General features: G+C 45.1%; 1 protein-coding gene across 2 annotated transcripts; it reads right to left on the bottom strand.

Moving 5' to 3' along the window:
- Positions 1-12,007: 12,007 nt before the first annotated feature.
- TMEM259 (transmembrane protein 259) lies at positions 12,008-51,068 on the bottom strand. Of its 2 annotated transcripts, none has more exons than XM_081313788.1 (11): positions 50,076-51,068; positions 44,378-44,650; positions 35,030-35,147; positions 32,388-32,498; positions 29,755-29,877; positions 24,470-24,570; positions 20,285-20,342; positions 18,093-18,176; positions 16,963-17,095; positions 15,351-15,450; positions 12,008-13,444 (listed from the first exon to the last, which is right to left on the bottom strand). In XM_081313788.1, the coding sequence occupies exons 1-11, from the start codon at positions 50,298-50,300 to the stop codon at positions 12,740-12,742; spliced, it is 2,031 nt and encodes a 676-aa protein (XP_081169914.1). In that variant the 5' UTR covers positions 50,301-51,068; the 3' UTR covers positions 12,008-12,739. The 2 variants fall into 2 exon arrangements, with proteins under 2 accessions (XP_081169914.1, XP_081169913.1); XM_081313787.1 differs by having other exon boundaries at positions 34,976-35,147; positions 50,076-51,067.
- Positions 51,069-68,259: the final 17,191 nt, after the last annotated feature.

Genomic DNA, 68,259 nt, shown 5'->3' with positions numbered 1-68,259 from the left:
CAAGTCATAAAAGGGCCAAGTTTGAAGACCCCTGATTTAGTGGTACAGCCCAAAGCTGGTGAACAAGCAGAAGGGAGACTTAATTCTTGGAAAGAGGTCTGCTTAGAGCAGGGGTCAGCAACCTGAAACAGTGAAAGAGACACTCAGAACCGGTTCCCTCACAAAAGGAAAAACTGGGAGCCGCAAAAAATGTGTGCACATGCGTGTACATGCGCACATGCGCAGAACAGGGTTTGACTGAAGAGTGGAGCCAAGGCGAGATATGCACCTACCCTGCATATTTGAATTGATTGGTTGAACTTTTTTAGTCCCGCTTTTTGGTGTTTTTTTTTTGACTACACATAGCAGAAGACTGGGAGCCGCAGGAGACAGCTGAAAGAGCCGCATGCGGCTCCGGAGCCGCAGGTTGCAGACCTGTGGCATAGAGGGAAGGAGCAATATCCCAGCAGTTGGGAGACCCTGGGAGGCATCCCATGGGACAGGGCAACCAAAGATTGCAATAGGTCGGGTAATGACATCATCCAAGTGGACAGAAGTAGGGGAGGGGAGGGGAAGGGAGAGGCAGAGAGGAGAGGCGGGGAGACGCATTGGATAAGCTTAAAAGAAAACTTAAATGCCCTTGGGGTATATTTATTATTCCCTCCATCATCCTAATTTTATTTCTCAGTAATTCTCAAATACTTTGGCCACCTAATGAGAAGGAAGGACTCACTGGAGAAGAGCCTAATGCTGGGAAAGGTTGAGGGCAAGAGAAGAAGGGGACGACAGAGAATGAGCTGGCTGGATGGAGTCACTGAAGCAGTAGGCGTGAGCCTAAATGGACTCCCGAAGATGGTAGAGGACAGGAAGGCCTGAAGGAACGTTGTCCATGGGGTCGCGATGGGTCAGACACGACTTCGCAGCTAACAACAACAATTCTCCACCAAAATCTGGCTGTGCAATTTTGAGAGGGTGAGCATAAATAGCTTCAGGACTTCAGAGGGACCTGCCAACCTCTAATTTGCCCCGACCTCAGCAGGGGTTGATTTGATAGAAAAGCTTCTGCCAATTGGACTTGGGACAAGGCAGGGAGGTTCCATGCTTCCCTCCTCTCCCCTCAGCTAATCCTGGATGATAACAAGGAAAGACCAGGCTTCCTTGAAACGGATGGAAGCTTAACCAAGAGAAACCCAACCTAGAACTAAGGAGACATTTCCTGACAGTGAGGACAATTAACCAGTGGAATGGCTTTGCCTTCAGAAGGGTGCTCCATCCCTGGAGGTTTTTAAAAAGCGACTGGACAGCCATTTGTCCGGAGTGGTATAGGATCTCCTGGGGGGGGGGTTTCCTCTCCTGATATTCCAGGAGAACAAAACTCAGAACCCCAATCAAAGCTTGAGAATATGGGAGCTGCCATCTCACCAAAAGGGCACAAGAAGGGATGAATAGCAGAGCAGCCACCAACTAGAGTCACTCCGTTTAAGGCAGCCTCAAGAGTTCACTTTTTTTGTAACTGGCCCCGGAGATCGTTTCTTCCTGACTTGCACAGCAAACTGGCAGAGTCTGAAAATGTTTACAGGTGGTCCTTCACTTATTAGTGTAATTGAGCCCTGAATTAGTCATAAGTAGTTGCGGTCGTAAATTGAGGCAACCCACGAACAGACCTGATTTTGTCTACCTTTTTTGCAGCCATCATTAAGCAAAGAGTTTTTGTTGTTGTTGTCGTTGGAAACTGGAAATAAATGCCAGAAATCAGCAAAACACACTGCAAATCATGCCCACATTGACTGTGGGATGCTGCAAACAGCTGTAGAGATGAGTCAGTTGTCCAAAGTGCCCAAAATGCAATTATGTGATTGTAAGTTTGTCTTTCCGTGTGTATGTGTAGCCGTTGTAACTTTGAAAACGGGTCAGAAGTAGCATTTTGGAAGGTCCATCGTAACTCTGAACACACATTAAACAACCGGTCATAAATTACCAAAGATGACCGATATTGCTATGGGATTGCACTGGTGGGCTCCAACTGTCCTTAGAAATTCCCCCTTTAAATTAGGCAAATCAGTGTAAAATATTCTTATTTTTGGTAGGCAGAAAGCCAACGGGAGGGGGTCCGAAATCCCATTTGTCCTCTGAACATTGGCCGGGGGTGGGGGTAGAGCAAGAAAATTATAGAGCCCAGCGAATAGCACCTTATCATGAAAAGTACAGTAGAAAATCAAACTGGAAGAGGAGAAGATAGGGGTTTGGATATGTTTTGTCTTCTCCTTTATAAAATATGCAGTGCAGCTTTAGGATCTTACCTGCAGTTCAACTTCAGGAAAGGGTTTCATTCAGGTGAGCTCTGGGGGAAATGAATGAGATACTGCTGAGCTTGGTTATAGCACATTTCACACCTAGCACAGATTTGCTTTATCCAGTTTGGCTTAGGTGCAATCTCTTTATGTAGGTTAACAGTCTGCCAACTCCTGAACCCTCTATTTAAGTTGCTGGAATGGGAAGAGGTTTTTGCGGATTGGAAGGAACCACGTTCTGATCTAGCAGCTTAGTTTTAACAAGCTGAGCTTTTGATTGTCAAATGAGAATGGGAAGAACTTTGCATGGTAGCTCAAGTTTTTTCTGATCAGAGAGCAACCGTAGTTTTGCAGACTGCTTCAGCTAAGACTGTTCCTGAAAAAAAAAAATCCCTTTTTCTTGACACTATTATTTAATAGAAAACATGGATCAAGCCCTGGTTCTCCATTGTGGTTTTCTGCAAACTATCATACTTCTATTTGAGGAAAAAGAGACTGTAGCTCCTCATGTTTCCCCATTGCTGTCAATTGTATTTTTGCTTTTTTTATTTTGCAGCAAGGGAGACTGTTGGTGAGTTAATGAACAAATTTACATTACGTATTATTTAACCTAATGTACTCCTGGTTGTCTTCAACTTATGTCCAACATCTCCACTGTTAAGCGAGACAGTTGTTGAGTTTTGCCCCATTTTATGACCTTCCCTGCCACAGTTGTTAAGTGAAGGACTGCAGTTAAGTTGGTAACCCACTCATCAACCACTGACTTTGCTTGTTGAAAGCTGGCTGGGAAGGTTATAAGTGGTAATCGCATGACCCTGGGACACTGTAACCGTCATAAATACATGCCAGTTGCCAAGCATCCAAATGTTGATCACGTAACCACAGGGATGCTGCAAACATGTGAAAAATGGTCTTAAGTCACTTTTTTTAGTGCCTCTGTAGCTTTGAATGGTCACTAAACAAATGGTTGTTTAATGGTTGTAAAGTCAAGGACTACTTGTAGCAAAATTTCTTAAGTTTATGGGCAGGAGGATTTCAGATTTCATATTTAATACTGGATTTTCCTCCATCTCTACCAGTGACTTGGCAAACTTATTTAACAATAAGCCAGCAACTCTCAAGAGCAATTAGAAAGTATTGTCCTATTACCAAAAAATCCTGAATCCTGTATAGTCATTTAAACTCTCCTGGCTTCTGAACTCTCCTTGTTACTGGAGCACATTCTGCTTCAAATCTCTCTCATCTATATTTAGGCAATTTAAAGATAGTGCACGGCCCTTCTACCAGCCCGCAGCTTTTCTAATTGAGAAGGGATAATACGCAGGGTTCAGAATGAATTTTTAAGAAAGATGGAGAAATTCGGAAGCACAGCTTAAGTCAAGCAAAAACCAGATTGGGACCGATTTAGGGATTAAGGAGGGAGTAGCTCGTGGCTATTACGAAACCCAAAGATTTCTTGTATTGTTTAATGTTAAGGAGGGCATGTGACAGGTAGAGAACTTGGTCTTGCGAGAACTCAGCTGAAGCAAAGCAGGAGAAACCTCTGAGATGAAAACACAGCTTTTCCCAGTCAAAAAGGTAGCAGTGAGCTATAATAACAAACAAGCAAAAAGCAAAACAAATACTATCCTTTTTCAGCTTAGTTAATTGCTACCGGATCTGCAAAACTTCAGATTACCAGTGGTGCAGGGCTTTTTAACCAGTGGTCCGGGTACCACCTGTGGTACATTGGCACCTGGCAGGTGGTACACCGCCATCCTAGAAAAGTGGTAGGGGGGAGGGGAATGAGCTGAACCGGTGGCAGCACCGCACAAGCCTGAGCGAGAGACGGCTTGAGCTGCACGGCTGTCAGGGCTCAGCAGAAGCGCCAGGATCAGCGCTTCTTCGGGGCTGTCAGGGCTCAGCGGAAGTGCCAGGATCAGTGCCCGGCTCCAGTTGGAGCTCGGCGCTGATCCTGGTGCTTCTGCTGAGCCCAGAAGAAGCGCCAATCAGCTGGAATGTTGCAGCATCCACAGGGTCTTTTGATTTACATTCAGATGCTTGGCAACTGATTCATATTTACGACGGTCACAGTGTCCCAGGGTCATGTGAAGTGACCAAAACCTGCTGCAACCACCCAGCAGATGGGGGGGGGAATAAAAACCAAACACCCCCCACCCCACCCCTGCTGCCAATCCTCAACAGAAATGCTCACAACAATGAAAACCACCAGGCGGGCAGGCAGGTGTCTTGCTCGGCTGTGGCTCAGGGGGCACTTTTTACAGTGCCATTGTAACTTCGAACAGTCACTAAGCGAACTGTTGTAAGTCGAGGACTACCTGTACTTCATCACTTTTTTCCTTTTTTTTTTTTGGTCATCAAGTTTTTGACACCTTGCTAGGCAACTGGTGGTACTCGGATGTTACCATATCCTAAAAGTGATACAACTGGTGAAAAGGTTGAAAAGCCCTGGCTAAAGGAACCAGTTTTATTTTATTTATGTTCAGGTCAGCAGGACCATTTCTCAGGAGCTCTGGCCTGCCTTTGAATTCTTCTGCTGCTCCAGCAACCTGTCACTCCTCGGCTGCTAAGCAACTTTGCGTGGCATTTCAGCTCCTCACTGATGCTGTGCCAGACAGCCCTGCAGCCCCAGCTGTTTCACGCTCAGGCTTGTGCGGTGCTGCCACCGGTTCAGCTCATTCCCCTCCCCCGCTACCACTTTTCTAGGATGGCCGCGTAGCACCTGCCAGGTGCCAATGTACCACAGGTGGTACCCGTACCACTGGTTGAAAAGCCCTGCACTAGTGGACAGAAGCGAGAATTTAAAAGTGGTAATTCACCACTGCCATCTGGTGGTCACTGAGATCTTTCCAGCTTAGAATAGAATAGAATAGAGCTGAAAGGGACCTTGGAGGTGTTCCAGAATATAGTCCGGCCCCCTGCTCAAGCAGGAGAACATATACCATTTCGGACAAGTGACTGTCTAGTCTCTTCTTAAAAACCTCCAGTGATGGAGCACCCACGATTTCTGAAGGCCAGCTGTTCCACTGGTTAATTGTCCTCACTGTCAGGAAGTTTCACCTTAATTCCAGGTTGCTTCTCTCTTTGACCGGCTTCCGACCATTGTTTCTTGTCCTGCCCTCTGCTGCTTTGGTGAATAACGTGACCCCCCTCTTCTTTGTGGCAGCCCCTCAAATACTGGAAGACTGCTATCATGTCGCCCGTTTCTTCTTTTCTCTAGACTAGCCAAACCCAAGTCCTGCAGCCATTCTTCGTATGTTTTGCTCTCCAGGCCTTTGATCATCTTAGTTGCTCTTCTGAACTTTTTCCAAACTCTCAACATCTTTTTTGTAGTATGGTGACCAAAATTGGCTGCAGTATTCCAGGTGTGGCCTTACTAGGGTTTTATAAAGCGGTACTAATACTTTGCGTGATCTTGATTCTATGCCCCTGCTTATACAACCCAGGTTTAGGAAAGGTCACCACTTCAATCTCAATTTAATAGAGTCTCAAATTGGAGGGACTCTTCTTCAGGCGAGACAGGGTGAGAATAAAGCACAGCTAAGTGCTACGTGTTGAGGGGCAGATCAAACGCAAGACAGAGGGAGAAGGATGTCTCATCTCCAGCGTCTCCTTGCTTAAATATACCGTATTTTCCGGCGTATAATACAACTTTTTAACGCATGAAAATCTTCTCAAAAGTTGGGAGTCGTCTTATACGCCCAGTCGCCTTATACGCCGGAAAATAGTAAATCCTCAGGAGCAGAGACGTTAGTGGAGAATGGCGCTCGAGAATGGCGAAAGACGGCCTCCTCATAAATAAACTGACCAGCCCAACCGAGGCTGAGGCTCCAGCTTACCGGCGTCCTAGGGCAGCAGATCCCCTTTTTTTTTGGAAGGGAGCGAGAGTCAAGCGCGTGACGAGCCGCCAGCGCTCAGTGAGCACGAGAGCTCAAGGGAGCACGGGAAGCCAGGCGGAGGCTGACCTGACATGTTCGCGCGGAGCTGAGCTTCACCCGACCCTCGGAGTTTGACTTCAGGGCGTGGTGCTGTGGCCAGACCTACAGCAACACCCGCCCGGGAAGGCGCAGCTCGGGAATTGCAACAGGCAGACCGCAGCAGAAAGCTGGCGCTGGGGCTTCAGCAACCCGGGGTCACCCCTCCGCCCTGAAGTAGAAGGCGGCCTTTTGAAAAATAAATATAATATGTGAGGGGTTTTTCCCCTTTATTTCTTTTTCCCCTTTCTGTATACTCCAGCGATAACTTATGCAAGTGAAAGGAGGAAAAACCCCGAGTTTGCATTTTCTTGGAAAACTTTAGAAAAGCACAGCAAAATGCAGGAGAGGGTAAACGGGCTTCTCAATCTCAGTGCCACGCAGGGCTCCTTCTGGTTTCTAGTTACTTGGAAACTTGGGGCTTTCTTTGAGGGAATCTCAAACTTGCGGCGCAGGGCTGAGCCCGTTTCTTTCACCACCACCCCCGCCCTCCGCCGCCCTTTTCATTAACTAACCTATGGAAAGAACCGCCTTCTTTCAGACCTGGTGCCTTTCCGAAGTGTTGGGCCACAATGCTCATCGCTCCTGGCCGAAACAGCCAGCGTGTGTGGCTGAAGTAGAAGGGGGCGCCAACGCGAGAGGAGACGAGGTTTAGGCGAGGCAGAGCAAAGCTGATCTCGAGGCCAAAAGCTCTTGATAAACCTTCACCTAATTGAGAAGCAGCCCTGACTTCCTACTTACCCGTAACTTCCGGCATATAAGACTTTAACCCATGAAAATCATCTCAAAAGTTGGGGGTCGTCTTATACGCCCAGTCGTCTTATAAGCCGGAAAATACGGTAGGTAATCCTCGACTTAACAAGTTTGTTTAGCAACTGCTCAGAGTTCTAATGGCATTGAAAAAAGTGACTTATGGCCATTTTTCACCCTTACAACTGTTGCAGCATCCCCATAGTTACATAATCAAAATTCAGATGCTGGGCAACTGATTCATATTTATGACGGCTGCAGTGTCCTGGTGTCATGTGATCACCTTTTGCGACCTTCTGACCAGTCAATGAGGAAGCCAGATTCACTTAACAGCCGTGTTCTTAACAGCTGCAGTGATTCACTTTTTAACTGTGGCAAAAAGCATTGCAAAATGGGGCAACACTCGCTTAACAACTGCCTTGCACACCAACGGAAACTTTGGGCTCAATTATGGACGTTAAGTCAAGGTCTACCTGTATTTTATTTATTTATTTTATTTATTTATTTTAATTCCATTTATATCCCGCCTTTCTCCGAAGACTCAGGGCGGCTTACAAGCTTAGCAGTAGCCTTCATTCTATGTATATGCCTGCTTATTAGGGCTTTCACACACACCCCAAGCGGCATTATTACAAAGTCAGCTTAATTGCCCCCAACAATCTGGGTCCTCATTTTACCTACCTCGGAAGGATGGAAGGCTGAGTCAACCCTGAGCCTGGTGGGATGCGAACCTGCACTAATTGCAGGCAGCTGGTGTTACTTAAGGAGGCATTAGCCCACTGCTCCACCAAGGCTCTAGCTCTATTGAGCTAGACTGCAGGGTTAGGCAACCTTGGCTCTTTTGTGACTCGTGGACTTCAACTCCCAGAATACCTGAGCCAGCCATGCTGAGGGGAAAGGGAGAGGTTTCCAAGCTGAGCCATGCTGGCTGAGGAATTCTGGGAGTTATTATTTATTTATTTATTTATTTATTTATTTATTTATTTATTTATTTATTTATTTATTATTTTATTAATTTAATTTGTATACCGCCCTTCTCCCGAAGGACTCAGGGCAGTGAACAGGGCAATACATAATAAAAACAAGATACAAAAATTAAAAATTATTAAAAAGTAATTAAACAGCAATGCCCGTAATAAATTAGTACAGATTAAAAGTTAAGACCAATTTATAAAACCCAACCCCATCCCATCAGGCCAGGCCAGCTTGTTCAAAAAGGTGGGTTTTAAGATCGCGCCGGAAGGAGCGGAGATCAGGCGCCATCCAGAGCTCGACCGGAAGATGGTTCCATAAATCCGGCGCGCCCACAGAGCCCTCCCCCTGGGGGCCACCAGTCGGCATTCTTTGACCGGTGGCACCCTGAGGAGGCCCTCTCTGTGGGAGCGTACTGGGCGGAGGGAAGTTGATGCCGGCAGTTGAAGTTGAAGTCCATGAGTCATAAAAGAGCCAAGGTTGCCTACCCCTGAGCCAGAGGCACCGTCATCAATCTCAACTCTTGCCTTTCATAAAACTGTCCTATTTAAATCAGCTTTTTTTTTTCTTTAGAACCCTGTTGGGAGTCCTATTTGAAACCTGTCCCCATAATTGACTAAACCAGCTTGGCGTGCACACAGCCATCATTAGAAGGCCGATTCATATTACAACTGTGCAGATCTCAAGTTAAAGGGCAAAATCTTTAATTCAGGGCACACACAGGTCCTCGTGTATCAGGGTCACCTTATGCTAAATGTCTTCCTTCTCACAATTACGCAACAGCAGGGGTGGGCAATCACATCACTCCAGGGCAAAGTACAAATGCTTTAACGTATCCCAGCAGGTGTCGTTATGTGCGTGGCAAACACAGAATTTGCCTTTTGAGTTCATCTGCACAGCCGTCCTTCATATACATAACACCAAGGTTACGCTGTTAGGGCAGGACAGAAGCATCACCGTTTTAAGTATTTTTTTTCTTTCATATCTCTATGAAAGAATAAAAGCATGAACAGGTTGGAAACCAAAGAGATAAAGCATGAACAGGTTGGAAACCAAAGAAATACAACAAATGTGCCTGAGTGTTTCCATACGGCCTCTTAAGGGGTGACGTTTTCCCACAGACTATCTAGTGTGAGGCAGTTTATAAATCTTACAAATAAACTAAAACCAAATAAATACTTTCCAACACCAGGTATCAATCCCGACGCCCAATTTTTCAAAAGGAATTTTCTTGAAAATAAGGCTGGGATGGTTCTTGGATATGCAATCAAAATTTAAATACGTCTTACAGGTTTGCATCATCAGCCACGCTGCGGTTTCTCTTTGGTATTTATTTTTGTACAATGCAAATTTAAGTGATTCGGCTGGTTTCGGAAAAGGTCTTTTAGTTATATGCAGAACAGTCTTCCAAAATGTGATGCCCTTCAAGATGTATTGGGCCCCAATTCCCATCTCTGCCAGCCCATAATGTTTGGGGATGATGGGAAATGTAGTCTCCCAGATCTAGAAGGGGCAGGAAATGGGAAAATGCTGAAGTGAGCTACTGTTCATTTTTATATTAAAAAAACCCCTGTCCTCTCCATTTTATTTACTTTTTAAAAAAATTAGACAGGTTAATAGACTTAAGAATCAAAAGAGGAAGATTTTCACACTTTTAGAAAAATAAAATGGTGTTTTTCCCCCCCTTTCTTAAGTTACATTTTGGAAACTCAAAAAATTTGTTTTGGATTTTCTCGTCCCCAAAGAATCCTGTACTCTCACAGGTCAATATCTGGGCTGGGGAATGGAAAAATAAATTCAGGTGGATGCTCCAGGTTCAGGGAATATTTTGCGATCTGATGAACAGAGGCCTTTTTTAAGAGAGATGAGTTGATGTATTAAGCGCAGTGATATGGCTCCTCTAGTAGGCGTTTGCAATATATTGCGAGCTGAAGGTCCCACTTGGCCCTTTAGGGGCAAGGGTGGGCCAGGCCTCCAAGATAGATGGTGCCAGGCCAAAGACCTGGGTGAAGCCAGCGCAAAAATTAAACCATCTCTAATTAAAAGTAAAATGAGAGAAACGTCCTGTTTCTCTCGCATTAAAATGGCAATCTGGCGGTAAACCACTGGAGCCATTTTCCTGGGCCTTATTCTCAACCGCTGGAGAGGGGCCGAATTCCAGCATGCAGGGTGATAGCTGGAAGCCAAAAATAGCAACGCTGAGCAGAAGACAGAAGCCATTCATTCGAGGAATGGGACAAATCCACTGGCCAGAACGAGTGAAACATTACGAATTGTAAAGGAAATGCAGCTCTGCAGAAGAGACCTTCCTACCCGGAACAGCTGAATCTCTCCTGGTTGCTGCTAATTTTGCTATGGCGCTGGCACTTGTAACCCCTTCCCGTGCCCCCCCCCACAGGGTACGACTGTCGACGAGGAAAGAAGGAACAAATAATGATTAAATACAGTATTTATACAGTATACTATATATATATATATATGTATATATATATATATGTACACTCATACAGTACATTTTGTACATTAAACAGAATGAACTTATTCGTGTGATTTATGATTTTTTTCCTATCCAGTTCCGCCGCCTCCTCCCCAAAACCCCCTCAGAAACAGACAGGTCCAAAATCTGACCAGTTCAAAGCGTCTTCGGTGACCGATCTGGGTAGAGAATTGGCACACGGCCAAGAACTCAAGTAATCTATTGCACAGGATCACTGGGGGAAGGGGAAGCACTGGCCTGCCATTTTTATTTTTTAATTTCCAAACCCAGCCATGGGCAGTCGACTGGCACCCCAGACTGATCTGCCATCGGCCTCTCTCCTTCTCCTTTGCGCTACACAACATGAGGTTACCTGTCCCAGCGATTTGATTTCTCGCTCGGTTAGGTCATAGAGGGGAGTGGTGGGGATCAGAAGCCCAGGGGTCTGCTCAGCTTCCTACTGCTCAACCCCCCCCCAAAATCAGTCCTCCCTCTTGCCAGATTTGGGGAGCCTAGAGAAGGCACTCGGGAACCCCGTTCCAAAGCCAACCTACGAAAACCGGTTGCCAAATGGCTGCTCCCAATTGATAGAAGCAGCTTAAATCTGGAAAGGAAGAACAGTGAATAATCCTGTAGTGGTCATGCTGGGCATGGAACTGCCTCCTCGCATTCAAAGGCGTCGGGCTGAAATCCTATCAACTGGACAATGCAATCATCCTCATCTAAGTGCATAAGCAGCAGCTAATGGGAACTCTTCGGATGAATTGACCAAAAAAACCCCCTCACTTTTCAGCCATTCCTCTGGCTCTAAGGCAGGGGTCTTCAAACCTGGCCCTTTTATGACTTGTGGACTTCGACTCCCAGAATTCCTCAGCCAGGCACGCGTGCCTGGCTGAGGAATTCTGGGAGTCGAAGTCCACAAGTCATAAAAGGGCCAAATTTGAAGACCCCTGTTTTAAGGTGTTCTCAACCTTGGCAACTTTAAGACATGCGGACTTCAGCTCCCAGAATTCCTCAGCCAGCGGAATTCTGGGAGTTGAAGTCCACACGTCTTAAAAAGTTGCCAAGGCTGAGAAACACTGCTCTAATGCATCCTGGCCAGTCCATTTTTTTTTGTTTGGCTTCTCTTTTTTAACTCTTTAAGTGCAATTCTCTGCTCTGGCATTTGAAAGCGTTAACCCCACGCTGACTCAGAACTGCCGTAAGCCTCTCTGTCCGCCCGGCCATCTCGCACGAGTGCGAAGGGGCCACAACCTCAGAGTTCCTGTTTTCACCCGTCGCTGGACTCTTCCCACTTGGAGGCTAATAGGAAAAACAACTTGAGATGATTAAAAAAACTGCAAAGAAAACTTAAGGCTCCAATCTTTTCCTCAAGGCAGGCCTAGCCCCATGGTTGAGTCAATCACTTGTACATCGGTGGGTTTGGTTATTGAAAGAAAAAGATCTGGGTTGAAGGATGGGGAACAGGGGGGGGGGAGAAATGGGACAAGACGCTTTCCCCCCCCCAAGCTTGTCGTATTATTTAAATAATTTTCTACAATAATTTTCTCTTTAGAAAAAATAAATGAGAGAAATTAACATGGTGTTTATAGATGCAGTCCAAACGATACAAAGGAGGATTTTTTTTTAAGGACTCAATTATTTAAGACCTCTCAAATAACAAATTCCCACTGATGATTCTGGAGCCAGTTCATGCCAACTTTCCACGCTGCGCCTTCTGCTCGAGGATCAATTTTTCTTTATAATCACACCGGCCACCCGCCCAATTCCAAGTTGCATCCAAAACATTTTTGTCATGATACCCATTCTTCCCCGCCCCCCGCCCCCAACCCGGCGTTTCTAAGCACCCTTTCAGACAAAACCGATTGCAAACACAAGGATCTAAGTGCAAATTAAGATCTCCGGCAGGTACCAAGAGGGAGTCCCATGATTCCATGCAGTCTGGGAAATTGGGAGAGTGAGGAGGGTGGAGATGAGAAATTGGGTCTTAACGCAATTCACGGAGAAAGATGCAGAAACCGCTTCTTGCCAAAAGATTCCATTCCGATGCAGGGACTGACATCTACAATCGCTTCCCCCTCCTTTTATTCAGCTTTCTCTCTCTCTCTCTCTCTCTCTCTCTCCCTTTCCTGGTACCTGGAAGGCGAGAGAGAAGATGACTCTTCATCTTACATTCTAGCTCTGCCTCTTTCTTCTCTAAGAGGAACTTGATACGGAGAACAAATTACGCAGTCAGAAAGCCATCCAGTCTCCTATGGAGCAAGGAGTTCAGGAGGAGAAGCAGCAGCTTTGCGGGATCAGGAGGTCATACTGTCTGGGGAAAGCAGCGTGGGATCCCTCTCGGCAAGCCCTTCAGATGCCGGACTCGTGAGTGCCCTTATAGCTGAATCTTGCGAGGAGTCCACCTTCAGAGGCTCAGCTCGACCTGCTGAGCTCTCTGATGGCTGGGGAGCATCTCCCAGCTCCGAATGGGCCGTAACAGGAGGTGCGTTGGTCACAGAAGTCCCAACGGATGACGTGTGCTCAATAGTGGCCGAGCCCACTTCTGTACGGTCACTACTAAACAAACTTTGGGTCGTAGTGTCCGGAGCAGGCTCCAGCTCCTGCAAAGTCCCGCCGCCAGTCACCACCGCCGGAGTGGCCCCGGAGTCCAAAAAAGAACTGCCCAGGTGGGACAGGAAGGAGGCTTCCGTGATGACAGCTGCTGTCTCTGCCACCCAATTCAAGTCATTCCCCAAGGAGACTCCAGCGCTGGAGGCCGGGGGAATGTGGCCTTCCCCGGAAGCCGGGGAGCCATCTCCTGCCCCAGCCGTGCCAGCGTCCAGGTGGGGCTGCTGGTCGGCTGAATTGGTTGCCGCCACGGTGGTGGTGTTGTTGTTGAGGTTGTCCTGGAGAGCGGTCTGGGTCCCCACCTGCTGGTTCTGGAGCAACATCTCCTGGATCCGGATCTGTTGGAGGATGGCTGGCAACTCGTAATGGTGGAAAAAATAGATCATGGAATGCTGCCACAGAGGGGAGGGGAAGAGAGGAGCAAGAGGAAAGAAAAGCCTTAATGACTAGGCTGAGCAAGAACGTTCTACCCAACACCCCCCACCGCCCCCCCCAAAATATGTGTGTAAATCAACTGCACCTCCTCAAGTTTAAAAGAGAACCAGTATGGCGTGGTGCTTAAGGTGCCAGGCTAGAAAATCTGGGAGAGAAGGAGTTCTAGTTCTTCCTTAGGCAAGAAAGCCAGCAAATTGCTTTCTTAAGAGGCCTGCTGGCAGAGTGGTTAGAATGAAGTATTGGAGGCTAACTCTGCCCACAGCCAGCAGTTCGATCCTGATCGGCTCAAAGGCGACTCGGCCTTCCATCCTTCTGAGGTTGGTAAAACGAGGACCCAGATTGTTGGGGGCAATATGCTGACTCTGTAAGACTGCTTAAGAGCAGAGGTCTCCAACCTTTTGGGAACCAGGGACCGGTTCCGCAGAAAGAGGTTTTTCCGCGGAGCGGAGGGGCCGTGGTTTTGTGTGTTGCCTGCATCCTGCGGATGGGGCTTTGCTTGTTTCTGCGGACCGGTTGCTGGCATGCCACAGCCCAATATCGGTCCACGGACCAGGGGTTGGGGACCTCTGGCTTAGAGAGTGCTGTAAAGCAATGTTCCTCAACCTTGGTGATTTGGAAGATGAGTGGATTTCAACTCCCAGAATTCCCCAGCCAGCATGGCTGGCTGGGGAATTCTGGGAGTTGAATTCCACCTATCTTCAAGTCACCAAAGTTGAGGAACCCTGCTGTAAAGTACTGTGAAGCGGTATATAAGTCTAAGGGCTATTGCTAAGTGACTTTGGATTAGTCCCCCGCTTGGGAAACGTTCTCTTGGGAACATTTGTTCTCTTGGGAAAATAACAAGTAGGAGCATTACATATGCCTCCCTGAGTTGTGGAAAATGAAGATAGGATCACAGGGGTTATGCATACGTGCCATCCACGTAACTCAGATGCTGCTAAGAAAGGCCAAATTCCCTACCCTGCGTGAAACATACCATCATTTGACTGTGTGAAGCATGCCCATTTCTGCTCCAACTCCATTAAAAGCAGCTGGTGAAAACCGAGTGGCATCCGTGCCAGCGAAACAAGACCACCATCCTGCAATCCTAACCATCTTTCTTGAATCCCACCCACCCACCCCGCCAGCTGTTCTTTTGGCCTTGCGATGGTTCCACGAATGAAAGCAGCACAGCCAGCGCAAACCACTATTTCTTTGGCTAAGATGGGGCGAATTGTTGCCAGAATATTCTCTACCAACTACCCCTGCCTTGCCTTCTTTGTACAGATAAAATATAGATTTTTATCTTTCAAAAGGGTCTAGGCATTCGGGAAGACAAAATGATACCCTGGATAATTTCTGAGCTTTCAGATGTGTGTTATTTGCAGACAGGTAGTCCTCGACTTACAACAGTCCGTTTAGTGACCATCCCAAGTTACAACAGCACTGAAAAATGTGACTTATGACCATTTTTCAGCGTTACGAACTCTGCAGCATTCCCATGTGATCAAAATTCAGACGCTTGGCAACTGGTTCCTATTGATGACCATTGCTGTGTCCCAAGCTCATGTGATCACTTTTTGCGAGCTTCTGACAAAGTCAATGGGGAAGCCAGATTCACTTAACAACCAGGTTACTAACTGATTAACAAGGAAAGTTGTAAAAGGGGACAAAACTCACCAAACAAATGTCTCACTTCACAACAGAAAGTTTGGGCTCACTTGTGGTTGTAAGTTGAGGGCTATCTGTGCTTGAAAGCAAAAGGACTAGAAACCTGGCCAAACAGTGTTTGAAATAGCATTTTCTCAGGAAGGCTAAAGTCTAGAATGGTTCAATCTTTTGAAATCTGTCGTGATTTGGGGGTTCACAGAGCCAGCAGCGTACCTGTATGAATAGCCACGAAGTCACCAAGGCTAAACTGCTATATTGCCCATTGAAGCGATAGTGGTAGGCATAAAAGGCAAAGTGGTACAAGTAGAAAAACCTGGAGAGAAACGGAAATGTAAATATGCATGCACACACACAATTACACACAATATTTACACAGTCCAGTTTGTTTGTTTTAATCCCATTTATATCCCGCCCTTCTCCGAAGACCTCAGGGCGGCTTACAATCTAAGCACAAATCAACGTGCTTAGCAATAGGTTTGCTTCCATCCTTCCTTTTTGAACATAAAAGGGTTGCATTTCCCCCCCACCCTTCGTTTCAAAGGAAATGCGTAAAAGTGAACCGATGAGAAACAGCCCATGGGCTTGTAATCAGTCAGGGAGGATAACCGGGGAAGGGAAAGGGCAACGATGCTACGGAGAAGATGCCGGAGTGTCAGGGGTTTGAGGCAGGGATCTCCAAACTTGGCCCTTTTGTGACTTGTGGACTTCAACTCCCAGAATCCCTCAGACAGGCACGCTGGCCGAGGAATTCTGAGAGTTGAAGTCCACAAGTCATAAAAGGGCCAAGTTTGAAGACCCCTGGTTTAAGGAGTCAAGCTGGCCCTGGGAGGGCTATATCGACCAGAGTATCAAGAGGTCTCCAATCTGAAGGGGAAAAAAATGAGCTCAACGTGTGACACTAAAGACAGACAATCCGTCAGGCAAGGTGGAGGCAGCTGAATATCTAAGTGCTGCTCTAAACCGGGGGTGGACATTCTGTGACTCCTTAAGTTGCTTTTCTGAAAAATCTTAAAAAGCTGCTTTGGTCTAGCGCAGGGGTAGGCAACCTTGGCTCTTTTATGACTCGTGGACTTCAACTCCCAGAATTCCTGAGCCAGCCATGCTGAGGGGAAAGGGAGAGGTTTCCAAGCTGAGCCATGCTGGCTCAGGAATTCTGGGAGTTGAAGTCCACGAGTCATAAAAGAGCCAAGGTTGCCTACCCCTGGTCTACTGGTTAAGGGACCAGGCTAAAAACCAGGAGACCATGAGTTATAGTCCCTCATTAGACCTGAAAGCTGGCTGGGTGACTTTGGTCCAACCTCCAGGAGACTGTGAGTTCTAGTTCTGCCTTAGGCATGAAAGCTGGCTGGGTGCCTTTGGGTTAGCCACTTTCTCTCAACCCAGCGTACTTCACAGAATTGTTATTAGGGGCGAAATAGAAGAAGGAAGGAGTATTAGGTGTATTTGTTGCCTTGAGCTATTTAAAAAATAATAAAGGCGAGATTTTAAAAATAAACCTTTTAGAAAAACCCTTGGGTACAATAAGATTGTCTATTTTTGCCCATTTTATTTATTTATTTATTATTTATTTATTAATTCGGTTTATATACCGCCCTACACCCAAAAGGACTCAGGGCGGTTTACAAGGCAAAATTTAAAAACAATACAATATAAAATTAAAATAAAATTAAGTCTAGCCGCAAAAAAATTAAAATCACAATTTAAAAACATTAAACCCCTCAGTCCAGACCAGATAGCTCAAAGAGCCAGGTTTTTAGGTCCCGGCGAAATGAACGAAAATGTTTAAAAGTCCTCTCCTGGCCTGAGTCAAGTCAAAGGTTCATACCTCAACCAGTGCCTCTTGCTTGTGTTGGTGTGGCAGCAAATTGCATCGTACTGGTCGGCCAGCCACACAATGAGGATGATATAGAAGGCCGTGGTGGTGTCATTGAAGAACTCGGACATGATGGCCTCCATGCCTGTGTCGAGAGGGAAGAAACGGAAGAGAACATCAGCATGCTGTTTGAGAGGTTCTGTCAATGCTGATAAGATCGGATGTTCTCGCTTCGACAACGTAGGGAGACGCAGCCTTTTCCTTTCCTATGCTTTACTCTTAGAATTAGATGATACTGGGGGGTGGGGGGGAATGTAATGGGAGTTAGTTAGACGTAACAATTCAGGGGCTTTTGAAATAAAGAAATGGCGGGTTGGAGAACGGGAGGGAAAGCTTGCATTTCACACTAATTGGAGAATGTGATTTATGGCTGCTAAATCAGAGGAGGGAATTGTGCTTTGGCACTATGTGCTCAGGGGAGGGGGGAATTCAGATTTCGGCTTCGACCATGTATGTGCCGAAGCTACGCTACTCGAATAAAGATTCTTTAAGGTAAACAATGCCTTGGAGTGCTTTGATGAGCTTCATTTGTCGGAACCCTATTTCTCAACTTGAATGCGACGCCTTTGTGCACCAGTGAAACCTTTGCAACACAAGAGACTGGCGTGAAATCCAACAGACTGAGCTCTGCATAACTTGCAGAAAACTCATCTTTAAGAAGAAACGTCTCCAGTCCTTCGGAAGGTATTTCTTCAATGGGATGGGTTGAGGCAGTTGACCTCTCTAAAGGCAGACAGGCAGTTGAAGGATCCTTCAGTAGGCTGTTGTAAAAGGGGTGTGTGTGTATGTTCTACAGCAGTTTTCTTAACTCTGGAGACTTGAAGTTGTGTGGACTTTAACTCCCAGACGTCCCAAGTCAGCAATTCTGGGGACTGAAGTCCACACATCTTAAAGTTGCCACGGTTGAGAAACACTGTTCTATGGTCAGCTGTCAATTAAATATTAAACAAATAAATAAGCAGAACCAAGGAAAGACTGACTGGCAAAGTGCTGGATTCCTTCCAGCCAATAGGGGTTATCTGCCCCTTGCTCCACCAGTGTTGTTTCTTTCTGGAGGTTAAAAGCTGAGGTGGTCTCCTTACCTACTAAAGCTAAGATGACAGTCAGCAAAGGCGCTGCGGGGAAGGCGATTGTCATGTTCATTTCCAGCATCTGTAACAGGTCCACTGGAAAGGGGGAAGGTAGCAAAATGCAAAAGACAGCAGTCAGGCAAGAGAGTAGTTCATTTTCCTTGGCCTATGGGATGACCCAGGAACACAGCCTATGACCACAAGTCAAATGGGGTCCCAGGTAAAAGAATTTAAAGAAGCACTGCTGAGCAGAGTAAGAACACTGGGGCACAGCTGTCCCATCCAGATGTGCTGAGCTATAGCTCCCCTATTCCCAAGTTCAAGGCATGTAACAAGAAAAACTAAACTAACCACTCAGTGGTAGGGTAGAGGCTCTACAGGTCAAAGCCAATGTATATTCCAGAATATATTCCAGAACATACACTGCCAAGATTCTAACCGAGTGTCTTAGAAAGCAACGTGTCAAGGCAAAAACATGGATGTTTTTGTCTTGACACAACGTCTGATTTCAGGTGCCTGACTAAGAGGCCATCCTTCAGCATTAACAAGGGGGGGAAATCTCAATTTCAGCATCTCCTACTTCAGGGTTTCTCAACCTTGGCAACTTGGAAGATGTGTTGACTTCAATTCCCAGCATACCCCAGCTCGTCAGAATTCCCCAGCCAGCTCATTAAAATAGGACAGTGTTTCTCAACCTAATCAACTTGAAGCTTAGCTGGCTGGGGAATGCTGGGAGTTGAAGTCCACACACCTTCAAGTTGATTTAGGTTGAGAAACACTATCCTACTTTACAAACAGTCCTTGACTTAAAATCATTTGTTTTGTGACGGAAGTTACAACACTGCTGGGAGAAAAAAAAAGGGACTTATAATTGCGATTACAATCACTGCAGCGTCCCCACAATCACACGTTCAAAATTCAAGCACTGGACAACCAGCTTGTTTTTACAATGGTTGCAGCATCCCAGGGTCCTGGGACTGCCTTCCCAGCTGACTTCCAACGAATAAAGTCAACTGGAGGAAGCTCGAGTTGCTTAACAGCTATGGGATCCACTTAACAACTGCAGTGATATCCTGAACAACCATGGCAAAAAAAGGTCATAAAAACAGACACGCTTCATAATTCTGCTGCACGACATTGGAAATTCTGATCCCCCCAATTGTGGTCATAAGTCAAGGACTATCTGTATAAAAGTCTGCTTACAAACATTAGCTGCAGGCTTTCTAAAGCTGCCTAGGGTTGATGCTCTCGGTCCAATGGCAACCTTACTCCCTACTAGAAAATTAAATTTCTATCACTAAAGAGGGTTCCAGCCAATAAAAAACAGCCAGCTGCTAATACCAGGATGCCAAAATGATGATTCACTCAAGGACAACAACAACATACTTCTGGGCGGTGCTGTTCAAAGACTGCACGTTAAAATAAATCATTGCATGCAGCATACCAGGGAGTTGTTATTTCACATGGATTAGGATGCAAATGGACCAGAGCAGTGTTTTAAACCAGGAATGTGCAGGTTTTTCAAGGTTGGTAAGCTACTCTCAATCAATGCGTGGCGTGCTGAGTAGCAAATGGAACCGTTTTCATTTAAGCTGAATTAAGATGAAATGTATCCACTGCACCTAACACAATTACTCCCATAGTCAGAAAAATCACATTAATGGCGTGCAATAAATTTAACGCGGTGGCTCAGTGGGTTAAGGACGCTGAGCTTGTCGATCAGAAGGTCGGCAGTTTGGCGGGTCGAATCCCGAGTGCCGCGTAACAGAGTGAGCGCCTGTTACTCGTCCCAGCTTCTGCCAACCTAGCAGTTCGAAAGCACGTAAAAATGCAAGTAGAAAAATAGGGACCACTACGGTGGGAAGGTAACAGCGTTCCGTGCGCCTTTGGCGTCTAGTCATGCCGGCCACATGACCACGGAGACGTCCTCGGACAAGCGCTGGCTCTTCGGCTTTGAAACGGAGATGAGCACCGGCCCCTAGAGTCGGAAACGACTAGCACGCATGTGCGGGGGAACATTTACCTTTACCTAATAAATTTAAATAAGTTCCTCCTTATGTTATATTAAAAACTAAAGTCAAAACAATGAACCCACTCTCATAATTTGTGGCTTCTCAGTGCTCTCCTCATGCTCCTCCTTCCTAGCCCACTATGGCGACAGGCACTGCAGAAATTCACACAGAAGGGATTTTTTTAAAACTTACCAATAAAAACGAAGATCTGGTGATGCGAGTAACGCAACAGCATGGAAACAGACAGAGTCTGAAAAGAGACAGGCAGGTAAACATTAAAGCATTTAAAGCCCCAAAGTGGGAAAGTGTTCTCATAAGGTTCTGATAGTTGAAAAAAAATCACTCTCTGGAAGGAAAATTAATTTGTCCAGAATTAAAATTAAAAGCACAATTCACTTAAATCGCTCCAAAGTTTTGTTCTTAGTGTGTTGACAGGGATGGGTTACTATCCTCAGAAAAACTTCCCAGATCCACCTGGATTCTTCCAGGTAGGAAACATTATGTCTACAAGGGATCCCAAATGCTAACTGGGCAAGTCATTTGCACGACTGACAAAATGTCGGGGGCAGGCAACCTTGGCTCTTTTATGACTCGTGGACTTCAACTCCCAGAATTCCTGAGCCAGCCATGAGTCCATGAGTCATAAAAGAGCCAAGGTTGCCTACCCCTGCTCTAGGTGAACAAAATGCAGCAGTTTTGCAAATGGGATGACTTCCCTCCACAATCACCTTGCCATAAATGAATTTAAAATATTTATTTTCAGGTGTCTGTCATATTAACTGTATATAGGTAGTCCTCAACTTACGAATCACAACTGAGCCTCAAATTTCTGTTGCTAACTTAAGACACATTTGTTAAGTGAGTTTTGCCCCATTTTATCAGCTTCCTCACCGCAATTGTGAAGTCAGTTACTGCAGTTGTTACGTTAGTAACATGGTTGTTAAGTGAATCTGCCTTCCCCGTTGACTTTGTTTGTCAGAAGGTCACCGAAGGTGATTATATGACCCCAGGACACTGCAACTGTCATAAATACGAGTCAGTTGCCAAGCATCCACATTTTGATCATGTGACGATGGGTATGTTGCAATAGCTGTTAAGTGTGAAAAACAGTCATACGTCACTTTTTTCAGTGCAGTTGTAACCTTGAGCCATGGTGGCTCAGCAGTTCAAATGCAGTACTGCAGGCTAATTCTGCTGACTGCTGGCTGCCTACAGTTCGGCACTTCGATTCTCACCGGTTCAACGCTGACTCAGCCTTCCATCCTTCCGAGGTCTGTAATATGAGGACCCAGATTGCTAGGGACAATAGGCTGACTCTGTAAACCGCTTAGAGAGGGCTGTAAAGTACAGGGCCAGGTTGTTCACCAAAGCACCAGAGGGAAGGACGAGAAACAATGGTTGGAAACTGACCAAAGAGAGAAGCAACCTGGAACTAAAGAGAAACTTCCTGACAGTGAGGACAATCAACCAGTGGAACAGCTTTGCCACCAGAGATCGTGGGCGCTCCATCACCAGAGGTTTTTAAGAAGAGGCTAGACATTCATCTGTCTGAGACGGAATAGGTTCTCCTGCTTGAGGAGGGGGCTGGACTAGAAGACTTCCAAGATCCTGTCCCATTCCATTCCATTCCATTCCTATTCCTTATTCTGTTCTGTTCTGTTCTATTCTATTCCATTCTATTCCACTCCATTCCTCTTCCTCTTCCTCTTCCTCTTCCTCTTCCTCTTTCTGTTCTGTTCTATTCTATTCTATTCTATTCTATTCTATTCTATTCTATGCGGTACATAAGTCTAAGTGCTATTGCTGTTACTACTGTACAGTCACTAAACAAATTGTTGTTAACTCTAGGACTACCTGTATAAGAATGTTACTCTTGGTTTTTTTTCCCTGATCCTTATAAATCTGCTTCTTGAATTGAGACTTGAATTGGTCTCATTTTGTCAAGTTTCTTTTACATATATCCAGGTTAATGAGCTCCAAAATTCCAAAAATGTCAACACAACCCCACAATAGCGTGTATTCAGCTTACTAAACCTCTCTTCCCCCATTCTACTACAACTGCTGTTCCTTTACTACTACATCTGTGAGCCCTATTTATGGAAAACAGTCAACAGTGAAGTAAAATTGCCTTAGGCTGCTTCAGTTTCCCAAACAAACCACCTTCTATCTCACTTTAACACAACCATACCCAGTGGCCTCTCTGTTCAGCTTTTATAGACACAGGTTACTGGACTGGCTAGGGAGAAGTCTTAATCCAGGGGTCTTCAAACTTGGCCGTTTTATGACTTGTGGACTTCAACTCCCAGAATTCCTCAGCCAGCGTGCCTGGTTTGAAGACCCCTGTCTTAAAGGGACAGGGCACAAGCAACCCAGGTGCTAGCCATTTTGCAGGCAACCTGTCCTCTCACACATTTGAAGTGGGATTTTAACTCGTTAATTAATTATCTTGGGTAATATATTCACAGTACTATTGTGGTATAAGTCGTGGCCAGGAAATCTTTCAGCTCTTCCATCTTTCAAGGTCTTGTTTTACTTCTTTCCATGTTTTTTTACAATTATTTTGGAAACTGTGTTAGTCACATCACATCTGATAAAGCCCTAAACATTTCATTGGGGTTATTTTGTTACATCACAACCAGTCTCTTCTTTCACATGTTCTTCTTTAGAAGTTAAACACTTTGTTACTATCTTTGTTTTCTCTCCTCGTTAATTTTGCATCCAGAAAGGCAGCCAAAACCTTTGATTGCTTTTATCCTCTGTCATATATAGTGTTGTGTTTGTGTAACTGTTAAGAATCTGAGTAGTATTTTATCTTCTATTCTTCTCCCTGCTGGTTCAGTTGCTGATAAGAGACAGAAGCTACAAAACACTTAGAAGAAGCACAGTGAATAAAACTGCAGCTGGAAAAATTAAAGCTGAGGTGGGGAACGATGGCTCCTTTACCACTTGTGGACTTCAACTCCCAGAATTCCTGAGCCAGCCATGCTGAGGGGAAAAGGAGAGGTTTCCAAGCTGAGCCATGCTGGCTGAGGAATTCTGGGAGTTGAAGTCTGCAAGTCATGAAGGGGCCATAGTTCCCCCATGCTGGCTGAGGAATTCTGGGAGTTGAAGTCCACAAGTTGTAAAAGAGCTATCGTTCCCCACCCCTGAACAGTGGATAGAGTTTCATACAGACAGAGGATCATTTTCTGATTACAGTAACTGATTTATAGACAATCCTGGTTAAGAATGTCCAAATTAAGGTCAACCCCAAGATACAAACAGGCTGTTTTTTTTACCAAATACCATATATTACTAAATACCACTGTGAAACACTGAAAACCATTGAAAACAGGAGCTGGTGAAGCTGCACATTTTTGATATGCTGCCTGTTTTCATCCGTTCCTGAAAGCACCGCGTGGCTTCAGCGGTTCATCAGCTTGAGGAAGGACAATGCTGTCCATCATTTTTAATAACAGGCAGTCCTTTTCTAAGAGTTCTGACACATTTACAAATTCAAGGGTGCTGGATTAAAACAGAGGTCCACAACCTTTTGGGCACCAGGGACAGGTTCTGTGGAGAGAGGTTTTGCCCCGGACCAGAGGGTGTGTGGTTTTGTGTGCTTCCTGCATACAGCAGATGGGGCTTTGCTTGTTTGGGCGGACTGGTTGCTGGCATGCCGTGGATCAGTACTGGTCCACGGCCCGGGGGTTGGGGACCCCTGGATTAGAAGACCCACCAAGGTCCTTTCCAACTGTGTCATTCTGTTATTCAAGTCAAAGACAGAGTTAGGAATGGAACTAGCTCCTAACCCAGGGACCGCCTGTACATGCAGTCCTTGACTTGCAACCACAATTGGGATCAGAATTTCTGTTGCTGAGCAAGGCAGTTGTTAAGCGAGGTTAACCCAATTTCATGACCTTCCTGCAACGGTTATTAAGCAAATCACTGCCATTGTTAAATGAATCGTGCGGGTTTCAAGCCAATCTGGCTTCCTCCATTGACTCTGCTTGTGGGGAAACTGGCCAAGAAAACTGCAAGTGGCGATCATAGGATCCCAGGGCATTGCAACCATCGTAAATACATGCTGACTGCCTCGCACCTAAATTCTGATCAGGTGACCCTGGGGATGCTGCAACGGTCACAAGTGCAAGGACCAGTTCTAAGTCACTTTTTTCACTGCCACTGTCCCTGAACATTTGCTTAAACAGTTGTAAGTTGAGGACTACCTGGAGCCATTTTGTAACCATGGCAAAGCTGCCTTGAGCAAGGCCATGGCTGGAATGTAGCCCGTAAAACACAACCCAACTTTCTGGTGTCTCCCATATTGGTTGAAAATCCCGGGGTATCAAAAACGCCAATTCAGGCTGAATAAAGGAACAGAGGGAAAACACTCACAAAGATCACCATGATAACGAAGGCCGCTACGTAGGACGTCCTGGCCATCCACATGCTGATGAAACGATAGTGTTCTCCAGAGACTACATTGCGAAGGAAACCTGTCGCGCCAGTAACAAAAAGGTGGGGGGAAAATAACGTGAGGAATGGAGGTATTTGATCATTCAACAGTGCTCTACATCAGGGGTCCCCCCCCAACCTCTGGGCCATGGCTCTCTAACGGGCCGTGAACTGTTTGCAAGAGGGGCGCGGAAACGGAGTCCGAGCACGCGCATGCATCCCCACATGCACGTATGCTGCACATATCCTTGCTTGCCAGAAAGATCCCCACTTCCCCCCCCCAGCCCCCCACTGGTCCGCAAAGCCAGAAAGGGTGTGGGACATTTACTGTACTATTTTAGAGGAATTTTAATATCATTTGTGTATGTACACCCACAAACTCCCAAGATCCTGTGAAGTTTACAAAACAGTAGTCCTCAACTTATGGCTAGGTATTTAGCTTTACAAACGTTTTGTTCATTTAATGACTGCCGCAAAAGGAGGTCATAAAATTAGGCACAATCACATGATAACCTGCCTTACATTCATCGCAACGTACAAGCAAAATTGCGGACTGAGTTACGGTTATAAGTTGAGGACTACCTGTAATTACAGAATCCAATATAAAATCCTCCAAGTGTGCGCAAGGAGGGGGAGGCAAAAAAAAAAAAGCCTTGCCCCTTTTTTCACATGCATCCCACACTTGGCTTTGCATAGGTGGTTGTGGCCGCCCCCTTTACTTTTTTCACCCTCCCCTTCATGGATGCCTCTACTCATCACCCACTAATCCCAAATCAACAATATGGTGCACCACATATTGTGTATTATCATCAGAATACAGTCTCCAAATATACACACAAATATGTACACACACATATATACCGCATATTCAAACAAATTCATCCATGTCCTCCCTACACACACACACACACACACACACACACACACACACACACACAGCACCACAATTACCTCTTTCCCTATAACCTGATAAGAGATAAACCTGATCCATAGACTCTTTAAAAAGAATGACTAAAAAACTAGGAAGGAAGGAAACCGTCCAGAGCACATTTTCCCCAGCAGCCAACAGCCAGAGTAGCAGGACATAGCACCAGGTTGAATAGTCAGGGAAGAATTAACACCCTAATCAAGAAACTGATGAAGGAGGAGCCCAGGGTAACCTATGTAAACAATCAGCAAGCTCCATTCTCCCTTGCACTGATGACGTTACCTAGCCTGATAATGAAACATCTGCAGGAAGTCAACCAAACTCAGAAACATCTCAAACCCAACAGTTCAATATTAGGCTACATATATTCTCTTCTATTCAAATACATATATAGTGATAATAAAGTTGGAAGGGACCTTGGAGGTCATCTAGTCCAACCCCCTGCTCAGGCAGGGAACGCTATACCATTTCAGACAAACGGCTGTCCAGTCTCCTCTTAAAAACTTCCAGTGTTGGAGCATTCACCGCTTCTGGAGGCAGGTTGTTCCACTGGTTAATTGTTCTGTCAGAAAGTTTCTCCTTAGTTCTAGGTTGCTTCTCTCCTTGACTAGTTTCCATCCGTTGCTGCTTCTCTTGCCTTCGGGCGCTTTGGAAAATAGCTTGACTCCCTCTTCTTTGTGGTAACCCCTGAAATACTGGAACACTGCTATCATGTCCCCCCCCCTCGTCCTTCTCTTCATTAAACTAGACATAGCCAATTCCAGCAACCGTTCCTTATATGTTTTAGCCTCCGGTCCCCCAATCATCTTTGTTGCTCTTCTCTGGACTCTTTCTAGAGCAGACATGTCAAACACAAGGCCCGGGGGCCAGATCCGGCCCGCGAAGTGGTTTCATGTGGCCCGCGAAGCCATCCTGGAAGCAGTGAGGGAACGGCCCCCACTGCCTTGGCCCTGGCCCAGAGACCCTCCTTCTGCCAGAGACCCTCCGATCTGTCCCACTCCTGCCCAGGCCTCCATAGGCACCCTTGATGTGAACGATGTAGAACTGGCCACGCCCACCCAGTAGGTCATATGCACTTTAGCCACGCCCACCTAGTAGGCCACGCCCACCCTGGCCACGCCCACCCGGCCCCCTGAGGGCAACCGCAATGCTGATGCGGCCCTCAATGAAATTGAGTTTGACACCCCTGTTCTTGAGTCTCAACATCTTTTTTACATTGTGGTGACCAATGTATTTAGATGTATAAAAATAATAAAATAGAGCTGGTTTGGTCTAATGGTTAAAGAGGCTGGTGTAGGAGTCAGGAATATCAGTTCTAATCCTGCTGAGGCCTGGAAACCAGCTGGGTGACCTTGAACCACTCCTTCTTTCCTTCTCAATCCTCCGGAGACAGCGGCAAATCACTATCAAAACTGCTTCCTAGAAAACAGCCTGGCCTTGTCCTGTATTCGCCAGGAGTCAGGTCTGACTCAAAGACACACACATTCCAAATAGTCAGTTGCTCTTCAGCGTGATAAACAAAAAAAAAAGGGGGGGGGGAACCATACAGGTATCCCTCGACTTACAGCAGTTCATTTAGTGACTGTTCAAAGTTACAATGGCATTGGAAAAAAGGGACTTATCGCCATTTTTCAGGCTTACAACCGTTGCAGCATCTCCACGGTCGCATGTTCAAAATTCGAATGCTCGGCAACTGATCCGTCTTCATGACGGCTGCAGGGTCCTGGGGTCACGTGATCCCCCTTTTGCCTTCAGACCAACGAAGTCAATGGGGAAGCCAGATTCACTTAGCAACCGTGTCATTACTTTTAACAAGTGCAGTGGTTCACTTTAACAACTGGGGCAAGAAAGGTCGTAAGATAGGGCAAAATTCACTTAACAAATGTTCCACTTAGCAACAGAAATTTTGGGCTCAATTGTGTGGTAGTAGGCTGAGGACGACCTGTACTTCAAAATCCCATCAGTCAACCGCCAATCACTCTTCCCAAAAGCCACTCAACATTTGGGGGGGGGGGCGTGAGTGTTGCAGCCTAAACAAATGCCAGGTAAACCTCTTGGGGCATGTTCCACAAGCCCCAAGTCTCATTTTGCTAACTTTGCATTCGCATTTCATTTACCAGCCACAAAAGATACGGTAACTCATGCAGTTTCTTCTACCGCTGAGATTATTTTTCAAACGCTATTTTGGCTCTTGTGATTTCCGTTTTTTCCCCCCGCAGCCATAGCAATTAGGAATTTAAAAACTGGGATGTAAAAGATGTTATTCCATTACTGATGCCCCAAAGCCTTAGTTTCATGGTGGGGGAGGGTTTGGAGGTCCTCCAAAAAATCACCAAAGAGCAATATCAAAGGGGCAAACTTTCAAGGCTTTAAAATGAACGCCCCAAGTTTCCATTTTTTTTTTGTCTAGAAACAGGCTGCCAGTCAAAGCAGCTGACACAGCAACTGTCTAATTTTCCTAATGGCCAGTTTCTAACCAGTTTGCAACTTTGCCCTTCTATCTGGAAAGGTCTGAACAGGCTTCAAAGCAGTCCCCTTGTACAAGAGAGTATAATAATCTAACTGAGTATTTTCTATGCACAAATCCCCATCCAAGGCCCAAGCAGAAGAACATTCCAGAAAGCGTGGCTAAGGCTTTCGTGTCTGCAAACAATGAGTAAATTATGAATAGGAAGAAGATAATTGCACTCATAATCCTTAAGCAAATGCTGTTCAGCTACCCATTACTACAGCTTTAATTCAGCTTCCTATACAGAGCAGGGAGTGGGACTCAGTGGCTCCTTCTAATTCTATGATATTGTCATAAAGAAGAAAAAAAGGGGGGGCCTCAGCCACAGATTTTGCAAATTGAAGCAGTGGAATATCGTTGTACAAATACACAGCCATCCCAGCGATATTGTATACAGGTAGTCCCTGACTTTGCGATTACAATTGTGACCAGAATTTTCATGGCTAAGCAAGGCAATATTAAATGAGTCGTATCCGATTTTGCAATTTTTTTCCCCCGCCGCAATCGTTACGGGAATCAAATGATTGTTAAAGTGAATCTGGTTTCCCCTATTGAGTTTGCTTGCTGGAAAGCTGGCTGGGAAAGTCACAAACGGTGATCATGTGACCCAGGGATCCTGCAACTGTCATAAATGCGTGCCAATTGCCAAGCACCTGAATTTTGATCACACAGCCATGTTATGATGGCCGTAAGTGTAAGAACCAGTTGTAAGTCACTTTCCTCAGGGCTGTTGTCATTAAACAAGTGGTTTTAAGTCGAGGCGTCAAAGCTGCTAACATCGGATGTTTTTGCTTTGACAACAGGTGGAAATGTAGCCATCTTTTTCCTTTCGCCTTTAAGGTTAGAGAATGCTGGGGGGGGGGAATGTGAATGAGAGTCCAGCTAGACATAACACTAAACTTAGCGTGAGAATCAAGGTTATTGAGCCCAGTGCAAGAATTGGCGGGCTGGAGAGCTGAGAGGAAGCCCGGAGCTTCAAGCTAATTGGGGAATGTGATCTATGACTGTTAATTAGAGAAGGGAATTGTGCCTTGATACTAGGTGTCCAGGGGAGGGGAATTTAATTTTGGCTTTATGTTAGTGCCGATTTTATGCTACTCGAATAAAGATTCTTTAAGGTAAACAATGCCTCAAAGTTCTTTAAAGAGTTTCCTCTGTTGGAACCAGGACAGTGAGTGCCGGCAGGTGATCCCCAGGGGGAGGGCGTTCTCTGTGGGCGCGCCTGCCCTGTGGAACGACCTGCCTGTGGAACTCCGGACCGCCCCCGACCTTCATTCGTTTCGCCAGGACCTAAAAACCTGGTTGTTTGATTTATCTGGCCTGGACTGAGGGGTTTTAAATTCAAATTTTAAATTTGGGCTATTGTTATTTAATCCTATTTTAATTTTAACGTTATCTTAATTTTTGTACTGTTTTAACTGTTTTTATTTTGCCCTGTAAACCGCCCTGAGTCCTTCGGGAATAGGGCGGTATAGAAATCTAATTAATAATAACAACAACAACAACAACAACAACTGGATCAAGACCATCTCTCATTTCAAACAGCCAAATGTCAAGCCGTCGCCCGTTTTTATTTTCTGGGAGATGGCTTAACTTGTTTCTTCAATTCCTAGACCTGCCCATCTACTGAGGGATTCAGGCTGGCTTATAGCAGGCGAAAACAATACAAAATATAGTGTAAAACACCGCAACGCGTGCAGCAGCCAAGAGAGCACAGCAATCTAAAACAATATAGCATGTCAGAGAGGTTTGTCCTAACACTTCATCCCTCATGCCTATTTTGCGAACCTTTATTCTCTTCATTTTCAGCCAAGGCTTTCACACTGGACATGAGAATGTCGTCATATCCTAGGAATTCATCCAATAAAAGACGGCTGAATCTGTCTCCAAAGCACTGGTCCCGTGTGGGATCTGTAAAAAGAATTAAGGCAGACAAAGTTAAATTACAGCAGAAAAGACCAACAGGCAGAACCAATCTCTCTCTCTCTCTCTCTCTCTCTCTCTCTCTCTCTCTCTCTCTCTCTCTCTCTCTCTCTCTCTCTCTCACACACACACACACACACACACACACACACACACACACACAAATGCAAAAAGTCTAACACAGTGTTCCTCAACCACAGCAACTTTTTAAAATGTGCAGACTACAATTCCCAAAATAGGGAGAAAAGACTAGAAGAAGGAAAAAGCCTCCACCTTTCAGGAAGGGAGGGAGGGGGGGTCAATTTGCAGACTGTCTGAAATGTGTTAGCCAACATTTTCAAGGCAGAAACTGGCACTAAAAATGTATGTTTAAAATATTATAATCCTTATGGTATTATTAAATACATAAGAGTGAAGGGTCTAATAAATAAGACATGGGTGGGTCTGGGTCTTAGAGAAAAAGGTTTGGTTTCAAAGAGTTAAGTCTGAACAAGGTAGCAATGGCCAGGCTTATCCAAAATGGAAACTGAATGTCAGGAAAAATCGTTTTCCAAGGAACTTGGATGAGTCTTTGAGCACATCTGAAATAAAACGGAAGTCTGATGATGGACTCTTCCCTGGGTCCTAGAAAGTCTGATATCCATACAAACTGGAAAGAATTTTATCTTCCCTTCCTTCCTTGGGAAAACTCTATTAGGATTAAAAACCTGCAGCAAAGTTTGCCTTTGTTATTTAACCTGAAGGATTAACTAATTAATTAACTAATCCTAACTGTTGCCTCAAATGTTTTTTGGGCTAGTGGGCCCACGGAAACTTTAAAAGTTATGGATCCCAGGAGAATAATTGGGGACACGCTTCAAAAGAAAATAAAACCCATTTCTTATTGGCTAAGGACATTTAAAAGGGACGCTGAGCTTGTCGATCAGAAGGTCGGCAGTTTGGCGGGTCGAATCCCGAGTGCCGCATAACAGAGTGAGCGCCTGTTACTCGTCCCAGCTTCTGCCAACCTAGCAGTTCGAAAGCAGGTAAAAATGCAAGTAGAAAAATAGGGACCACGACGGTGGGAAGGTAACAGCGTTCCATGCGCCTTTGGCGTCTAGTCATGCCGGCCACATGACCACGGAGACGTCCTCGGACAAGCGCTGGCTCTTCGGCTCTGAAACGGAGATGAGCACCGGCCCCTAGAGTTGGAAACGACTAGCACGCACGTGCGGGGGAAACTTTACCTTTTAAGGACATTTATGGGATTGTTTGGGGCCTAGAGATATTCTAAAAATGATGTTGGAGGCTAGTGCTTTGTTTAGTAGCATGCCAGCTTTCTGTTTCTTTAAGGAAAAAAAGAACATTTAGATAAAATATTGGCCAGGACAAGGGTAGGCAACCTTGGCTCTTTTATGACTCGTGGACTTCACCTCCCAGAATTCTTGAGCCAGCATGGCTCAGCTTGGAAACCTCTCCCTTTCCCCACAGCATGGCTGGCTCAGGAATTCTGGGAGTTGAAGTCCAAGAGTCATAAAAGAGCCGAGGTTGCCTGCCCCTGGGCTAAGAACACTGGTGGGTTCCGGAGGTGTACATATATGTGTGTGGGGGGGGCATTCTTGGCTACCATGTTGGGGAACCCCGTGGCTAAAGAAGAAAATGCTGGCCTCCTCCATTCAGTAGCCTGGTGGGCCTCCTGTGCCATAGAATCAGGATTCCTATTTTTAATTTGGGCTCCTTCTTAGATCAACTATCCATCAGCTATTTTAACGGTATGGAAATTCACAATTTCTCTGTAAGTTTGGGAGCAATGAAATGCAACAAAAAAAAATCACTTGCAAATGCTGTGTCCCCAGATATTCAAGGAGCATTAACTAAATTAGTAAGCCAAATGTTTAAACTGAAATAACATTCGTTTTAAAATACAGAAACGATTCTTAAGGCTAGGGGAAGTGATATTTTGAGCACACCCTCACTCCTGCAGAAGCTCCCTGTTTTAAAAGATGAATCTCCTGCCGCCGAGACATTTCATTTTCATTTCTTTTCACTCGCAGTGAGTGCTTGCTGGCAGCAGGTATACATACCTGCAGCAATAGTCAAACAAAATATTATACTGTGGCAGTCTGATTATTAGTTTGATAACCCTTCCATCTTGGTTTCAAAGCTTACAAGTTGCTTAAGAGAAGAACAGTTTGGAAGGGACCTTGGAGGTTTTCTAGTCCAACCCCCTGCTCAGGCAGGAAACCCTACCGATGTTTCTCAATCTTGGCAGTTTGAAGACGGACGGACTTCAACTCCCAAAATTCCCCAGCCAGCACAGCTGGCAGCAAAACTGGCTGGGGAACTCAGGAAGTTGAATTCCACCCATCTTCAAGTTGCCACGGTTGAGAAACACTTGCCTACACCATTTCAGACAAATGGTGGCCCAATCTCTTCTTAAAAACCTCCAGTGTGGCAGTATCCACAACTTCTGGAGGCTTAGCAATGGTTAAGAATGGAATGGTAAAATAGAAATTTACCCAGAGTTACCACCATGACAGGAATGCTCAGGCGTTGACGGGTGCTTTGGGATAAGCGGAGGAATCCGTACTCAAAGGAATATTCCACAATGTATTCTTCCTGCGGCCAAACTACAAATACAGCCCAAAAGAATTGTTTTAGAAGGCCAGGATACAAGAAATAAAAGACAACAGTTTAGAAATGTTAATTCAAATGATACCGAAAACCAGAGCTGGCATTGTGATGTCAAAAACGCACACTCTAATTGCATGGACAGGCAACGTTTTTTTAAAGGCTGAATTCTTTGTGTTTTGTTGATTGATTTCTGTGCTTCATCAGTGTGCATTTTTGAAAAAGTAAGCCCACTCCAATGTTTTTTTTTTCTGAACAGGATAGCGGGGTATAACTGTAGTAAATAGATAATCGAGCTTTTAAAGGAGGGGTCTTCAAACTTGGCCCTTTTTTTACTTGTGGACTTCAACTCCCAGAATTCCTCAGCCAGCCCTGACTGAGGAATTCTGGGAGTTGAAGTCTACAAGTCATAAAAAGGCCAAGTTTGAAGACCCCTGTTTTAAAGAATCCTGCTTCACTCTAGATAATGCACATGAGCTAATTTTGCACTGTTAGGTTCCTTCTGCAAGCTCAGATTACTATTGGCCGTTCTGAAATCCTCACCCTATGGATATACTGGACAAGATCTCAGCATGGCAAACAGACAAATTGGTTGAGAGCTGTAGTCCCGGCATTTTTGGCACTCCACTGGTGGGAAAGACAGAGCAAAAACAGCCAAGATTCTGTCTTTTTCTTCTAAGTAGAAATGCAAACTGGGATCTGCACCAATTTCATGTAAGTTTCAGATACAATGAGCCAGAACTTTTCAGACCAGTTAAGAATGTAAACTTCTAGTTTCAGGTTTGACTGGTCTTAACAAAAAGAGTGAAATGTAAGAATAGCCCCACTGGGCCAGGCTGTAAACATCCATTGTGTCACCCAGCAGCATTTGAGAATTTTACAAGCATGTATTGGAAAATAATTTATTTATTTATTTATTTATTTATTTAATTTTATTTAGATTTATATACCGCCCTTTCCCGAAGGACTCAGGGCGGTTTACAGGGCATTTAAAAAACAGTCAATAGAAACGTTAAAACAAATTAAAAGAGATTAAATAGAACCCTGAGAAAATTTAAACCCACATAAAATTAAAATTAAAAATATTCTCAGCCTGGGCCAGAGAGCTCGAAGAGCCAGGTCTTCAGGTCCCGGCGGAATGAGCGTAGGTCGGGGGCAGTCCTAAGCTCCGCAGGCAGCTGGTTCCACAGGGCAGGCGCACCCACTGAGAAGGCCCTACCCCTGGGTGTTACCCGCCGGCAGTCTTTAACCGGCGGTACCCTGAGGAGACCCTCCCTGTGGGAGCGCACTGGACGAAGGGAACTTGATGCTGGCAGCAGGTGTTCCCTCAAATATCCCGGACCCTCGCCATTTAGGGCTTTATAGGTCATCACCAGCACCTTGAATCTCACCCGAAGGGCAACTGGAAGCCAATGCAGCTCGCGGAGTAGAGGTGTTACATGGGAGTATCGGGAGACCCCCATCACGACTCGCGCGGCCGCATACCCCCTTTCAGCAACTTGTATATAGGTAGTCCTTGACTGGCAACCACGACTGAGCCCAAGATTTATATTACTTAAGTGAGAAATTCGTTAAATGAGTTTTGCCCCGTTTTACCACTTTTCTTGCCACATTTCTTAAGTGAATCACCGCAGTTGTTCAGTTAGTAACCTGGCTGTTAAGTGAATCAGGCTTCCCCATTGCCTTTGCTTGCCAAGAAGGTCGCAAAAGGGGATCGTGTGACCCCGGGACACTGCGACCGTCATAAAAATGAACCAATTGTCAAGCATCCGAGTGTAAATGACGTGACCATGGGGATGCGACAATGGTCGTAAGTGTGAAAAGTGATCGTTAAGACCCTTTGGTCAGCGCTGTTGTAACTTCAAATGGTCACTAAATGAACTGCTGTAAGTTGAGGACTACCTGTACGGTATTCAATGCGAGGCATAGCATTTTATTTCCTCTGTCAAATTCTTATTTGAGGTGCATAATAAGAACGCTTCAGCACAAAGGGAGGCAAAGAAATATGTCCCTATAAGAAAAGTTTGTATCCTGCCTCTCCACCCTGACTGCTCTCAGGATACTAATAAATGGAGCTCAGACACAAATGACACCCCCCTCCCGGCAAATATCGCTTTCCTATCCAAAGCTATGCCGTTTTCTCTGTTGCAATACTGTTCCGCCTTCCATATGTGCCCCTCCATCAACAAATGCAGCAGAAAAGGTTCCGCATCATATAGATCCAACAGGCAGTCACAAGCTGAGGAGCTTTCTCTGGCAAGAAATTAGCCCACATGCCAGTTTAGAAGTCAAGTTAAAATTTATTTATTTTTCTTTTCTTTTTTGGGGGGTGGGGGAGCAAAGAGTGAGTGGTGGACGGATGGGAAAACTCATGCCAAAAAAAAAGTGACTGATGCAAGGGGGAGAATGAAAAAAAAAGAGAACTATGGGATATACAGGCGGAACAAGACGGGAAGTAAGAACAACGTAGCTTTACCTGCTTTGGCTAGCATCTCAAATTCGGACACAGTCTCGCTGAGAGGCTGCATACCTTTAGCGGCTGGCTCGCTGCCGAAGGAGAATTCTTGGCTTTCGTTGGGCGACAAAATGTGGGCATTACTCAGCCGAGTTGCCTTGTGGAAGATCTTGGGTTCAATATCCAGATCAAACTATCAACGAAAGGAGAGGGGGAAAAAGCACACGGAGGAATTAACGAGGGCACGAAGAACAAGACCACGGATGATGTTTTGCACAGCAGAGGAAGTAACGACTCCTCAGCCCCCAAGCCCAATTTATTGACTTGTTAAAACGTTTTTAACCAATTGCTGCTCGACTGATCTCTGGGCAGCATATTATACTGGTGGTCCTCGTTTAGCAACTGGCACAGATAGGGACCCTTTGCACATATGACAGTAATAAATGGTAATAAAGGATTCATTTCCCACCCAATGCCTGTACTGACTGCAACGTCAGTGTGAAACAGATTAGAGTCTGGTCAGTTTCAGGCCGAAGCTACCAGCTGCCACCGTTCTAATCACCTACGTTAGTTTGCCCAGTTGAGTTTGTGAACTTTAGGGAAGGGATGTGGCGGAGAAATAAACAGCTGAGGAAGAGACAGATTGTTTAAGTAATCCCTCTGCCCTGTCTGGGGGGAAAAAATAGGAGAAAAAAAAGGGTCAGGCATAGGACACTGTCTGAGAGAACTTTATCTGAAGAAAATGGCAGCAGCCAGTGATCTTTGCAGTCTCTCTCGTACATGTTTACTTAGCAACCATTTGACTTAATGACGGAGTCGTCAAAACCGAACAGTTGCTAAATAAGGACTACCTGTAAAACATAGTAAAATCAAATGTAGTGTAGTGTAAAACCAAATTACGACCACAATTGAGCCCCAAATTTTTGTTGCTAAGTGAGATGTTTGTTAAGTGAATTTTGCCCCATTTTACAACTTTTCTTGCCATATTTGTTAAGTGAATCGGTACAGTTGTTAAATTAGTAACATACAAGACAAGCCCTTATTAGGTTCAAACCAACCCTTGATGTACTTTTTCCTCACACAGGATGAGATCAGATAGTATTTTAAAGGAATGTATGCTGACTGTGGAGATCTTGCAACAAGCCAGAAGAAGGAAGACAACAGCCACAATGAAAAACAGACAAACTACAAGTAGCAGGTACAGACATAAGCAACTTTAAGTGAACTACAAGGATGGAGAAGCAGGAAAAAAAAGAGATCAGTTAAGCACCAACAACATAAATAATAACACCAACAATCAACACCTGTCTATTCCAAGTCTCTGGATAGGTAGATAAAAATGCCAAATCCAGTCTAAACAACTAGATCAGGGGTGTCAAACTGCCAGCCCGTGGGCCAGATGCGTCACAAAGAAACCGCGCCTACCCCGTTGCCGGCAATGGGGAAAAAGTTCCGATACGTCGCGCGACGTCGCAAGTTTGACATGTCTGAACTAGATGATTATGTGACCAACCATAATAAATTAAATAAATTAATTAAATGTATATGATTCTGATTACCCAGAGGCTGAGTTATGCTTTTCAGTACCAGAACACAGTAAGAGTCTGACGCATTAACGTAGCATAATGGGGGTAGGTGGGTGAGTGGGTGGGTGTGTTGTCATGTTGTCATGTACACAATCAAAAACAGGAAAACTGGACTCTGAAGTTTTCCTCACCCTATAAGTCAACAAGGTGCCAAACAAACAAGAAGCAAGTTAATTCTCCATGCAAGTATCATCTAAATCAGAGGTGTGCATTATAAAGGCATTCCTCCGGCTCCTCAAATCTCACCGGATGTAAGAGCATCTATGTAATATGTGTCTTGAAGTTTTAAGTTAATGTGCACCCCAATTACGTAAATTAAAGAGAATTTGCATATATATTCCTTCCCCTGCATAATTCACTACCCAGTTCAAACCTGCTTCCGAGATTTAGCTTAATTCAGCAAATCCTCCGGTTTCCGGTTTGAATAGGGATTGCCAAAGCAATTAGACGTAGCTATCAATAACCATACAGAGCAGAAACATGTACTCTTCTTTTAAGCTAAGCTTCTATTGTTCTCAGTGTGTTCTGCACCTTTTTTGCATTTTATGGGTAGAAGGAGATCATATTATTTATTTATTTATTTTATTTTAATTCCATTTATATCCTGCCCTTCTCCGAAGACTCAGGGCGGCTTACAAGCTTAGCAGTAGCCTTCATTCTATGTATATGCCTGCTCAACCGTCTTCCCATGAGAAGATTTAGATTTGTGCTTCCAAACCCAAATTGGCTGCAGGAAATGGTGAGCGTTAAAGACATCACAACGTCTTTAACTTCTGGGACAGCATGATAAACTAGCAGGTCTCCATATGGTCAGAGATAATGACCATGGCAAGTAGACTGGTTCTACAAAACCTCTCCAGATAAGGAGAGGATAGGAAGTTACTTTTAAGCCAGGTGAGACCTGGCTTAAAAACAGCAACTGTGAGAGGGACCTTGGAGTCCTAGTGGACGATCACTTGGCTATGAGCCAGCAGTGTGCAGCAGCAACCAAAAAGGCTAATACCATCCTGGGTTGTATAAACAGGGGCACAGAATCAAGATCACGTGAAGTATTAGTACCGCTTTATAAAACCCTAATAAGGCCACACCTGGAATACTGCGGCCAGTTTTGGTCACCTTATCACAAAAAAGATACTGAGAGTTTGGAAAAAATTCAGAGAAGAGCAACTAAGATGATCCAAGGCCTGGAAACTAAAACATACGAAGAACGGCTGCGGGACTTGGGTTCGGCTAGTCTAAAGAAAAGAAGAAATAGGGGAGACATGATAGCAGTGTTCCAGTATCTGAGGGGCTGCCACAAGGCAGAAGGGGTCAGGTTGTTCACCAGAGCACCAGAGGGAAGGGCGAGAAACAATGGTTGGAAACTGATCAAAGAGAGAAACAACCTGGAATTAAGGAGAGACTTCCTGATAGTGAGGACAATCAACCAGTGGAACAGCTTGCCACCAGAAATCGTGGGCACTCCATCACTGGAGATTTTAAAGAAGAGACTGGACGTTCATTTGTCTGAGATGGTATAGGTTCTCCTGCTTGAGCAGGGGGCTGGACTAGATGACCTCTAAGTTCCCTTCCTATTCTATTCTATTCTATTCTATTCTGTTCTGTTCTGTTCTGTTCTGTTCTGTTCTGTTCTATTCTGTTCTGTTCTGTGGTTCAGATGGCTACCCTTTGCAAGTGGACCGCAAGATGGCGATTTCCCATAAGTTTGAGTTCCAGGAGAAGGAGGAAACCCACAACAGCTCACAACGGTGATAGAGCCTTTTAAAGGACAACAGGTTCACTCATTTTGAAATGACTTTCAGAAATTGACTATTTAACATTTTAGGGTTATTAGAGATCTTCAGAGCCAGCGAGTTAGAAAAGCTATGTGGTGCTAGAACAGGGGTCTTCAAACGTGGCTCTTCTATGACTTGTGGACTTCAACTCCCAGAATTCCTCAGCCAGCATGCCTGGCTGAGGAATTCTGGGAGTTGAAGTCCACAAGTCATAAAAAGGCCAAGTTTGAAGACCCCTGTGCTAGAGCTTCCATTCTTGAACAAAAGAAAAATCAACCATAAGCTCAAGTGTTTAAAGAATTGGAATATATGACGAAAACTAAATAAGACTTTGATCCCAGAAATGAATTAAGGGTCCACATAAATTTAAAACATTAAGACCTTAATAATACGTTTTGGAAATAATGATATAAATAAACAGTGTTTTAACTTTGGCTTTTTGTAGTATTTTATTTTTTATGTCTGTTAGCTTTATCTTTATCTTTTATGATTGTAAGGCGCCTGGAGTTATCCTGAGGTAAGATGGGCGGCCAGTAAATTTTACAAATAATAAGTAAATAAATAACATTTGTAGGAACTAAACTGCTTTGTCCATCCTGAGTAATAAAAGAGATTTGAGACTTTATGATTACAGAAATTGAAACTGAAGGTATCAGGCCGCAAAGGAAAAGGGAAGAAAAAAAGTGAAACCTTGCATTTTGCTTTTTGTTAGCACTGGGATTTGTGAAATGACACAAAGTGTTATGACATTTAAAATATTTGAGGGGATTTTTAAAGAATGGGCCCAGAAATTAGCAGCTACATCAGCAACGATCTGCGTCTACGAATAGACTATATCAAAAGACGTTAGCAAAGAAATTATAAGATGTGTGAGGGGAAAAAAATGCCTAATGTAGAAATACCAGAACCAGAAATACTGGGTAATTTTTAAAAAGTATGTATAAGACAGAGAAGACAGTTAAAGTAGAAATACAAATGCTAAGCAAAGAGAATGACCTAGATCAGGGGTCTTCAAACTTGGCCCTTTTATGACTTGTGGACTTCAACTCCCAGAATTCCTCAGCCAGGCACGCTGGCTGAGGAATTCTGGGAGTTGAAGTCCACAAGTCATAAAAGGGCCAAGTTTGAAGACCCCTTGACCTAGATAAGGACTTTCTACCGTGTACACAAAAAATCTTGGTTAAAGCTTTGAAAACCAAATCAGAAATCGAATGATAAACCAAGAGAAGTTGTTGAGAAGAACAGAGCTCAGAGATATACAAGTTATCATAGGACTGGCATGTGTAGGAATTCCTTGTCTGTCTAATGGCCCAAGGCTGAGTCAATTAAGCAAGGTCACATGGTGGAGTCTAGGAAATCTGCCTTGTCTGTCGCAGCACCTGCCCTCTCGAACACCATCCCACGGATGGCTGGTCTCCACCCTGGCTGGATTCCTATGCTTTGAAAACCTGTCCTTGGGTTAGAACGGGTGGCAGCTCCTATGGGATGTCTCTTTTGCCATTTAATCATGGTTATTTCTTCCACTGTTTGAGGGGGAGGGAACTTTAAAAAAAAAGTACTGTATGACTGGTTTTACAGTACTGCATATAGTGCTGAAGGGACGCGGTGGCTCAGTGGGTTAGGACGCTGACCATGTCGATCAGAAGGTCGGCAGTTTGGTGGGTCGAATCCCGAGTGCCGCATAACAGAGTGAGCGCCTGTTACTCGTCCCAGCTTCTGCCAACCTAGCAGTTTGAAAGCACGTAAAAATGCAAGTAGAAAAATAGGGACCACTACGGTGGGAAGGTAACAGCGTTCCGTGCGTCTTTGGCGTCTAGTCATGCCGGCCACATGACCACGGAGACGTCCTCGGACAAGCGCTGGCTCTTCGGCTTTGAAACGGAGATGAGCACCGGCCCCTAGAGTCGGAAATGACTAGCACACATGTGCGGGGGAACCTTTACCTTATATAGCGCTGAGCGGCCTTATACAGGTAGTCCTCGACTTACAACCACAATGGAGCCCAAAATTTCTGTTGCTAAGTGAGACGGTTGTTAAGTGAGCTTTGCCCCATTTTACCTTTCTTGCCACAGTTATTAAGTGAATCACTGCAGCTGTTCAGTTAGTAACAGGTTGTTCAGGGAATCAGGCTTCCCCACTGACTCTGTCAGAAGGTTGCAAAAAGTGATCCTGGGATCCCAGGACACTGCAACGGTCATAAATATGAGTGTCTGGATTTTGATCACGTGACCAGGGGGAGGCTGCAATAGTCCTAAATGTGAAAAATGGTCAGAAGTCACTTTTTTTCAGTGCCATTGTAACTTCAGCCACTAAATGAACCGTTGTAAATTTAGGACTACCTGTACAGTACATTTCTAAAATGCATACATAAATAACTCAAATTATCCTGTATTTCTCCTAAGTCAGTGGTGGCACGCGTGTCAGAGGCGGCACCCAGAGCCCTCTTTGTGGGCACGCGTGTTATGCCCTGGAGATGGCAACCATCCCTTTTCAACCAACTGCCCGAGGTCCCACGTGGCCAGATGCATCCCGGCATAGCTGGTTTCTCTCCACCACCCCCGTCCCATCCCTCCTGGCCTCACATGCTCTCCTTTTCCCGGGCATGACCCACTGCATCGCCTCCTCAGCTGTCGGCCAGCTGTCCAGCTCAGAGGCGGCTTCTCTGAACTGCTGGCTGTGGGCTGCGGAGCTCCAGAGTGCACCGGTCAAGGAGACAGCAGGCTCTGGTTGCTGACGGACACCATCAGCCCCCATGCATTCGCTGGCCTCTGCGTGCAGGGGCCAATGGTGTCAGGCAGCAGCTGTCCCAGCCCCTGCCTCACCTTACCCCGTGGCAATGGCACCCCCATCCTGCTTCGCCTCACTCCGCAGGACGAGCCTCCTGCCCACCACTCCACCTGCCAGACACCCCCTGAATCTCCCCCAACCCTGCCGGGCCCCCTCAGGCGTCCCTCCCCACGAGCAACATCAAGGTGACCATGCCCACATTGGCCAAACCCACCCAGTCTGCCATGTCCACCACAGCCACGCCTACCCAGTGGGGCATGTCCCACCTGGCACCCGGCAATAAATGTGGGTTTTGGGTTGCAGTTTGGCACTCGGTCTCTAAAAGGTTCGCCATCACTGTCCTAAGTAGTAGAATGCTCTGGAGCTGCAACGGTTCTTTGTCTGCTTATAGTGAGACTGTTAATTTACTGTTTCTAAACTTCTAAATCATTACAGTTTGTGGGTGTTTTTTTTAACAAAGGGGAGGTTGGAAATACTATCATTAAATAGTGCCTTCCAAGATGAGTCACAGAATCAGATGCAGAAAAAAGCATTTTCAAACCAACTTTTAAGAACTAAGAGCGGTCTGTTGGCAGCCATTATTTACAACAGCTAAATTTAACCTGTATTTAGAAGTACAGAACTAGGAGGATCAGCTAATCCCTGTCTAATGCAGGACCCCAAATCTATTTACTTTTGATAGATGGTCTTTTGGACTTAGGTTTAAATACACATAGCAAAAAAAAAATCAGCCTATCACCTCTTAAGGCAATTTTTGTTTCAGCATTGGTCAGTTCATTTGGGAAGGATATTTCTCCTAACGTTCGTTCAAACATTTCCCTGAATCAACTTAGGCAAGAAAAACCAAATGTACAGGTATAGTATAGGGGGTACCTTGCTCAATAGTAGTAACTGTGAGAGGGATCTCGGAGTCCTAGTGGACAATCACTTAAATATGAGCCAGCAGTGTGCTGCAGCTGCCAAAAAAGCCAACACACTGCTAGGCTGCATTAACAGAGGGATAGAATCAAGATCACGTGAAGTACTAATACCAGTTTACAATGCCTTGGTAAGGCCACACCTGGAATACTGCATCCAGTTTTGGTCACCATGATGTAAAAAAGATGTCGAGACTCTAGAAAGAGTACAGAGAAGAGCAACAAAGATGATTAGGGGACTGGCGGCTAAAACGTATAAGGAACGGCTGCTGGAATTGGGTATGTCTAGTTTAATGAAGAGAAGGGTGAGGGGTGACATGATAGCAGTCTTCTAATATCTCAGGGGTTGCGACAAAGAGGAGGGACTCAAGCTATTCTCCAAAGCACCCAAAGGCAGGACAAGAAGCAACGGATGGAAACTAGTCAAGGAGAGAAGCAACCTAGAACTAAGGAGAAACTTCCTGACAGTTAGAACAATTAACCAGTGGAACAACCTGCCTCCAGAAGCTGTGAATGCTCCAACACTGGAAGTTTTTAAGAAGAGACTGGACAGCCATTTGTTTGAAAAGGTATAGGGTTTCCTGCCTAAGCAGGGGGTTGGACTAGATGACCTCCAAGGTACCTTCCAACTTTACTATTATGATTATGATCCTATTCACTGGTTCTAGATCTGCTCTCATTCCTTAACACGTGAGAGCTTTACCGATTATCTGAGGACAAAATGTCACCTTTCAGTGTGCCTTTTTATCAGGCTAAATATTTCACAACTCACCATCCTGGCTGTCCTTTTTTCAATGAAAGTTTGACAAGAGTCATTCTTTTAAAAAAAAAAACAAAAACAATAATGGGGGCAGTGTATCTTTTAAAGAAACCACAGCTGTAAGTGGACAGCCCCTTCTGACCTTTTCTGTGGAACTAGATTGGCTACAAACTGGAAACTTGGAACTGGACCAACTAATTCAACAAGGCCCTCTCTTATCTATTTCTCTTGTTTATATGGTATCCCAGAAAGTGCGCTCAGGGCATTTGCCTATTTTTTCCCCCTTAGGGTCAATTATCCACCGGAATCTCAAAGGATGAAGCTTCTTGGATTAGAAGCAAAGCCTTTTCTTTTTCCTCCTCAAAAAAAAAGTCCAGTTGCCTTTTTGAAAAATGTACCTTTGGCACAACTGTGAGCTGGATGACCGAGAATCTCCATAGATACTAAACAGTCCACAGGAATGTTCATATAAATAAATAAATAAATAAATAAAAAGAGCCTTGGTGGAGCAGTGAGCTAATGCCTCCTTAAGTAACACCAGCTGCCTGCAATTAGTGCAGGTTCGCATCCCACCAGGCTCAAGGTTGACTCAGCCTTCCATCCTTCCAAGGTAGGTAAAACGAGGACCCAGATTGTTGGGGGCAATTAAGCTGACTTTGTAATAATGCCGCTTGGGGGGAAGCCCTAATAAGCAGGCATATACATAGAATGAAGGCTATTGCTAAGCACATTGATTTGTGCTTTAAATTGTAAGCCGCCCTGAGTCTTCGGAGAAGGGCGGGATATAAATGGGATTAAAAAAATAAAATAAATAACTATAGCTTAGAATTGCCAGCAAGCCCCATCTTACAAAGAAATATTATAGAGTTTAAAAAGGAAATGAAGAGCAACGTAAATGAACCAGGTGCTGAAGTATCTTTCCTCTCATTGAAATTCACAATTTGGGGAATTTTTTTGAGCAGAGACAAAAGCACATAAGAGGCATATAGATAGAGCCTTGGTGGAGCAGTGGGCTAATGCCTCCTTAAGTAACACCAGCTGCCTGCAATTAGTGCAGGTTCGCATCCCACCAGGCTCAAGGTTGACTCAGCCTTCCATCCTTCCGAGGTAGGTAAAATGAGGACCCAGATTGTTGGGGGCAATAAGCTGACTTTGTAATAATGCCGCTTGGGGTGTGTGTGAAAGCCCTAATAAGCAGGCATATACATAGAATGAAGGCTACTGCTAAGCTTGTAAGCCGCCCTGAGTCTTCGGAGAAGGGCGGGATATAAATGGAATTAAAATAAATAAAATAAATAAAAATATAGGTGGCAAAGACATTTAACTATTTAAAGAAAGCAGCGTGGAAAGAATTTTCTCTTGCACACCTAATACTAGCCATATTACATCAGGCCAAAGGGTAATCATTTGGTGGTAACAATGAACATATTCACGGTTTGGAAAGGGGTATGGCAGGGGTTGGCAACCTTGGCTCAGGAGTCAGGAATTCTGGGAGTTGAAGTCCACGAGTCATAAAAAAAGCCAAGGTTGCCTGCCCCTGGTGTATGGGAAAAAGCATCATGATTAACAAAACAACTCATTCCTCTCCCTCACGGTACCTTGATGGAGCTATTCTCAAACATCTCCACGGTCATTTCTTCTTCCTCCTCCTCCTCCTCCTCTTCCCCAACAGCAGGCTCAACCACCATGCCTGGGAACCTGTCACTCTCGCAGAACTGGAGGAAAACGGGGTTACGGCTGGAATTGCGTTGGATCTCAACTCGTAGGATGCCGTCCCGTGGCCATTTATCCCGGACGTGTTCCAGGCAGTTGATGGGGGAGCGGGAGAAGGTGATGTGAATGTACGCCAGAATGAAGAGGACAAAGAGAGCCTGAGAGACAGAGAATAATAATATTACAACAGTGCAGCCTTCCCTTCTCCCTTCCCTCTCCAAAATAAAATATGAATGCTCCATTAAGCTTCCATTCTACAAAAGAACCCGATTACACACCGTGTGTCCTATTACTATTTTCCCCACCAAAACACCCCGTGAGGTGAGAGACAGAGGGACTGGCCCAAAGTCACCGGCCAGCTGTCAAGCCTAAGCTGAGACTAGAACCCACAGTCTCCTGGCTTCTAGCATCTCAACCACTGCACCAAAATTATAAATAAATAATAACATCATAAAATATAAAATAAATGGGGGGGATATAAAATAGTTAATACTTGGCTCAGTTTTGGTTCTGGCTCCATGCACCCTGCATCCACAACTGCCTTTTCCCATGGACTAAAGTTCTTTCAGAGGTTTTCCATTCCGAACAAGTTTCGAGAAGGAAGACGGCCTCCTCCTCCTCCTAGCCAGCCCACTTCATTTCTGAGCCAAAGGCAAGACAAGGTTTTCTTCCTTTGTAACTCCAGGTACTCCTCGAGTTACGGCCACAATTGACCCTGCTAAGCATTCCAAGCATTGGTCAGCAAGACAGTTGTTAAAGTGAGTTTTGCCCCATTTTACGACCTTTCTTGCCACAGTTGTTAAGCGAATCGATGGGAGTTGCTAAGTTAGTAGCATGGCAGTTAAGTGAATCTGGCTTCCCCCGTTGACTTCGCTTGTCAGAAGGTCACAAACACAGGACCCCAGGACATTGCAGCCATCATAAAATACATGCCAAATGTCCGGATTTTGTTCACGTGACCATAGGGATGCTGCAGGAGTCATTAAGTGTGAAAAACAGTCGATAGATAGATAGATAGATAGATAGATAGATAGATAGATAGATAGATAGATAGATAGATAGATAGACAGATACAGATAGACAGATAGACAGAGATACAGATAGACAGATAGATGATAGACAAATAGAGATAGATAGATAGATAGATAGATAGATAGATAGATAGATAGATAGATAGATAGATAGACATAGATACAGATAGACGATAGACAAATAGAGATAGATAGATAGATAGATAGATAGATAGATAGATAGATAGATAGATAGATAGATAGATAGATAGAGATGATAGACAGATAGATGATAGACAGACAAATAGATATAGATAATAGACAGACAAACAGACAGATAGATGATAGACAGACATAACCTTTACTGTCATTTAGGCACAATGGCACACATTAAAAATGAAATTTAGTTCCTTGCTCTCAAAGTGTACACAGCTATAACACATTTAAAACACACTATATACAACATATGTATATCCTTACATATAAGTAACATATAAATATTATTCACTGTCCATCTTGAATACATAACAGGAGGAGGAAGCTTTAGAGTTCACAAGGTTAAAAACTGTCACTAAACAAAGGTTGTAAATCGAGGACTTCCTGTACTCCAGAAATTTAAGCCAGCTGCCATGATATGCTTCTGTTCATCATACGCTATTCTGCATCATTAAGTAAAAGCTTGATTTCTGGTGACTTACATCAGACAGTTAGTTCCCTTGGCAACAGCTCATAAAGCAGCCCTTGCCACCTTCTGGGGTCTTGTTTTACCACCTGGTCCAGTTGTTGGCCTTGGACCTCCCAGCCATTCTGCATCCAAATATCAAGCAGGGCTGCCCCAGTTTTGCTTTCTACCTCAGTCAAGGCCAGCTAGTACTGTAAGATGGCTAGGCAGAGCCAGATGATGAGAAGGCAAACTTTTAAGATATCAAAACAAAGCAACGACAATCAGCCTGCTAATGCTGGTTTTCAAAAGCATTTTTCTTCCTGCTTTATTATGGTAACATGGATTAGTGTCCTTCTGGGAGAGTAATAAACCATTTTTTTATAGCCTGGTAACTTTATGGAGCTTTTTAAAACTAACCCAGAGAAATTATCTCCTTCTTGCTCCTCTGGGAGTTCTAAACATATCATGTTAGCTTGTTATAATCCTTACAATGGTCCCCTGTGGTAGACCAGTATCACTGCCTTCCAAACTGCAAATGAATGAGGCTCTCCAAATTCAAAGAAGATGGCAAAACATATCCAAAACATTTGATGATCCTGGTGAACGAGGGCTTTAAATTACAGAGCTGTAAATGCCACGGCAAGAAAACACACAGCCCTACTAATTTTAAAGACACTGAGCTAGTCAGCTGGAGAGCTGACAGCTCGGGTTTGAGACCCAAGTACCGCCTAAAGGGATGAGCCCATTACTTGCCCCAGCTCTTGCCCACCTAGCAGTTCGAAAGCATGGAAAGGCGAGTAGATAAATAGGTACCACTTCAGTGGGAAGGTAACAGGGTTCCATGGCTTATAGCCACGCTGGCCACATGATCCTGGAAATTGTCTTCGGACAATGCTGGCTCCCTTGGCCAAGAAACGGAGATGAGCACAATGCCTTAAAGCTGGACCTGACTGACAGGGAAATTTTTACTAATTAAGTTATAGTAAAATTAATAATAATAATAATAATAATAATAATAATAAGAAGAAGAAGAAGAAGAAGAAGAAGAAGAAGAAGAAGAAGAAGAAGAAGAAGAAGAAGAAGAAGAAGTAGTAGTAGTAGTAGTAGTAAGGGACCTTGGAGGTCATCTAGTCCAACCCCCTGCTCAGTCAGGAAACCCTATACCATTTCAGGCAAATTAAGGCAGAGAACTGAAGAACTAGAAGAACCTTAAAGAAGTTCTTTTAGCCTAGCATTTTCCTGCAAGTTTATCAACATGTTTATTGGACCCGTGCCCTTCTTGGCTGGTTTATGCAGCTAGGGAGAGGACACGAGGCTGGCTCCAGGCGGTTATATCTGCTTCTTTGAGTGAGGGTTGTTTCCCCACCATCTTGAAGGAGGCGGTGGTGAGACCTCTCCTCAAGAAGCCTGCCTTGGACCCAGCTGTATTGAACAACTTTCGTCCAGTCTCCAACCTTCGCTTTCTTGCGAAGGTTGTTGAGAGTGTGGTGGCGCATCAGCTCCCTCTGGTCCTGGATGAAGCGGATTATCTGGACCCTTACCAATCGGGTTTCAGGCCCGGGCACAGCACGGAGACGGCATTGGTCGCTCTGGTGAATGATCTCTGGAGGGCTCGGGATAGGGGGTATTCCTCTGTCCTAGTCCTATTAGACCTCTCGGCGGCTTTCGATACCATCGACCATGGTATCCTGCTGCAGCGTCTCAGGGGATTGGGAGTGGGAGGCACGGTTTTTCAGTGGTTCTCCTCCTATCTCCTGGGACGCTCGCAGTCGGTGTTGGCAGGGGGGCAGAGGTCGACCCCTAGGACTCTCGCTTGTGGAGTTCCTCAGGGGTCGGTCCTCTCGCCTCTCCTGTTCAACATCTATATGAAACCGCTGGGTGAGATCATTCGTGGTTTTGGAGTTGGGTATCATCAATATGCTGATGATACCCAACTTTTTATTTCGACCCCAAACCACCCCAGTGATGCCCTCGCTGTGATGTCCCGTTGCCTGGAGGCGGTTCGGGTCTGGATGGGGAGGAACAGACTTCAACTCAACCCTGACAAGACTGAGTGGCTGTACATTCCGGCTTCCCGAGACACCTGGGATGTTCCACCTCTTTCTATGGGGGGTGAGCTTTTACCCCCTGTGGATAGGGCTCGCAACTTGGGAGTCCTCCTAGATTCACGACTCACTTTGGAGGATCACATAGTGGCCGTGACTAGGGGGGCTTTTGCCCAGGTTCGCCTGGTGCGCCAGTTGCGGCCCTATCTGGACCGGGAGGCCTTGTGTACGGTCACTCATGCGCTCGTGACCTCTCGCCTAGACTACTGTAACGCTCTCTACATGGGACTTCCCTTGAAGACTACTCGGAGGCTCCAACTGGTACAGAATGCGGCCGCGAGAGTTGTCTTGGGAGTTTCCCGGTACTCCCATGTTACACCTTTGCTCCGTGAGCTGCATTGGTTACCAGTTGTCTTCCGGGTAAGGTTCAAGGTTTTGGTTATGATCTTTAAGTCCCTACATGGCATGGGTCCGCGATACCTCGAGGACCACCTGCTGCCGGCGTCGACTCCCCTCCGCCCTGTGCGCGCCCACAGAGAGGGCCTCCTCAGGGTGCCTCCTGTCAAGGAATGTCGACTGGTGGCCCCCAGGGGGAGGGCCTTCTCTGTGGGTGCTCCGGCGTTATGGAACCAACTGCCGGTTGAGCTCCGGATGGCATCAGACCTCCGATCCTTCCGTCGCGGGTTGAAGACCCATTTATTCGAACTAGCGGGTCTGGCCTGATGGGGGTACTTGGGTTTTTTATAGGTTTGTTTTATTATTCTGGTTTTAACTTGGGCATTAATTTAATTATCTTTTAATGTTTGTACTGTTGTTTATATTTATGCCCTGTGAACCGCCCTGAGTCCCTTTGGGAGAAGGGCGGTATAAAAATCTCAATAAATCTTAAATCTTAAATCTTAAACAACCTGGATATAAAAGTGAAGCCAATCTTTACCAAAGTTGATACTGAGTTTGGTGCATTTCTAACTGCTAATATCTCGGAGCAAAACAACTAAAACTGGATTAAACATATTCCAGAAAAGCATATTTATAACCGATATGTATAACGTATGTATGTATGTATGTATGTATGTATGTATGTATGTATGTTATACGTATCAGTTATAAATAGTGCGGTGTAACTAGAAAAAAGACTAGCATGAATTTAGGGAATATTATAATAGAAACATCACGGGAAGTTACACTTTATTCCTCACAAACCTGTCACATGCAGGTACTGCTCTAGTCTAGACAAACCATTTTCCCTTCAGCCTTAGCTTTTTCTTTCCCATTTGTTAAATGAAGATAATAGTGCCATACTTTTTGGGAGTACAAAAATAACAGAAAAACATAATAGCTAAAACAACAGAGGATACACTATTGAATACACACACACACACACACACACACACACACACACACACACACACACACACACACGATACAGTACAGAACACATACTGCATGCACAGCAAAACTGAGGGAGATTGATAGTTAAGAAATATGAAGTATAAATGAATAAATGACAATTTTTAAAGCTTGAATAAAATGAATTAATCCCCATGGTTCTTAAAAAGATTACAGGGTAGTCTGGGTAACACCTAGCACAAGAAATCAAAGTTAAGCACTGGGAAGTTTTGTAAATCTGAATAGATCTATGTGCAGGAGGCATGTGGACGAGGGGGCATGAAGACAATAATCTATCACAAGCCAATAAAATATTCTCCAAGGGAAAAAATGTCCCACCTCAAATCTGTAACGGCTAAAACTTTTATTTCATAAGCTTTGGTGAGCCTTCAAACATTACTAAGTCTATTCCAAACCAATATGAAAATATAGAGATACAAGGAAAATCTATCTCCCTCTACCCCTACACCATTACCTTAAGGAGTATGAAGAATTCAAAGATGCGACGGAAAGATGATGGGAAGAGGCGGGCGTAAGTGACAGCCATTTTGAAGAAAAGGGCATGGAAGAGGCGATCCCGAACATTGATGAGAGGGTTCTGGTTGAGATTGCGGACCCCTCGGTTATTGCCAACAGGGGCCCCACCCACCCCATTATTGTTCACTGGATGATGGGTGTTGTTGGGCTGATTCTCTGACATCCTGAGTTGGCGAAAGGTGCACAGAGGGTTGATGGGGATGTTTTCGAAGGCTTCTCTTGCAGTCTTCTCTTAGAAGAGTTTGATTCCAGTTTCCCACATATAAATTTAATTTCAAGATACTAAGCAAGTCTGCTGATAGGAGAAAGCACTTAAGCAATAAATTCACCTCTCAAACTGGCACGGGGGGGGGCAGGGGGGGAATCCAGAAAATAGCTATCCCACAACAAAGTAGCCCATAGTCTGAATTAGAAGACAAATGGACCTTAAATGGATTGACATGAAAGATGCACTAATTTGGAAACAACTAAGAAAGTGTTAGTAGCTCAGCAAGAGGCGAACAGATGGGCGAACTGATCAACCCCCCCTATAAGAGTCCTTGATGGTAGGAAGGCGAACCTTCAAAGAGGACCTAAAAATGCTTCAGAGTTTAGGGAAGACAAATAGCATGAGGAGAAGCCAGAAAAATACTGTCAGTGGATTTGCCTCTCCCAGGGGACCAAAGGTGTTAATCTGTCAAAATGGGGGAAAGGACAAGAGATTCAAGGTTCAACAGGTCAGGGATGCCAGAACCCCCAAAGTCCAAAGATGGGATTGTGGACAGGCTGTTCGGTTGATAGAAGAGGGATTGGGCAAGATAGGGGAGGAGGCTGTCAAACCACAAGGGCGCGGGGGGGGGGGAGAAATAGGAATTACGTTGGGCAGAAAGAGAAGCTTTGCCAGGACAAATTAGAGAAAGGGGGGAGACCTTTCTCGGGGGATGACATTGGGGGAGGGGTGGGGGGAGCCTGCAAAACCTCTCTGATCTCTTATTTAAAACGGGGGGGGGAAATTGGCGAAGCCCACCAATTTCTAACAGAGGAATCTGAGGCGGGGGGGGGGAGAGGGGAAGTAAACAAGAAAGGGGGAGATGCTCTGAAGACCCAATTTTTGGGAGGGTGGGGAGAAGGCAACGAAGAGGCTCTGCAATCTTCTCGGAAAAAGGGGAAGGGGGGGGCAAGCTTCAAAACGGAGGCGCTTAATTTGGGGAAGAAAAAAGGGTCGTCAGAAGAATCGGAGAGGACGAAGGGGGGGGGGCAGAGAAAGCCAGCCCACCAAACTTCCAGGGTAAGGGAGGAAGTGGGGGCGACCCGTTATCGAGAGGGAGATTTTTTACCCCCTCCCGCCCCCAGCCTCGAAGGAGAGAAGAGGAGGAGGAGGAGAAGAGGGAGAGTCCTCACCCAGCCCTTCAGACGGGCCTGGTCAGGAGGAGGGGAAGCAGCGGCCCCCCAAGAAGGAAAAAAGGGCCGTTGGGGGAAGAGAAAGAAAAGCTGGGCCGCGTCCTCTGGCCTCCGCCTCTCAGTCCACCTTCTGGTCCGGCCGGGCCACCGCCATGTTGATAGCTCGCTTCCCCTTTCCTTCCCCCCCCCTCCCGCCCCGCAGCACCGATGACGTCAGCCGGGAGCAGGCAGGGTGGAGGAACACCGAGCGAGGCGAAATGCATCCTGGGAAAGAAAAGGGGGAACTAGAGGAGCCCGGAAAGGGGAGCGCAAGGAGAAGGCTCCAAAGGGGTACGGTTAAGAAGATTTATGAAGCACTTCCGGTATCCGATTGACAAATACATTTAAAAAAAATAAAAATTTCCAAAAAAAAGCACCCTCCAGCCGCAAGACGATACCTGGATTGGCAAGTAGGAAAAAAAAAGTTTTAAAAGCTTCCTTTTTATCTTCCGTTCTTTAACCTGTCCATGCTGATGGAACTCTATCGAGTTTCCACCTTTTCAATTAGTATCATGTGTAATTAGGAGGGGTTTTGTCCCAGGAAAAAGTCAAAACTGTTAATCTTGGCAGCAATATTATTGCATCGTGGAAATCTTCATTTACGCAAATACTACTGTGAAGTAGTCACCCTTCACTGGGTTATAGAACAAGGCGCCTTCAACACAGCATGTTGGTTAATTGTTGCCTCCTTGATTTCACATTTTACTTTTTGTTCTTACACCCTTTAAACCGCACATGGAGGATTCGGCCTGCGACGATCCCAAACCGCAGATGCTAGATTCCGGAAACGTTCGACCTTTTTACTTACCTCTTTGTTCGCATATTTCCCCACCCAATTCCGGAGTTACGCCCCTTGATTTCCATAACCCGACCTTGTCTTTCATCTTCCTTGGAAATACAGTTTGTTCTGAATTTTATAAAATATATATTCGAAACTTCGAACTGTAGAGAGGGCACGGTTTGTTTTGGGTTAGTACAAACCAGATTTTTTAAAAGGAAAAAAAAAATTACATTTGTGCTCACCGTATCTTACAATATTACGGAATCGTGAGGTTTATATAGCTTTCAAGAAGGCACTTAGTTTGTGCTCGCTTCGGCAGCACATATACTAAAATTGGAACGATACAGAGAAGATTAGCATGGCCCCTGCGCAAGGATGACACGCAAATTCGTGAAGCGTTCCATATTTTGATCCCTCTCTTTTTATGACTGTTGCTGTTTTTGCAAGGATGACACGCAAATTCGTCAAGCGTGCCATATTTTGATCCCTCTCTTTTTATGACTGTTGCTGTTTTTGCAAGGATGACACGCAAATTCGTGAAGCGTTCCATATTTTGATCCCTCTCTTTTTATGACTGTTGCTGTTTTTGCTGTTACGACACTTTGCAATGTTGTCTGTGGCCTTGGAAAATATTGCAGACCTCTTTTCATCTAAACCAGGGGTCTTCAAACTTGGCCCTTTTATGACTTGTGGACTTCAACTCCCAGAATTCCTCAGCCCTTTGCTGGCTGAGGAATTCTGGGAGTTGAAGTCCACAAGTCATAAAAGGGCCAAGTTTGAAGACCCCTGATCTAAACCGCAGCAGCAGCATTTTCAGCTCTTTTTTAAAAAAAAACACGAAACCTTTGCAGCTTACAACATGCAGTCGCCAACGCGGCTTTGCTGGATTTGAGCAATGCATCCTGCTCTGCCTTGAAATAGATAAAGTAGCGTTAAAGCCCTGTAAAGGGAAACTAACCTTTAAGAATGACCCTGATTGTTATAACTCCCAACTTGTTTTGGCGGGAAACTTTGAACATTTCTATTGGTGGGGCGAGCTTTACAAGCTTGGTGATTGGTTAAGGCCCTGTGGGGGGTCAGTGTGCAAATTACAGGAAATTGCTTGCAGTTAGTTCTCCAGTTCCAGTTTGAGTTGTAAAGAGTGTAGTAACTGTGCCGGTCTGCTCCTCGTCTAACGAAGCCGGATAGTTGCAGAGGAAAGAGTTGATGCTAAACAAGAGACTAGAAATCACTGGAGGTCCGACCAGGTAAGGAGCCCTGGTGGGATCAGGCTCCCCAGCCGGCCTGCTAGGAAGACCTACCTGTCCCCAGGACTCCTTAAGCCCAGCACAGCTGCAATCCCAGCGGTACAGGCATTAACCAGCACCACAGGGGCCTCCCCAAAATGATTCAACTTGAAGAGTTCGATGTTACTCATCCGGAAGATTGGAACTGGTATGTGTTCCGAGTTGACTTCTATCTCGAGCTTAACCAGATCACAGACGATAGTCGGAAGGCGGCAGCCTTGCTACATGTCTGCGGACGAGCCACGTATAATATCGCGCAAGCCCTGATAATGCCAGCGAGCCTAAAGACCGTGGCCTACGCGGACCTGAAAAAAAAATTAAAGGAATATTTTAAACTTCGTGAACCCTCATTAATCGCCCGGCGCTATGCGTTCCAGCAACGGGATCAGAGACCCGGGGAATCTGCAGCCGAGTTTGTGGCAGCCCTTCGCCAAGCGGCGTGCCGTTGCGAGTTCACTGACCTGGAAGAACGTCTCAGAGACAGGCTCGTTTTCGGCCTGCGTAACAGAGAATTACAGCAGCGCCTAATCGCCATGGAGGAACTGACCTTCCAAGATGCATTGAACGAAGTCATGGTGGATGACACTAGCAAAGGGGCCATGAAGACTCTCCGGCCACCGAAAACACACACCAGCCCCACAGCCATCTGCCAAAAGACCGCAGAAGGCTCGGGGAAGGCCGGGGATCGTTTGCGGAGAGAGCCACCCAGACGGCCACGCTTCCCAGAGCAAGCAACTTTCCCACAGAACTGCGCAAGCTGCGGGGGACAGCATGAAAGAGCCAAGTGCCGATTCCGCACAGCAGTTTGCTATGCCTGTGGAAAGCAAGGGCACATTGCCAGAGTATGCAGAGGTCGTCAGCGGGAAGTTCGGGTTACCAAGATCTCCTCCTTGTGGAGTTAGATAAAAGATGAACGGGATAGATGACACACAGAGATATATTGTTGTTGTTGTTAGCTGCGAAGTCGTGTCTGACCCATCGCGACCCTACGGACGTTCCTCCAGGCCTTCCTGTCCTCTACCATCTTCTGGGGTCCATAGATAGATAGATAGAGAGAGAGAGAGAATGAGAAAGATAGATGATAGAGATAGATGACAGATAAATGATAGAAGATAGAGATAGATGATAGATAAATGATAGATGATAGATTGATGATAGAAAGATAGATGATGGATAGATGATAGATAGAATAGATAGATGATAGATAAATGATAGATTATATAAATGATAGATATAAAAATAGATGATAGATAAATGATAGATGATAGGATAGATAGATGATAGATGACAGAGATAGATGATAGATAAATGATAGATTGATGACAGATGATAGATAAATAGATGGTAGATAGATATGACAGGTAGATGTGTGTGTGTGTGTGTGTGTGTGTGTGTATTCAGAATGATATTGGAAGGGAACTTGGAGGTATTCTTGTCCAACTGCCCTGTGTGTGTGATTGTATGAATGTACACACACACACACACACACACTGTGCATATATTAATTCATACAATTTTGAAGGTTACTATACATCCAAGACCAGAGACATTTCTGTTGGGGCCAATAGACAAAAATTTGGAAAAATCACAGGGTATTTTATTCATGTATATGATAACAGCAGGGAGGCTTCTATATCCCCCAAAGTAGAAAGACTTAATAATATCTAGAGTGGAAAATTTGATTGGTAAAGGAGTTGATTGAGAGGGCAAAACTGACAACGCGGATTAGAGAAAAGATGTTGACCAATTTGGAGCCCCTTTTGGACTTTTTGTGCAAAACAGCAAAAATTGAAATTATGTTATATGGGTTTGGTGTTTAGTAAAGATTTGATTATAACAAAGTGAGTCTTATGTTGTAATTGGCCAGTTGCAGTATTTTGCAATCACATGACATGGTTTATGTTGTACTGCTGCCACAAACTGGGCTTTTTGGCTGGTTTCTGGTGAAAAATGTCCGTGGGCATGAATTTATTCGCTTAATGACCACCACAAAAAAGTAGTAAAATTGGATCGGTCACATGACTGCCTTGACTTACAACAAGAATTCTGGGTTCCATGACGATCATAAAGCAGCTACTACCTGTATACAGATAATGTAAATTCTTGTCTTTTGTTCATGTTTTTCACTCTGCCTGCTTGCTTTTCAACCTTGTTTTACCACTTACTGCCTTTGATCTTTGCTGATGTTTTAATAAATAAAGAAGTTTTATTTTTGCTAGCTAATCTGAACAGCTCCCGTGTACTTACTCTCATTCGGATTTAGGGATTGTTGGAGAACGTGCTGGGGGGCAAAGTAAGCTGAAAGTAATGTTCCAACAGGTCTAGGCCTGCAGAAGGCATAAACAGAGGGATTTATAGTCTTTTTAAACTTACAGAAGATATCTTACTGTGTAGCTAACAATTTCCCTGAACTCTCAAGTTATATTTTTCACAATGAATTTCAGAGCCTGGTGGGATCCTAATACAAAATTATGCACCTTTCTTTCATCACATTCATCAATGAAATTATGAGGGTTTTTTAATCATTACAGCAAACCATTATGTGTATGCCAGCAATTTGGAGTTGTGGATTTTCAAAAAAAAATTTCCCTCTTCAATTTCCTAATGGAGCAATTAATCAGTGGAATGACTTGCTTCCAGAAGTTGTGGATGCTTCAACACTGGAAATTGTTAAAAAGAGATTGGACAACCATTTGTCTGAAAAGGTATAGGGGTCTCCTGCTTGGGGTTGGGCTAGAAGACCTCCAAGGTCCCTAAATTTTATAATGGACTATTGCATCCTGTTTAGTTTTGGTCGCCATGACACAAAAAAGATGTTGAGACTCTGGAAAGAGTGCAGAGAAGAGCAACAAAGATGATTAGGGGACTGGAGGCTAAAACATTTAAAAAATGGTTGCTGGAATTGGGTATCTCTCGTTTAATAAAGAGAAGGATTAGGGGTGACATGATAGCAGTCTTCCAATATCTAAGGGGATGCCACAAAGAAGAGGGAGTCAAGCTATTCTCCAAAGCACCAGAAGGCAGGACAAGAAGCAACAGATGGAAACTAACCAAAGAGACAAGCAACCTAGAACTAAGGAGAAATTTCCTGACAGAACAATAAACCAGTGGAATGGCTTGCCTCCATAAGTTGTGGGTGCTGCCATCATTGGTGGTTTTTAAGAAGAGACTGAACAGCCGCTTCTCTGGAACAGTATAGGGTCTCCTACTTGAGCAGGGGGTTGGACTAGATGACCTCCAAGGTCCCTTCCAAACCTGTTATTCTGTTCTTATTTGATTAAAAGTGGTCTTCATGCAATGTTTTATGATAAAGAACTCTTGTGCCATATTTTTAATGCTTTTGCAACCTTGTCTATTTCAAAAAATCAATTATTCCGCCTTAAGAATTACCCCTCCCTTCTGTCCACCCTCAGCCACGCAACTACCAAGCTATTATTGGAGATTTAAATATAGCTTATGATTTTTGTCTTGGTGTCTGCAACGGTGTGTCTGCCTCCATTGCTTAGATACTAGAGGTGTTCAAATACAGCAGGCACACAAAGGGGTGGAAAGAGAAACAAAAGACAAACTCTTGAGATCTTGAATTGCAGAAATCCAGAGCTCAGGTTTGATTCCCGTGGATCAGTCCATGGTCATAGACTGGTTGGGGGAAAAAAAATCTCCCCAGTAAGTAATCTGTAAATTTTGATTAGGTATCCTTGGCATCCATTCATCTGAATCTCCTTGCTGCTTGCTTTTCCTTCTTTCCACTCAACATGCTTTATTTTAAAATCTGAAGTTTTTAATTATGACCACACGGAAATACACCGACCAGGAGCTTCATCTGTTTCCAGCAGCTTCGTGAGAGGTGAGAAAATGAGGGCTAGGCTCAGAAGCTGACAGGTGAATTGTTTGATCCCAGCCAACAGGACAGGATCATTAAAAGGAGGTAGCAGTTAAAAGTTTCATGTAAATTTCCCCCGCTGAGAAATTGGCCATTAATTTTTTCTTGTCAAAATTTGTCCTCTTGAGTTTCGGCATGGTGGTATATATACAGGTAGTCCTTGACTTAAAAGCATTTGTTTAGTGACGGTTCAAAGTTGCAAGGACACTGGAAAAAAAGTGAATTATGACCATTTATCACACTTATGACTCTTTCAGCATCCCCAGGGTCACGGGATCAAAATTTTGGATGCTTGGCAACTGTTTTATATTTATGAATGTTGCAGTGTCCTGGGATCAAGTGATCCCCCTTTGTGACCCTCTGAGAAGCAAAGTCAATAGGGAAGCCAGATTCACTTAACAACCGTGTTGCTAACAGCCGCAGGGATTTGCTTAAAAACTGTGGCAAAAAAAGGTCGTAAAATGAGGCAAAATTCGCCCAACAGCAGTTTCGCTTAGCAACAGAAGAAAGTTGGCACTCAATTGTGGTTGCAACTTGAGGACTGACTGTAGATATATTTATTTTATGCCTGGCACTTTGACACAATGCAAAGGCTGAACAATGAAAACGAATTCTCTTCAGATAGTCCTCAACTTAAAACCGTTCATTTAACAATTATTTGAAATTACAATGACGCTGAAAAAAGGGGATAAGGGGATAAGGATCTGGTTTTCGCACTTCACAACTGTTGCAGGGTGCTTGTGGTCATTTGAACACTTGGCAACTGGCGTGTGTTTACAATGGTGTCCCAAGGTCATGTCATTGCCATTTGCAACCTTCTGACAAGGAAAGTCGGTGGGGAAAGTTGGATTCTTTTAACTATAGCAAAAAGTTGTAAAATTGGGCTCAACTCATTTAACGTGTCTGCTTCGGTTAGCAACGGAAGTTCCAATCTCAACAGTAGTCATAAATTGAGAAGTCAAAAGACAGGGATACTTAAAGATGTCAAAGGGAAGGGAGTGTTTTTCTCTCTCTGGTTTTGCTGAGCCACAGTTCCCTCATTCTATGGGGCCAAGGCTGCATGCCCCATTTTTTTACTCCTGCTGAATTTTTCACGGACCGCAAATTGCATCACATGGCACTGAATGCTGCAACCACTTGTAAAAGTAAACCAGTGCCCCAAATGGGGCCCTGTGAATGCTGCTGTTGGAACTCTGGAACCAGGTCATAAGGATCTTTTGTTTGTTTGTTTGTTTTTTGGGGGGAGGCATCATAACTTTGAATAGTTTCTAAGCAAACGCTTGTTAAGTGAGAACTATCTGTACAATTTAATCAGTGGAACGACTTGTCTCCAGAAATTTTAGATGTTCAAAAACACTGGAAGCTTTTAAGAAGAGATTAGACAGCCATTTGGGGTAGGCAACCTTGGCTCTTTTATGACTCGTGGACTTCAACTCCCAGAATTCCTGAGCCAGCCATGCTGAGGGGAAAGGGAGAAGTTTCCAAGCTGAGCCATGCTGGCTCAGGGATTCTAGGAGTTGAAGTCCACGAGTCAAAAAAAAAGAGCCAAGGTTGCCTACCCCTGGCCCAGGCCGGTTTATGACTCGTGGACTTCAACTCCCAGAATTCCTGAGCCAGCATGGCTCAGCTTGGAAACCTCTCTCTTTCCCCTCAGCATGGCTGACTCAGGAATTCTGGGAGTTGAAGTCCACGAGTCATAAAAGAGCCAAGGTTGCCTACCCCTGGCCTAGGCCTAGGCCGGTCGTGGACTTCAAGTCCCAGAATTCCTGAGCTAGCTGTGCTGAGGGAAAACAGAGAGGTTTCCAAGCTGAGCCATGCTGGCTCAGGGATTCTGGGAGTTGAAGTCCATAAGTCATAAAAGAGCCAAGGTTGCCTACCCCTGATATAGGAGGCTGGACTAGACTAGAAGACCTCCAAGGTCCCTTCCAACTCTGTTACTCTGTACACCCATTTTGTTCACTACAGGCAAAAAAGCTCCCCCTCCTCGGGAAAGATGAAGGCAGCTGCTGTGGGGCTCTCAGGCCAGGATTCCCGGGATCAGCTGAAGCTGCCGTGCATTGTTTGGAAAAATCTTGTCTTCCAGGCTCCCCAGCGTAAGATCCCACCCAAAGGTATGGGGTGTGCAGTTTCCACCTTAACTGAGCTGTCCAAATGTAGAGCCTTCCTTGCTGTGCCCAAAAACTAGATATGAACCCCCAAAGTTGAAAGTACAGGGAGTCTTCGACTTAACGTTTAGTGACCATTCAAAGTTACAGCAGCATTGAAAAAAGTTACTTAGACCATTTTTCACACGTATGACCATTGCAGCATCCCCAGGGTCATGTGGTCAACATTCACATGCTGGGCTTGGTTCATATTTATGACCATTGCAGTGTCCCGGGGTCACGTGATCCCCTTTTGTGACTTTCTGACAAGCAAAGTCAATGGGGAAACCAGATTCACTTAACAACCGTGTTACTAACTTAACGACTGCAGTGATTCACTTAACAACTGTGGCAAGAAAGGTCATAAAATGGGAAACTTACTAAACAACAGTTGCTTGACAATAGAAATTTGGGGTTCACTTGTATTCTGGATATTTCTCAGATTATGGATTATCATGTTCATAATCTCCATGCTGCATACCGAGATTTTTGGATTACCCGTTTGGATTATTTGAAACTTCTGCTTTTTTTTTTTTACCTGGGAGCTGGAAAATGAAAACTTTAGTCTCAGTCCCTCTCTGTTTGTCCATATATAGGCAGTCCTTATTAATTGACTCTTTAGCAACTGTTTGCAGTTACGACAATGGTGAAAGAAAAAGTAACTTTATGACCAATCCTTGCTTTCACGACCTGTAAGGTAAAGGTAAAGGTTCCCCCGCACATGCATGCTAGTTATTTCTGACTCTAGGGGCCGATGCTCATCTCCGTTTCAAAGCCGAAGCCAGTGCTTGTCCCAGGATGTCTCCGTGGTCATGTGGCCGGCATGACTAGACCACCAAAGGCGCAGGGAATGCTGTGGAACGCTGTTATCTTCCCACCGTAGCGGTCCCTATTTTTCTACTTACATTTTTACGTGCTTTCGAACTGCTAGGTTGGCAGAAGCTGGGACGAGTAACAGGCGCTCACTCTGTTACGCGGCACTCGAGATTCGACCCGCCAAACTGCCAACCTTCTGATCGACAAGCTCAGCGTCCTAACCCACTGAGCCACCTGTACAGGGCTGTAAAAGGGATGCTGAAATAAGATCATAAGCACAATTATGGTGACCACTTTGCTTAATGACTGAGTTACAGGTTATAGTTGTGATCATTAAATGAGGAATGCCTGTATCTGTTTCTATCTAGCTCTACTAGCAGTGCAGAAACGGGGATCCAAAAATAATGATAAAGGAGAATATTGGTAGCTTGGGGTTGAAATGTGGAATCCTTGGTGCTCTCTGAGCTTGGTTGTTTTCTTGCAGATGTTTCATTACCTAACTAGGTAACATCATCAGTGTTCGACAACCGGATCCAAAAATAGTTAGGAGACTGCCACCTGTGAAGATATGCACTTTTAAATTAGTTCATGCCAGGGGTTCTCGACCCCTAGTCCGTGGACCAGTATCGGGCCATGGCATGCAAGCAACTGGTCTTCACAAATGAACAAAGCCCCATCCGTGGGATGCAGGCAGCACACAAAACCACGCACTCTCCAGTCCGTGAAAAAACCTTTCTCCATGGAACTGGTCCCTGGTGCCCAAAGGTTTGGGGACCTCTGCCTTATGCAATACAGATTTTGATCACATGATCATGGGATGACATTCATGACATTCTCCAAGCGGGGTGGAAGGTCAACTTTCAGGGGGGCTGCTTTTCTGAGGTGACCAAGGTCTCTGGGGCATGCCTAAAAGTGGCGGAGATTGATTACATTATGCAATAGAGATTACTGGTAGTCCTTGACTTACAACGGTTCATTTAGTGATCGTTCAAAGTTACAACAGCACTATAAAAAAGTGACTTGTGACCGTTTTTCATACTTACAATCGTTGTAGCATCCCCATGGTCACGTAATCAAAATTCAGAAGCATGGTCACTGACTCATACTTATGACGGTTGCAGTGTCCCGGAGTCCCTTTTTCGACCTTCTGACAAGCAAAGTCAATGGGGAAACTGGATTCACTTAGCAACTGCAATGATTCTCTGAACTGTCACACGAAAAGTCATAAAATGGGGCAAAACTCACTTAACAACTGTCTCATTTAGCAACAGAAATTTTGGGTTCAATTGTGGGGGTAAGTCGAGGATTACCTGTATAGTAGTCATTCTTTAGCTATCAGCTATGGATGATGAGAGTTGAAGACCTAAACATCTGGAGCAGGGTTAGATCACCTTGGCTCTTTTATGACTTGTGGACTTCAACTCCCAGAATTCCTGAGCCAGCTATGCTGAGGGGAAAGAGAAGTTTCCAAGCTGAGCCATGCTGGCTCAGGAATTCTGGGAGTTGAAGTCCATGAGTCATAAAAGAGCCAAGGTTGCCTACCCCTACGAAAAGGATCATGAGGATACATAAATAATCCCCCCCCCTCTCTCTCTCTCTCTCTCTCTCTCTCTCTCTCTCTCTCTCTCTCTCTCTTTAAAATTTCAGTGACAACCAGAAAAAACAGGAGTCAAGAGAGAAACTTGACAGCGGCATCCAAACAAGGCTTTGGGAGTGAAAATGGCATCACAAGAAAAAAGAGCGGAGAAAGCAAATTGCCATCTCTCTGGACAGGTCGCAGCCAGGAAGATCCACCACTTTTGCCTTCCCCAAAGACCTTGGTCCTATCGGAAAAGCAGCCCGCCCGAAAAATCCTAGTTGATCTTCGACCCCTCCTGGAGAACGTCATGGATCCTGTGGACTTTTGGGAAAAGAAATCACTGGAGAAGCAGCCTCTGCAGGAGAGGTGTCCTTCCCCCTCTGGTGATCCCAGAGATGAAGGCCTGCGGGAAGGAGGAGGTGAAGATCAGGCTACCGAAACGCCTGCTGGTTTTTCCCAGGATCGTGGGATTCCCAGAGTTCATCTCTTCTTGCCTCCTATTGGAGCCTCCAAGCTTTACAGAAAGAAGATCAAGCTCCCCAAAAGAACCATTTGGGTTCCTCCAGAAGAATCAACCCAGCTTCGGAAAATCACCTTGCCCACCATCCAGACTTTCCAGCCACAGCTCCACGAGCCACTTCTCTTCTCCAAGAGTAACCTCCAGAAGGATGTTCCTCTCCAGGAAGAGAGACTGGCAGAATCAGGAGGAGGACCAGAAGAAGCTTCTTGGGGACTGGTGGGCACCTTTGCACTTTTGGGGGCAGGTCAGCTGTCCCCACAAACTGGGATGGCTGGGTTGGAGGTGGGGATTCCTTGTCTGTCATGGAGGACCTGGGCAATGCAATGCATTCAGAAGAAAGCCCACAGGAACAGTGGGAAATCCATTACAGGGTTGTCCTCGACTTACGACCACAATCGAGCCCAAACTTTCCCTTGCTAAGCGAGACAGTTTATTTATTTATTTAATTGGATTTGTATACCGCCCTTTCCCGAAGGACTCAGGGCGGTTTACAGGGAATTAAAACAACAAATACAAAAATTAAAAACAATTAAAAAGATTATAACAGTCCCTGAAAAAGTAAAAACCCCCAATTAAAATTAGAATTAAAATTCTCAGCCTGGGCCAGAGAGCTCGAAGAGCCAGGTCTTCAGGTTGCGGCGGAATGAACGGAGATCGGGGGCAGTCCTAAGCTCCACGGGCAGCTGGTTCCAGAGGGCAGGCGCACCCACTGAGAAGGCCCTCCCCCTGGGCGTTACCCGCCGGCAATCTTTTACCGGCGGCACCCTGAGAAGACCCTCCCTGTGGGAGCGCACTGGACAAAGGCAGCTTGGTGCTGGCAGCAGGTGTTCCCTCAAATATCCCGGACCCAAGCCATTTAGGGCTTTATAGGTCATTACCAGCACCTTGAATCTCACCCGGAGGGCAACCGGAAGCCAATGCAGCTCGCGGAGTAGAGGTATTACATGGGAGTATCAGGAAACCCCCATCACAATTCGTGCGGCTGCATTCTGCACCAGCTGAAGCCTCCGAGTGGTCCTCAAGGGCAGCCCCATGTAGAGAGCGTTGCAGTAGTCTAAACGGGAGGTCACGAGTGCATGAGTGACTGTGCGTAGGGCATCTCGGTCCAGGTAGGGTCGCAACTGGCGCACCAGGCGAACTTGGGCAAAAGCCCCCCTGGTCACGGCTCCTATATGGTCTTCAAAATTGAGCCGGGAGTCAAGGAGGACGCCCAAGTTGCGAGCCCTATCAACGGGGGGTAACACCTCACCCCCCCATCGTTAGAGATGGAATAGTCTGGTTGACCCGAGATGCCGATATGCACAGCCACTCAGTCTTGGCAGTTAAATGACCTTGGAGTGATTTTATGATCTTTCTTACTAACTGGTGTTGTTATACCATTAGTAGCACAGCTGTTAGGAGCATCTGGCTTCCCCACTGACTTTGCTTGTCAGAAGGTCACAAAGGGGGAATCACATGACCCGGGGACAATCCAACTGTCATAAATATGAGTCGGTAGCAAGCGTCTGGATTTTGATCATGTGATCATTGATCATATGCTGCAAGGGTCGCAAGCCTGAAAAACGGTCATGAGCCAGCCGTCACATGCCCATATTAACTAGCAAAATGGCTGAATTGGACAGCACAGTTTCAGGCTGTTTTCACTTCCATTTTTCTATTTTGAGTTTTAGGCAGGAGATAAAATTTATTTATTTACTTTATTTTTATCCTCCTTTATTACTTTGTAAGTAATTCAAGGCCATACACGTACTTAATATTCCTTCTTCCTTCCACCCCCCCCCAAAACCCCCACAACCTTGTGAGGTGAATGGGGCTGAGAGTGTGTGATTGGTCCAAAGTCACCCATTTGGCTTTCATGCCTAAGGCGGGACTAGAACTCACCATCTCCTGGTGATTGGTCCAAGGTCACCCATTTGGCCTTCATGCCTAAGGCGGGACTAGAACTCACCGTCTCCTGGTGATTGGTCCAAGGTCACTCATTTGGCTTTCATGCCTAAGGCGGGACTAGAACTCACCGTCTCCTGGTGATTGGTCCAAGGTCACTCATTTGGCTTTCATGCCTAAGGCGGGACTAGAACTCACCGTCTCCTGGTGATTGGTCCAAGGTCACTCATTTGGCTTTCATGCCTAAGGAGGGACTAGAACTCACCGTCTCCTGGTGATTGGTCCAAGGTCACCCATTTGGCTTTCATGCTTAAGGTGGGACTAGACCTCACTGTCTCCTGGTGATTGGTCCAAAGTCACCTATTTGGCTTTCATGCCTAAGGCGGGACTAAAACTCAGAATCTCCTGGTGATTGGTCCAAAGTCACCCATTTGGCTTTCATGCCTAAGGAAGGACTGGAACTCACAGTCTCCTGGTTTCTAGGTGAACACCTACATCAAATGACAAGCAGTAAGATTTTTTTGTGGCTTGTGTGTGACCTTGGTGAATAGTGTTCTGAACCAGCCTGCTACCGGCCTTGCAATAAGGCAAACCCCTGTTCAAACAGTTGAGACTGGAGAGCGTCTGAGGCTGCAAAGCGTCTGCCAAGATTTATTACACAAACAAGAAACAAAAACACTGGAACTTGAATCCTCAAACGGAAGGGTTGCTTTCAGCAACCAGCCCTTCCCCAAACACTCCTTTTATTTAGAGTTCAGGGCGTGGCCTCCCTGTGCCTCCTCCCGAGGAGTCCCACAGCCTTTCTCTGTTTGTTCCTGCTCGACTGCCTCCTGCGTCGGGCGTCCTTGAACAGGGCCAGCTGTGGGTCATCATCCTCCGCACTATCGGGCTCACGCAGCTGAGAAGAGGGCCCCGGCTGGGGGCTCTGCGAAGCCTCCAAGCCATCATCAGCCAGTTCGTCTTCCACATTCTCCTCCTCCCCCTCATCTGAGTCATCCGAGACATCTGAGCCGGCTGCCGGACCCACAGGCTGGCCCTGAGTCACAACAAATAGCCAAATTAATTTAAATTTAAGGTGCTCTTTTATCTTTTCCTTCTGCAATTCATTTTAATTGGGTAACCAAATGACAGAGTATGTATCTACTGGAGTATGTATCACCATTGATTCCTTCATTCAAAATGTTTCATTCATCTTATTCTGTATCAGTAAAGCATATTTCTACCTCTGGATATATCTTGCTAGGGAAGCCACAGTTTTATTTAGAACAATTTAAGGCAAAGTATCAACAAAAGTTTGCTCATCTCGTGGTAATTTCATGGACACATTTGTGCAGCATTCTTAGCAGAAAATTGGAAATGATTTTCCCTAAACTTCTGGGGTGTTTGAAGAAATGTTGTGGAGTTTTCCCACCCAAGAACCAACTGAGTCAGGTTTTGCTTTGCTTCCCTACTCACAAATTACTGGCTGAGCCTGCCTGTTGATTGCCTGAAATTATGGGTAGTCCTTGGTTTACGATACTCATTTAGTGAACATTCCAAAGTTATAACTGTGCTGAAAAAAATGACTTAGGATTGGTCCTCTCACTTACGACTGTTGTAGTGTCCCCATAATCACATTTTCGGCATTTGGGTGCTTGGCAACTGTCAGCGTCCCACGGTCTTATAAACACCATTGGTAACTTTCCCAGCTGGCTTTCAGCAAGCATAGCTAATGGGGAAAGCCAGATTCACTTAACAGCTGTGTGACTAACATAAAGACCGTCGCAAAAAAGGTCATAAAATCGAGGACAACTCACGACTGCATCGCTTAGCGACAAAAGTTCCACTGACAATTGTGATCATAAGCTGAAGTTATGTTGAGGGCCTCCTACAAAGACGGGGGGGTCAAGCTATTCTCCAAAGCTACTGAAGGCAGGACAAGAAGCAACAGATGGAAAGTAATCAAGGAGAGATGCAACCTAGAACTAAGGAGGAATTTCCTGACAGTTAGAATTTCCACAATTAATCAGTGGAACGATTTGCTTCCAGAAGTTGTGAATGGTTCAACACTGGAGGTTTTTAAGAAGAGACTGGACAACCATTTGTTTGAAATGGTAGAGGGTCTCCTGACAGGGTTGGACTAGATGACCTCCAAGGCCCCTTCCAACTCTATTATTCTGGTGTTCTACTACCTGCATTAGTCAGTGAAAAAGGATTAAAAACACAAATCCACTTGATTTGCTAGACAAATCCTGCAATCAACTTTCTGCTTTCCATTTCCACAGCCCACTGCTTCCTCACCGGATTTCCAACTTCCCACCCAACTCCTTTTGCAAAAGCTGCAGGAAACTACAACTAGTAGCAACCATCTGCTGATTGCAAAAGTCCTGCATTCCTTGCGGGAAGAACTGCTGAGGGGCAATACGTATAAATCAGATCACAGGTAAGAATTGGTCACGATGGGTCAAACACAACTTCGCAACTAACAACAACAACATGGAAATACTCAATCATCCAGGTCATGGTGGTTCCAAAGGCGCTTTTCCATGAGGCAAGTGGATTTCCTTGGCTTTTTTCTTTGAAAACGTTTCTCTTCTCATCCAAGAAGCTTCTCCAGTTCTGACATAGCTCCTCGCTGTTCAGTCAGAACTGAAGAAGCTTCTTGGATGAGAAGTGAAACGTTTTAAAGAAAAAACCCAAGAAAATCCAGTTGCTTCTGGAAAAGCACCTTTGGGATCCCAAAAGGGAAGAGGCCCATAAAAATCTGCAAAGCTTGAACTGGACTGTCCTGTCGGTCTCTACTTTTTAAATCGCACCCTGTGGACACCCCTGCATCCAGGAGGACTCTGATGGGCCCCTGCAAAAACGGGGCTGTGTGAATGCAACCACTTTGTTCTGCTCCGATTTGCAAGGTGAATTCTCTTTGGGATGGAATTGGCATAGCGATAATATTATGGGTAATTCTTGACTTATGACCGGTTACTCAGCAACTGTTCAAATTACAACAGACCTCCCCAGGGCGACTTACAAGCCAGATTCAAAGTCTCAGCACCTGTCCCCCACATGTTACCGTGTTTTGGATGCTCGGCAACTGGTCCTCATTTATGACTCTTTGCAGCATCTTGGGGGTCACGTGACTGTGCGTTACAAAGGTTTTGTTTTTGCCAGATTGATATTTATTTCCAGTCTGCAACAAAAAAACACCCACTGGACAATAGATTCATTTAACATCCACCACATTTGCTTAACAACCATGGTGACTCACTTAATGACTGCTGCAAAAAAATGGTAGGAAAATTGGGTGCAGTCACACGGTGACCTGTTTAACAACTGGAATGACTTATGGCCATAATTCTGGGCTCAATTACAGTTGTAAGTCTAGGACTACATCTACAGTGAAAAGAATAGGGACAATTGTATGAATTACCTTCCACAAATTCTCTCTCCCTTGCCCCCACTTCCCCCCCCCCAATGTTTTTCAGGGAGAACCAGAAGGACTTGCTGGAGCTTCCTCGGATTCAGCCCTGGAAACATGGGAAAGCAGACGTGGGGCAGAAGGCCTTTGATGTCACTGATATGGAGATTGCCAAGAACAGGCTAATTAGACTGATTGGGAATCACAGCAGTGTTCCTCAAGGCACAGGTGTGTTACAGGTCCCCCCAGGACCTTAAGGTGCTATCTTTCCATTAGAAGAATCCTGTTGGATTATTAGACAAAAGAGCAGTCCTCAGTGGAGCCTGGATTCTTAGACAAACACCATCACTTGTAACCCAGTTCCTGCTATGACGAGAGGCAACGCTTAAAGCAGTTTGGCTTTGGATGCACTAATC

The sequence above is a fragment of the Vipera berus genome (genome assembly GCF_964194415.1).
Source record: "Vipera berus genome assembly, chromosome: 1".
In the NCBI taxonomy this organism is placed as follows: Eukaryota; Metazoa; Chordata; class Lepidosauria; order Squamata; family Viperidae; genus Vipera; species Vipera berus.
This window is presented reverse-complemented; position numbering and strand designations above follow the sequence as displayed.

Coding starts and splice junctions, on each gene's coding strand:
- TMEM259 (XM_081313787.1), bottom strand. CDS start 50,300: ATGTCAGAGAATCAGCCCAACAACACCCATCATCCAGTGAACAATAAT. Junction 17,096..18,092: donor TGTCATCTTAGCTTTAGTAG/GTAAGGAGACCA, acceptor CTCTCGACACAG/GCATGGAGGCCATCATGTCC. Junction 13,445..15,350: donor CTTCGTGGCTATTCATACAG/GTACGCTGCTGG, acceptor CCTCTGTGGCAG/CATTCCATGATCTATTTTTT.